At 36.9% G+C, this 72,089-nt stretch overlaps 3 protein-coding genes and 2 pseudogenes across 3 annotated transcripts; all 5 read left to right on the top strand.

Annotated features, from left to right (window-relative positions):
- The first annotated feature begins 6,212 nt into the window (after window positions 1–6,212).
- Window positions 6,213–22,523, top strand: LOC131911046 (olfactory receptor 5B12-like; annotated as a pseudogene).
- Window positions 22,524–28,461: 5,938 nt separating this feature from the next.
- Window positions 28,462–29,409, top strand: LOC131897078 (olfactory receptor 5B12-like). Its single transcript, XM_059247964.1, has one exon. It carries the CDS (start codon window positions 28,465–28,467, stop codon window positions 29,407–29,409), a length of 945 nt encoding a protein of 314 aa, XP_059103947.1. The 5' UTR covers window positions 28,462–28,464.
- Window positions 29,410–35,873: 6,464 nt separating this feature from the next.
- LOC131897072 (olfactory receptor 5B3-like) lies at window positions 35,874–36,502 on the top strand (annotated as a pseudogene).
- Window positions 36,503–46,563: 10,061 nt separating this feature from the next.
- On the top strand, window positions 46,564–47,887 carry LOC131897068 (olfactory receptor 5B12-like). Its single transcript, XM_059247938.1, has 2 exons — window positions 46,564–47,304; window positions 47,684–47,887. Exons 1-2 carry the CDS (start codon window positions 46,564–46,566, stop codon window positions 47,885–47,887), a joined length of 945 nt encoding a protein of 314 aa, XP_059103921.1.
- A 22,292-nt stretch (window positions 47,888–70,179) lies between these two features.
- On the top strand, window positions 70,180–71,133 carry LOC131910081 (olfactory receptor 5B12-like). The gene has a single exon (XM_059262380.1). The coding sequence runs from the start codon at window positions 70,183–70,185 to the stop codon at window positions 71,131–71,133; it is 951 nt and encodes a 316-aa protein (XP_059118363.1). The 5' UTR covers window positions 70,180–70,182.
- The last annotated feature ends 956 nt before the right edge of the window (window positions 71,134–72,089 follow it).

Raw genomic sequence — 72,089 nt, 5'->3', positions numbered from 1 at the left:
AAAAAAAAAAAAGAATTTCAGTGATGGAGTTTTCATAATTAAGGGAAACATATTATCTAAAACTAATACTGAATTCTAGAGGTCAAATACAGACTTCAGCCAACAAAAATTAATTTATAGGTTAATTAGTGTACTTCATAACTCATATAGTCCCAGTTTGCAGCATACAAACCCTCTCACCACTTACATAGTGTTTTTCTTATAGAAAATATTTATAAAATGATGATAAAATATTGAGTGAACTAAAACGTCTCTTCATTTCCTGTATTCTAGATAATATTTAACCACATCTAATACCTCTTTTACACAGCAAAATTTTCCATCACTGTGTTTTTGTGGATTTTTTTTTGTAAATATGCTACTGAATCTGAACAACTGAAAGTTTGTAACTTGATTACATATGGAATGGAAGCCATCAGAAGGGCAAAAGTGGCAATGAGTTCTTCTCTTCACTACTAAATAATACTTTGGGTTAAATGACAACATCAAACTCAAGAGCAATAGCAGTGAGAAGTTCTTTCTGGTGGGATGCAGAGGGAATATTTGATAAGGGATCTCAGTACCAGAGTTAGTGTGGAACTACAGTAATTATGAGCACTGGAACTGATACCCAGAGGAGACTTTGATTTCCTGATACTAACTGCTCTCTATCAGTCCTCTTGTCATCTACTAAGCTTGCTGTGTATCATCCTTATTAAATGAATATTCAACAGATAATTAAAATAAAGTAACAAATCAATTAATTTTTAGTTGTGAATGACTATAAAAGGGAGTAAATGAGTGGGTGAGTGAGAGGAAGCATAACTGAGACCGAATGAATGAATAAACACAAAATGGTATTCCTTGTTAATAATCACAAGTCTCTGGGGCTGATTATTATATGCACTTCAAGAAGGGACAACTATGAGCTTAGTGGACAATAACCTGTCTTCCTTTACACTCCTGAACTATAAGTTTCCATTAACTATACCATAGAACTTGTTTCTCAACATATCCTTTAACTTGAACCCTGAAACTGTTTCCGTACTTAGGAAAATTAGGGAAAATGATGAGCTTGAGTCAAACCAAAACTGACAGTAAGTATCAAGATGCTTGCTGCTCGTGTGAGAATCTCTACTGGTGAAAATGTAGAGGAATACGGCCCATCCTTCAACCTCCACCTCATGTTAGACAGAATGTAACTAGAGGTGATGTGAACTGGCATCCATCTAGGGGATTCAGGTACAGTGCTACATACCGACAAAGAGAATTTTTATTTTTCAAAGATACCTCACATGTGAGGTTGTCAGTCTTGGCAAACCAAATTATAAGTATCCAATGCCTTATCTGAGGAATTCACACTAGAAACACAAATATCAAGAAAACATCAATGGCTGCCTTATAACCATAATTAAATTATTTCATTGACTCTCCAGTATGAAATCTCTTCCAACTATATTAATACAATAGGTAAAAAAATACCTCATTAAAAAATAGAGCAATATAAGTATTTACTTTGTTGAATTGGCCTGACATTTAATAGGATGATACGTTTGAATCAATAAGCAAAATGTTTGCTCTACTGCATGGAAATAAATATAAAACTATTATTTTACCTTTAGAAAAAAATAGAGAATTGGCACATGGCTTATCTTTGCCTGTCAACTGCAAGACAACCACAGCATTTGTTTTTCTGCATCTTCATGTTGCTGAGCTTTTCAACACGGCTTTGCAGATAGGTCCATGCCTATCTACCTAAGGATATCACTCTTTTCTCCAAGGATATTTCTTGGTCTAGTTGTTAACCAAAACACTTAACATGTGTTTGACATTGAGACCTCATATACAGACTCATCTCATTTTTGTCTACTTGAGATATTCAAATTGTATGAAGATGAAGGCTTGCTGCTCTTCTCATTAGTAGTAAATATAAGCACAAGGTGTTCAGAAATTTCTTCTAATATATATATATATATATATATATATATATATATATATTTAAAAAAACTCATATTTGGGATGAAAATAAATTCACAAATACCTGTAGTGCAGAGAGTACAAAAATCCACACTGGAGAGAGCTGATGCCATTGTGCACTAAACTTTGTGAATAGAACAAACATGTGAGCTCTGACATCCCTGGGAAAAAGGGAAAACAAAAACATGTTCAGGAAGAACAGGTATTGGCTTATATTATTCTAGCTCACAAATAAAGGATATAAGAAATATATGAGTGCCTGTGTAATTTGTCTCCATAACTAGATCCTGGTCCTATAGTAATAAAGAGAAACTGTGTCATTCACTAGGCAAATTATCAGGGGAAAATCTCTGGAAAAAATTCTCTCTCATCAATATAATACCTATAAATATGTGGAACATTATTCATTAAATTTTTAAAAAAGAATTCCACAAAACTGAATAAAAGCCAATTTCAAAATTTAAAAATAACCTCATAATTCATCTATAGGAAAGACTTCAGTTTCTGATAAGAAAACAATTTTATGATAAGTAATTATATTATCAGGAACCTACAAAAATATGCCTAAGAAACACACAAGTAACACTAGACTGATATCATACTTCTTGTTAAAATTTTACAAGTGAACAGACAATAAAACTTACTCTTAAAATTGACTTTTTTTAGTATTTATATGAATATTTTGTATGTGAATACAATGGATCTAATCATATCAATCCCTTATCTCCACCCTCCAACTTCCCCAGCCTACCCCAGAACATTCTCTCTCCTAACTTCATGTCTTTATTTCTTTTAATGCACTGGGTATAATTAGTGCTGAGAATATGTACATGTTATGGAGCCATCTTGCTAGAAGGTTCTATATAGGATGCTAGGAGAGAACTATTGCTTTCCAAGGGCTGAGGAAAATTAGTCAACCAACTGATTTTTATACCTAGCTAAACTAGAATTCTAATGTGATATTAAATATGATATCTCCAAATATGTGAATACTGGAAGACAGTTTATGTAATACAGGGATTGAATTTCATCAAGATTGAAAAGCATCACTGTATCCAATTTTAGTGTGGAGAAAAGAGAATGGAACATTTTTGCAACTAATATTGCTTTCATAACTTTTTCTCCTCTTTGCATAAGGTGATGATAATGGCAGAGAGATGTTTTATGAGGGGAAGACCAACCATATGTAAATGTGTATTAATTTATCCTCTCTCAATAATGACAAATGCAATGGTTTGAATGCAGGTAGTTTATTTTTAAAGTAATAAAAACATAACTCGCTAGAGGTGTGGGACAGTAAAACTGGAAGGAATCCAGTACATTGTTACATTATATAGTAATTTATATCTGCATTACAACTGGTGATTAATCTGGTTAGATTGACAGGAAACTAGATGGAATAGCCACACAATTGTCAGGGTAATGCCATCTGATTGTACTGTGAGATTTCTGAAACCTACATTTCAGCTTGAGAAAACTTTAGAATCAAAACCATGAGTTGATTTTCATTTACTTATGGAAATTCTTCATCAATTTATTGCCCCAAATTTCAACTCTGGCCAACTCATGGAATGGCCATCCTTCTGCAGTCAAAGTAAGCTTTTTTTTTGCAAAAACTTCACACTATTTAAATAATAGGGAATAATAAGTACAAGGACAGTGAGTGCTGAGAGGTGACGGGATGATTACTGATGCTCACAGCTATTTTTCAGTGTGATTGAAATGGTTTATCTGGGTCTAGAATCAGGTTTAATATTTATATTACAACAACTTTTTGAAGGTATCACTTTTGAAGGTCTTATTCTCAGTAATGTTATTTTTACCTGGTAGGTTTCTGTCTCTAGCACCTAATGACTCTTCTCTGTTTCTTATTTATCTGCTTTCATGAGGACAGTAACCAAGGAAGAAGTTATAAAATGTCTTTACTTTGAATTTCATGTAAATCTTCAAACCCAGGATTTATGGGTTTATTTTTTGGGAAATTCCCAAATAATTTATTTCTTAAATGTTTTTAAATTTTCATTGTAGATTTCTTCCACTTCACTAGTACTCTAATGTCTAGGTATTTTCCTTTAAATTTTTTGTTTTAAAGGGGTTTGATTTCTTGGCATCTTTTGTAGGTTTGTCATGTTTGGTGCAAAGAAGAGTCACACATTTTGTGTTGATTCTTTATATCATTACAGACTCAAGGTGTTTGTAAGTTCTAGGACCAACAGTTCTTGGGAGTCTATTATACACATGGTTACAGGTAAGTCTTTATGATATACATTGTGCAAGAGTTGAGAGAGTAGAGTAGACACCCTTGTCTCATGCCTTATCTTATTAGAAGTACTTTTGTTTTCCCCCAGGTAGGAAAGCCTTGACCATAGGTTTGTCATATATGCTTTTTTATATGCACTGTCTATTCTGTTTCTTCAGGAATTTTATTGTACAGTATGTCTTTTAATATTTGGATTCACATATTTTTCTTATTCTTTATATAACTCATAAAATAATATGGAAATTTCTTCAACATCCTTGCTGTCTTTAAAACACGCTTGAAAAGAAAGGATATATATATATATATATATATTTAATGACAAAGTACTTAATTGTCATAATGTGATCTGCTTCTTCCTTTTCCAAACTAGTAATAAAACTTAAGCCAGAAACATGCTAGATAAATTACTTTCTATTGAGCAAAATCTCAGCCTTATCTCTTAGAAAGTTTTTAAGTGCACAGTATGTCTTGGCCCACAACAAAGCCCTTACACAAAAAGCTTAATAACAGAAATCTAAGATGCATATACAAAGATTTTATTGAAAAAAATTTAATTTTTGTTGCCTAACTTGTCTGACACTCAATGTTGGGGTCTCTTTTGTCTAGCTTCTATCCCCTATAAGTATGTTCTAACAAATGCAGACAATGTACCCTACTCTGTTCCCATTAAGTCCAGGTTTAAAGGCCATTGTGAAATCGTAAGTCTCCAGAGGAATTCAATCTCATATACTGCCTCTCTTGAGATGTGTTGCAAACTTGCCACCATTGTCTTAATACTGGCAAGCACACAATCCCAGGCTCAGTTCCATGGCAGAGCTCTACAAATTATGAAGGAGAATTATTACAAGATGGAAGAGAGAATTGTTTGAGCCAATGCTATGGACATGAAGGTTTTCATACCTAGTATTTTGTATTCCTATTTTCTAGAATGAAAGTAAAAACCTTAAAAATGTATATACAGTGAGAAGAATTGATCAAATTTCCAACTGTATTAATGTTACAAATGAAAACTTTAAAAAAGGCAACGTAATGTCCCGAAAGGATAAACAGCCTTACTATAGATATACTTTCCTAGGTTTCATCTTCTTGCTTCACTGTTATTCCAGTTCTACCACTGTGCCCTATAGAACTCAAATTTCTACTCTCTGGCCATCATATACCTTTTAGAAATGGTTAGGGTAGAGGTTATACTCATTAGAACATAGGGAGAACAAAAATATAGGAACAAATCGATTTTACTTTGAATATCCATAAAAACAAGTCTGTATCAACTGCTATCTTGATTATGAAGTTGTTTGGAGGGATGTGTACAATCACCATTCCAGCATCATAAGTCTCTTTAGGTGGAGACATCCTCTCATATTCTGAGCACAGTAGTAAGGCTGTTTGTCACCTGAGCCACTGTATAATTGAGTATAATCAGATGTACAATATATTGTGATTTGGTGAAGGCAGCAGATCTACAGGCAAAGATGAGAGCAACTCTTCTATCTTTCCCCATTCTTTCCTAAAACTTAAATAGCAAAGATACATTGATGGTGGGACCTAAACAGCATCCACTTTATATGACAAAGGAAGATCAGGATGAGAAGAGAAAACAATAAAATTGTTAGTTCTACTTTCTGGAAAAAAAAAAACCTGCTCCTTGTTTTTTTACATGATAACGTATACCTGGATGTTGCAGTATATTTAACCACAGTGTGAACCCCATGATTGCATTGTTTATTAGAGGAACCTACTTCTAGGTGTGGTATGGCTCACACCTAGCACACACCTTTAATACACAAGCTTTCTTCTTGAATATTATAAACAGTGTTAAATAAAAAGAAGCATAAATCTAGAGGTGGAGGATGCAACCAGTTGAAAAGAAAAAGCCATAGATAGTGAGAAGAAGTCAGGAGAATGGAGAAAGAGAGATTCATAGGAAGTACAAGGGATGGACATCTGTTTCCAGTTTTTGTTTGAGATAACATAGGAGAAAACTCTTTCTGAAATCATGGCAGAAGAACAAGCAGGTGGGTGCTTTCTCTGCCTCTCTGAGCTAGCATGTTTTTACCCCAGTATATGGCTCTTGAAACTTTATTGTTAAAAGAGAAAAATAGAAACTTAGTTAAAAACAATGTTTGGTGCTCCAACACATGGCATGACCACATGGACAGAGAAATCATGCCAGCAGCAGACAAATTGAGGAGTCATCAGATTTAGTAAGACACCTGAGAAGTCCCTAAGGAGAGGGTTAAGTAATATTAAAAAGGAAAAATACATCATATGTTAAGGAAGAGAAATATCATAAAGCAAGGCATTAGAACCCTATATAATGCTACTTTAGATGACTTGAAAACAGAAGCAGAATATGAAAAGATAAATGAGTTAACTGAGATTGACATAATACCAATAATAATTACTATCAGTCTGGTAATTCTTATTTTATCCTCAATAGGTATACTTTTTTTGTGTACCAAATATGGAAAGTGTACAAATAAGGTACAAGCCTGTGATGATATATTGCTCACAATCTAAGAAACAAAAGCTTGCCTGAAGATCAGAGGACAGAGCTAGCCACAAAGTTAGTCATAGAGGTCAGGCAGTGGTGACATATACCTTTAATCCTAGCAGTCAGAAGGCACAGGCAGAGATTTATCTGGATCTCTGTGAGTTCAAGGCCACACTGGGATACATGAGATTAATTCAGTCTAATAGAGAAACAGCCAGGTAGTGGTGGCATGCACCTTTAATCTCAGTACTTGGGAGTCACATGCCTTTAATCCCAGCACTAGGAAGGTTGAGACAGGAAGTGATACAGTTAGACAGAGAAAAGAATATAAGGTGGTAGGAGACAGGAACTTAGGCCTTTTCAGGTTCTTGCAGGCTGAGAAGTTGGTGGGTTAAGAGGTGGCTTGCTCTGCTTCTCTGATCTTTCTATTTTCACCCTGATATCTGGCTCTGGGTTTTTATTAAGACCAACTAGGATTCATGAAACACAAGCCTTATAAAGACTTATAAATGAAAATAAAAATACTCAGATACAGACAGAGGAACTTAGACATGAACCTATTATGCCACCATGTGATGAAACTAAAGAGAGGCAGTCCAAAGTTGTTAAGAAACCAACTTTAGTTTATCCAGTTACTATGCAAGAACTACTAGGAGATGATAAGCACTCTCATGAATATCTGAAGTTAAATAGAATCTTTAGAAATATTAGATTTGAAGAGATTTAAGGAAGCAATCATTTTGTATGGCGTGCATTCACCCTCTGTGAAGCAGAGATTAAATTCACAGGCAATTCAAAACATAATTAACCTCCAAGACTGTAAATATTTGTCATCAGCAATATTGGAAGCTGGTTCTCAGGTACAATGATGATATTTGTAATGTAGGGACATAGAACAAGAACAATGAAATAGGGCTAGAGGTATTAATATTTCCAAGGGTCAGTTTCTAGGTGAAGATCAATATGCTGAGTGACAAAGGCAGCTTGAATTTCATGGTCACACCTTGGTGCTATGTCATTTATTAAGTTTAAGTGTATGGGGGAAGGCTGAAGAATCAGGAATGAGGTCTGAGTAATATTATCAAAAGTATACAAGGCCCCAAAGAAGCCTTCACTAATCTTTTTGCAAAGATTGAATTCACCAGTAAATAGCTTAGTATCAGATCCAGATATTAGACAAATATTGATCAAATCTTTGGCTTTTGAAAATGGTAAATCAGAATGCCAAAGGGTGACTGGGCCTTTAAAGTCAAGAATAACACCAATAGATGAATGGAATAGAAATATAGCTGTTATTGTATCTCACATTTATGATACTAGTCTGATAGAAGTAATTTCTAAAACTTTTAAGAAAATCAAAATGTAAGATGTTTAATTTTGGTAAGCAAAGTCATCTGAAAAAGGGTTGTAAGTGAGACATTCCTAGAAACAATGTTTTTTTTCTAGAGATAATCCAAATAGAAGGTCCCAAACTTCTAGAGTATGCAGGAAGAGTGGCAAAGGCCTTCATTGGACTTATGAATTCAGGTGAACAAGGGACAGGCAAGGTAACCTTTTGCTGTTGGGAAATGACCTAAGGGGCCTCCCACAGGCCCCAATATCAAATTTAATTCAGTCATTCTCTGTCAGCATTGGAGTAACTCATCCACAGAGCAATTAAAAGTTTTAATGCTTGTTGTTAAAAACAACAATACTCTGGATGTAACCAAAGCAGAACAGCTTCAGTAGATAAAACATCTTGCCTTGTAAAGTTCGGTGGTTACCTTCCTATGAGTCCTGAATGTTCAGTCAATACAACATTTTGCCAAGCAGTCCAGGAAAAAACATTTTCTTGTGCAAATGGCTATTTTTGCCAATAGGCAGTGTCTTTGACAGGGTCATATGGGTAACACTAATTAGATTCAGGTATTATTAACAGAGAGAGGGAGTGAAGAGAAAACATGTAGTGTGGAAAAATGATATGGGAAGTTTGGGAAATTGGGCATGACAAAAATACATTGTGGCTGTGTATGAATATTATGAATAATGTCATAAAATATTATTTTTAAAGCAATTTTGAAATGTGTAGCAAAATGCTGAAAAGGGTATTATTAAACTGAGGTAGGTAACTCAGGCCCAGAAGATAAGAGTTACATGTTTTCTTACATGTGGATGCTGGTTTTGAAATTCCAGATATTTGTATATTTTTGAATTGACAAGATTTTTTTAGGAATTTGGGAAAAGAATATTCTTGCTCCTTGTATATTTGTTTCCATTCATGATCATGACAGCTGCAATTTTCTGTGGTAATAAGAAGTATGTCATTTAGCAAACAAGTGGGGCTATAATGAAGTTAAAGTCATTTGATGAACTAAATTTTGGGTAAAAAATAACTCCGAATGGCAAGACATTAAAGTTGTTATGCAGTTTTGTTTGAGTGTCTAGAATAAAATTTAAAAAGACAGAAATTACATGAAGTTGTGAATTTTTTTTTTAATTTTTATTTTGCAATACAATTCAGTTCTACATATCAGCCACAGATTCCCTTGTTCTCCCCCCTCCCGCCTCCCTCACATTCCCCCCCCAGCCCGCCCCCATTCCAATCTCCTCCAGGGCAAAGCCTTCCCCACAGACTGAGATCAACCTGGTGGACTCAGTCCAGGTAGGTCCAGTCCCCTCCTCCCAGGCTGAGCCAAGGGACCCTGCATAGGCCCCAGGTTTCAACCAGCCGACTCATGCAATGAGCACAGGACCCGGTGCCACTGCCTGGATGCCTCCCAAACAGATCAGGCCAATCAACTGTCTCACCCACTCAGAGGGCCTGATCCAGTTGGGGACCCCTCAGCCATTGGTTCATATTTCATGTGTTTCCGTTCGTTCGGCTATTTGTCTCTGTGCTTAATCCAACCATGGTCTCAACAATTCTCACTCATATAAACCCTCCTCATTCTCGCTAATTGGACTCCCAGAGATCCACCTGGGGCCTAGTCATGGATCTCTGCATCCAGATCCCTCAGTAGTTGGATGAGGTTTTTAGCACGACAATTAGGGTGTTTGGCCATCCCATCACCAGAGTAGGTCAGTTCGGACTGTCTCTCGACCATTGCCAGCAGTCTGTTGTGGGGGTATCTTTGTGGATTTCTGTGGGCCTCTCTAGCACTTTGTTTCTTCCTATTCTCATGTGGTCTTCATTTACCATGGTCTCCTATTCCTTGTTCTCCCTCTCTGTTGTTGATCCAGCTGGGATCTCCCACTCACCCAAGCTCTCTTTCCCTCGACCCTCGCCCTTCACTACCCCCACTCATGTCCAGGCTGTTCATGTAGATCTCATTCCATTTCTCTGTCATTGGGCGATCCCTGTGTCTTTCTTGGGGTCCTATTTTCTGCTAGAAGAGAAAGTTGGAAGTAGTCTTGAACGCATTGGCATAGGAGACCACTTTCTAAATAGAACACCAGTAGCACAGACACTGAGAGAAACAATCAATCAATGGGACCTCTTGAAACTGAGAAGCTTTTGTAGGGCAAAGGATACGGTCAACAAAGCAAAGCGACAGCCTACAGAATGGGAAAAGATATTCACCAATCCCACATCTGACAGAGGACTGATATCCAGAATATATAAGGAACTCAAGAAATTAGACACCAAAATGCCCAACAGTCCAATTAAGAAATGGGCTATAGAACTAAACAGAGAATTCTCACCAGAGGAAACTCAAATGGCTGAAAGACATTTAAGGAATTGCTCAACATCCCTAATCATCAGGGAAATGCAAATCAAAACAACTCTGAGATACCACCTTACGCCTGTCAGAATGGCTAAGATCAAAAACACTGAAGACACCTTATGCTGGAGAGGATGTGGAGCTAGGGGAACTCTCCTCCACTGCTGGTGGGAATGCAAGCTTGTACAACCACTTTGGAAATCAATATGGCGATTTCTTAGAAAATTGGGAATCCATCTCCCCCAAGATCCAGCTATACCACTCTTGGGCATATACCCAAGGAATGCCCAACCACACCACAAGAGCACTTGTTCAGCTATGTTCATATCAGCATTGTTTGTAATAGCCAGAACATGGAAACAACCTAGATGCCCTTCAACTGAAGAATGGATAAACAAAATGTGGTACATATACACAATGGAATACTACTCAGCAGAGAAAAACAATGACATCATGAGGTTTGCAGACAAATGGATGGATCTAGAAAAAATCATCCTGAGTGAGGTATCCCAGACTCAGAAAGACAAACATGGTATGTACTCACTCATAACAGGATACTAGATGTGGAACAAGGATGACTGGACTGCTACTCACATCACCAGGCAGGCTACCTGGAAGTTGTGAATTTTAATAACAGAAAATAATGATTTGGAAGACTACCTCACTGACTCTAAAATAATTAAAAAGCTGAGGCCTAGGTCCAGTAAACTTTGGAAGAGAGTAGCAAGAACAGACATGTCAGGTGCTATTAATCAGGACAATGACGCTAAAGATACTGCAAAGATGTCAAGGATGTTCTTCCTACCAAAGATTCAGGGTACTCAGATCTTGAGATTAGAACAATGGACAGAGAGGACTACAGGTAAAACCCAAGTCTGTGCTTCTCTCTCATGCTATATTCCTCTTCCTCTTCAGCTGTGCTGTGTGGAGTGCTCAAGCATTAAGCCTCAGAATTGCCAGAAATAATGTTCATTATAAATCACACAGTCCACGCTATTTCTTTCTAGCAAAATAAATGAGTTATATGATGACTATGTACTTAATTGGTTTTGAGTTTACTGAATATTTCTCAAATTATTTGTTTTTATGGGCCCATCAGGGTGTTTGGATACTCATTTCTTTTTAGTGCTATTAGCTAACATTTAATATTATCTTTCATTTTTATTTTGACTACCCTGTGGAGGTGAAATGACATGTGATTATGCTTTTAGTTTGCATGTACCTAGTGGTTAAAGATATTGGCATTGTTTGAAGTACTTTATGTGCATCTTTCTATGTGTCCTTAAGAGAAAAGTCTACTTAGATCTTTAGTCATTTATGAATTGTACTTTTATTACTACATCATTGGTCTTTATCTACTATAAGATTTTCAGTGAGATACATTCTATGGCTTTAGTCATTACTAACTATATGTGCAAAGCCTTCTAATCTTATTCTGTCTAAGAACTCTGAATCTGTCTCAACTACACTAAATTTTTTTGTCTTTAAAAAAAGATACTGTTCTCCAAGGAATAGGAGACCATGGTAAATGAAGACCATATGAGAATAGGAAGAAGCAAAGTGCTAGAGAGGCCCACAGAAATCTACAAAGATACCCCCACAACAGACTGCTGGCAATGGTTGAGAGACAGCCCGAACTGACCTACTCTGGTGAGGGATGGCCAAACACCCTAATTGTCATGCTAGAAACCCCATCCAACGACTGAGGGATCTGGATGCAGAGATCCATGGCTATGCCCTGGGTGGAGCTCTGGGAGTCCAATTATCAAGAAAGAGGAGGGTTTATATGAGTGAGAATTGTTGAGACCAAGGTTGGATAAAGCACAGGGACAAATAGCCAAACGAATGGAAACACATGAACTATGAACCAATGGCTGAGGGGTCCCCAACTGGATCAGGCCCTCTGAATAGGTGAGATAGTTGATTGGCTTGATCTGTTTGGGAGGCATCCAGGCAGTGGGACTGGGTCCTATGCTCATTGCATGAGTTGGCTGTTTGAAACCTGGGGCCTATGCAGGGTCGCTTGGCTGGGCCTGGGAGGAGGGGACTGGACCTGCCTGGACTGAGTCTACCAGGTTGATCTCAGTCCTCGGGGGAGGCTTTGCCCTGGAGGAGGTGGGAATGGGGGGTGGGCTGGGGGGAAAGTGAGGGGGGCAGGAGGGGGAGAACAAGGGAATTCATGGCTGATATGTAGAACTGAATTGTATTGCAAAATAAAAAAAATAAAAAAAGATACTGTTCTCACTGGTCTGATAATTGGGGTTCTTCATTCTAATTTTCTATTTTCCTTTGCCATTATAAGCATTCCATAAGCAATTGAGACACTTTACTATGTTGTGCTTACCAAGGTCAGGTTGAAGGGCCAATATGGTGTAACAAATATTTACAGATCATCACTTACATGGCACCCCTTCCCTTGAGACATAGGCAAAGCTTCCACCTCTGCCTTGATGTTTTCAAGGGTACAAGCCCAGGTTCCATTCTGTATCAGCACTTCACAGATGGGGGATGATAACAGCAAGATGCCTTCCAAGATGTGAACTTTGAACCACTGTTCTGGATATGAAGCATTTTCGATATTTCCTTTGTCTCCATATTTGTCTGACAACATGAAGTATTAAAAAGCATACCAACATGACAGCATAGCCAATTAGAACTATAAAAGATGGTAAAATATGCAATCTTCTTTACTCTTCAAATGAAAGCACAGGAATGAAAACTAATGCTCAGGAAGTATAAACAGCTGAGCCACATGACAGCCTTAATATTTCTGAAAATTTTCTGAGCCTTGAACCATTGCTATTTCTGTTATTCTGTGTTGCTCCAGGCCTATAGATTTTCATACTCAGGTCTATTTGACTTTGGAGAGATAGTGATGCTCAAAAGGTAACACTACATTCATAAATTTAGTCTATCTATAATGTTGTTCAAGAGTAGAAGTGTAATGATGATAACACTCTTTGTAATTTCAGAGACTGTAGATCTTCCAACACCCATTTGAGTGCACAAAGGATGTGACTTTCTTTAGGACCACCAACAGTTAGGCATTAGTATTGTGAACTGAACACAATGTTGTATCCAAGAATGTATGAGATACATTATGTTATGTGAAGTAATATCTCCCATTGCTTGCCTGCTTTTAAAACTATAGTGTCTTTTATAACTTACAAAGAACATATATTATTATTTATTATGTAGGTGCAAATACAGTATGCAAATAAAAGGAATGATGATTCTCATTTAGAATGCCCTTAAAGTAAGGCTACATCATTTCTTACTTTAATATATAAATGCAAATGAGGAGGACCCAAGACTCTAGACTAGAATAATTTGGGGGCTTAAAAGGCACCTTCATACTCTAACCAAGAATTCATAGGCAAGTGTCACCCGAGTCATCATGGAAGTGAGAACAAGCAAATACATCAGAAAATACAGCTTGGCTGAGGGCACAGAGTCCATAGGGAGAAGAACAGTAGCTCTTCATGCTTCTTCTAGTCTCCTCCCAAAACAAGTAATGCAGAATTGTGTCACTGAAAAAGATAGAAAATACCAGCCTACATAAAAAATTCAAGACATGGATCTTGCCCAGGACTTCCCTTCTGAAGCACAGGTGAGTGCCCTAGCTTGCCCCCGACCCCATCCCTGGGCACCAGCCACTCCGGGGAAGACCTGCCCAACTTGGGCCCAGGTTCTGGACCCCGGGCAGGTGCCCTTCTACCCCAACCGGGAAGGATCCCCTTCTCCAAGACCCTTGGCAGACCCTGCAGTCTCCACGCCCTGCCCCCACGCCCATCTGCCTGAGCCCCAAGCCTCTTCCTGAGACTTAGAGGCCGGCCCCCAGCTCCCATCTTGCCCAGGACTTCCCTTCTGAAGCACAGGTGAGTGCCCTAGCTTGCCCCCGACCCCATCCCTGGGCACCAGCCACTCCGGGGAAGACCTGCCCAACTTGGGCCCAGGTTCTGCTCCCCGGGCAGGTGCCCTTCTAGCCCCACTGGGAAGGATCCCCCTCTCCAAGACCCCTGGCAGACCCTGCAGTCTCCACGCCCTGCCCCCACGCCCATCCGCCTGAGCCCCAAGCCTCTGCCTGAGACTTAGAGGCCAGGCCCCCCAGCTCCCATCTTGCCCAGGACTTCCCTTCTGAAGCACAGGTGAGTGCCCTAGCTTGCCCCCTACCCCATCCCTGGGCACCAGCCACTCCGGGGAAGACCTGCCCAACTTGGCCCCAGGTTCTGCTCCCCGGGCAGGTGCCCTTCTAGCCCCACCGGGAAGGATCTCCTTCTCCAAGACCCCTGGCAAACCCTGCAGTCTCCATGCCCTGCCCCCACGCCCATCCGCCTGAGCCCCAAGCCTCTTCTTGAGACTTAGAGGCTGGCCCCCAGCTCCCATCTTGCCGTGGATTTCCCATCTGGAGGAGAGAGAGAGAGAGAGAGAGAGAGAGAGAGAGAGAGAGAGAGAGAGAGAGGAGAGCACCCATCCTCCCCCGGACTTCCCTTCTGAACAAGAGCTTCCATCCTGCCCCGGACTTCCAATTTGGACAAGAGAGCTCCCATCTGGACAAGAGAGAGAGATTTCCTGAATCTGTCAGCTCTGAACCAAGTGTGCGGATAAGGCCAGGAACGAACCACAAGGAGATGGGCAGACGTCAAGGCAGAAACACATACAACAAAATGAATAGTAATACACCATCACCAGGCCCTAGCCCTCCTCCAACACCTAGACCTGAACATCAGAAATTGGAAGAAGCAGAAGAAAATAGCCTTATGAATGTCATCATGAAGAAGCTAGAGGCTCGTGTAGAGGAAAAGACAAAAAAATGTGAAGAACGCTGTAAACAACTAGAGGAAAGGGCAAACAAATTAGAAGAAATCAATAAAGTCCTGGAAGAGAACAATAAAATACTGAAAGAAAACCAAGAAAAATCAATGAAACAAATGAAGGAAACAGTCCAAGACCTGAAAAAGGAAATAGAAAAAATGAAGAAGACACAAACAGAGGGAATGCTGGAAATAGAAAATCTGAGAAAACGATTGGGAACTTCAGATGCAAGTATAATCAACAGAATGCAAGAGATGGAAGAGAGGATCTCTAGCGTTGAAGATACAATAGAAGAAATGGATTCATCAGTCAAAGAAAACACTAAAGTCAACAAAGTCATGAACCAAAATGTCCAAGAAATTTGGGACACCATGAAAAGACCAAACCTACGAATAATAGGGGTAGAAGAAGGAGAAGAATACCAACTCAAGGGCACAGAAAATATATTCAACAAGATCATAGAAGAAAACTTTCCCAACTTAAAGAAGGAAATGCCTATGAAGATACAGGAAGCCTATAGAACACCAAACAGACTAGACCCCCAGAAAAAGTCCCCTCGCCACATAATAATTAAACAATTAAACGTACAGAATAAAGAAAGAATATTAAGAGCAGCAAAGGAAAAAGGCCAAGTGACATATAAAGGCAAACCTATCAGAATAACACCCGATTTCTCAATGGAGACTTTGAAAGCCAGAAGGTCCTGGACAGATGTAATGCAGACATTAAGAGACCATGGATGTCAGCCTAGACTAATATACCCAGCAAAACTTTCAATCATCATAGATGGAGTGAACAAGACATTCCATGACAAAGCCAGATTTAAACAATATTTATCCACAAACCCAGCCCTACAGAAAGCACTAGAAGGAAAATTCCAACCTAAGGAAGTCAGATACAACCTCGAAAACACAGGCAATAGATAAAGCCACAGCAGTAGACCCCAACGAAGAAAAGTACACACACATCACCACCAAAAAATAACAGGAATGAACAATCACTGGACATTAATATCCCTCAATATCAATGGACTTAATTCACCTATAAAAAGACATAGGCTTACAGAATGGATACGAAAGCAGGACCCATCTTTCTGCTGCATACAAGAAACACATCTCAAATTCAAAGATAGACACTACCTAAAAATAAAAGGCTGGGAAAAGACTTTCCAATCAAACGGTCTTAAGAAACAAGCGGGTGTAGCCATCCTGATATCCAGCAAAATAGACTTCAAACTAAAATCAATCAAAAGAGATCAAGAAGGGCATTACATACTCATCACAGGAAAGATCCACCAAGATGAAGTCTCAATTCTGAACATTTATGCCCCAAACACAAGGGCACCCACATATGTAAAAGAAACATTATTAAAGCTTAAATCACATATAAAACCCCACACATTAATAGTGGGAGACCTCAACACCCCACTTTCACCACTGGACAGATCCCCCAAATCGAAACTTAACAGAGAAATAAAGGACTTAATTGATGTCATGACTCAAATGGACTTAATCGACATCTACAGAACATTCCATCCTAACAAAAAAGAATATACCTTCTTCTCAGCACCCCATGGAACCTTCTCTAAAATTGACCACATACTTGGTCACAAAGCAAATCTAAACAGATACAAAACAATTAGAATAACCTCCTGTGTTCTATCAGACCACCATGGTCTAAAGTTGGATTTCAACAACAACAAAAACTACAGAAAACCTACAATCTCATGGAAACTGAACAATACCCACCTGAATCACCAATGGGTTAAGGAAGAAATAAAGAAAGAAATTAAAGACTTCCTAGAGATCAACGAAAATGAAGACACCACATATCCAAACCTATGGGACACTATGAAAGCAGTACTAAGAGGGAAATTCATAGCACTAAACGCCCACATAAATAAGCTGGAGAAATCTCACACTAGTGACTTAACAGCACACCTGAAAGTTCTAGAACAGGAAGAAGCAAAGTCTCCCAGGAAAAATAGATGCCAGGAAATTATCAAAGTGAGAGCTGAAATCAATAAAATAGAAACAAAGAGAACAATACAAAAAATTAATGAAACAAAGAGTTGGTTCTTTGAGAAAATCAACAAGATAGACAAGCCCTTATCCAAACTAACCAAAAGACAGAGAGAGAGCATCCAAATCAACAAAATCAGAAATGAAAAGGGGGACATAACAACAGACATTGAGGAAATCCAGAGAATCATCAGGTCATACTTCAAAAACCTCTATTCCACAAAACTGGAAAACCTAAAAGAAATGGATAATTTTCTGGATAGGTACCACATACCTAAATTAAATCAAGACCAGATAAACTATTTAAATAGTCCAATAACCCCTAACGAAATAGAAACAGTCATTAAAAGTCTCCCAACCAAAAAAAGCCCAGGACCAGATGGTTTCAGTGCAGAATTCTACCAGATCTTCAAAGAAGAGTTAATACCAATACTCTCTAAATTGTTCCATACAATAGAAACAGAAGGAACATTACCAAACTCCTTCTATGAGGCTACAATTACCCTGATTCCCAAACCAAACAAGGATACAACAAAGAAAGAGAACTACAGACCGATCTCCCTCATGAACATTGATGCAAAAATACTCAATAAAATACTGGCAAACAGACTCCAAGACCACATCAAAACAATTATCCACCATGATCAAGTAGGATTCATTCCAGGGATGCAAGGATGGTTCAACATACGAAAGTCTGTCAATGTGATACACCATATAAACAAACTCAAAGAAAAAAACCACATGATCATCTCACTAGATGCTGAAAAGGCATTTGACAAAATCCAACACCCCTTCATGATAAAGGTCTTGGAGCGATCAGGAATACAGGGAACATACCTAAACATAATAAAGGCAATTTACAGCAAGCCAACAGCCAACATCAAATTAAATGGAGAGAAACTCAAAGCAATTCCACTAAAATCAGGAACGAGGCAAGGCTGTCCGCTCTCCCCATACTTATTCAATATAGTACTTGAAGTTCTAGCCAGAGCAATAAGACAACATAAGGAGATTAAGGGGATACAAATTGGAAAGGAAGAAGTCAAGCTTTCCCTATTTGCAGATGACATGATAGTATACTTGAGCAACCCCAAAGATTCCACCAAGGAACTGATACAGCTTATAAACACCTTCAGCAACATAGCAGGATACAAGATCAACTCCAAAAAATCAGTAGCCCTCCTATATACAATGGACAAAAAAGCGGAGAAGGAAATCAGAGATACATCACCCTTTACTATAGCCACAAATGACATAAAATACCTTGGGGTAATACTAACCAAGCAAGTGAAGGACCTATATGACAAGAACTTTAAGTCCCTGAAAAAAGAAATTGAAGAAGATGTCAGAAAATGGAAAGATCTCCCATGCTCATGGATAGGCAGAACTAACATAGTAAAAATGGCAATCTTACCAAAAGCAATCTACAGATTCAATGCAATCCCCATCAAAATACCAACACAATTCTTCACAGACCTGGAAAGAATAATACTCAACTTCATATGGAAAAACAAAAAACCCAGGATAGCCAAAAGAATCCTGTACAATAAAACAACCTCTGGAGGCATCACGATCCCTGACTTCAAGCTGTACTATAGAGCTACAGTAATAAAAACAGCTTGGTACTGGCATAAAAACCGACATGTGGACCAATGGAATCGAATTGAAGACCCTGATATTAATCCGCACACCTATGAACAAATAATTTTTGACAAAGAAGCCAAAAGTGCACAATGGAAAAAAGAAAGCATCTTCAACAAATGGTGCTGGCAAAACTGGATATCAACATGTAGAAGGCTGCAAATAGATCCATATCTATCACCGTGCACAAAACTTAAGTCCAAGTGGATCAAGGACCTCAACATAAATCCAGCTACTCTGAACCTGCTAGAAGAGAAAGTAGGAAGTAGTCTTGAACACATTGGCATAGGAGACCACTTTCTAAATAGAACACCAGTAGCACAGACACTGAGAGAAACAATCAATCAGTGGGACCTCTTGAAACTGAGAAGCTTTTGTAGGGCAAAGGAAACGGTCAACAAAGCAAAGCGACAGCCTACAGAATGGGAAAAGATCTTCACCAATCCCACATCTGACAGAGGACTGATATCCAGAATATATAAGGAACTCAAGAAATTAGACATCAAAATGCCCAACAGTCCAATTAAGAAATGGGCTATAGAACTAAACAGAGAATTCTCAACAGAGGAAACTCAAATGGCTGAAAGACATTTAAGGAATTGCTCAACATCCCTAATCATCAGGGAAATGCAAATCAAAACAACTCTGAGATACCACCTTACGCCTGTCAGAATGGCTAAGATCAAAAACACTGAAGACACCTTATGCTGGAGAGGATGTGGAGCTAGGGGAACTCTCCTCCACTGCTGGTGGGAATGCAAGCTTGTACAACCACTTTGGAAATCAATAGGGCACTTTCTTAGAAAATTGGGAATCCATCTCCCCCAAGATCCAGCTATACCACTCTTGGGCATATACCCAAGGAATGCTCAACCACACCACAAGAGCACTTGTTCAGCTATGTTCATATCAGCGTTGTTTGTAATAGCCAGAACATGGAAACAACCTAGATGCCCTTCAACTGAAGAATGGATAAACAAAATGTGGTACATATACACAATGGAATACTACTCAGCAGAGAAAAACAATGACATCATGAGGTTTGCAGACAAATGGATGGATCTAGAAAAAATCATCCTGAGTGAGGTATCCCAGACTCAGAAAGACAAACATGGTATGTACTCACTCATAACAGGATACTAGATGTGGAACAAGGATGACTGGACTGCTACTCACATCACCAGGCAGGCTACCTGGAAAACAGGACCCCAAGAAAGACACAGGGATCGCCCAACGACAGAGAAATGGAATGAGATCTACATGAACAGCCTGGACAGGAGTGGGGGTAGTGAAGGGCGAGGGTCGAGGGAAAGAGAGCTTGGGTGAGTGGGAGATCCCAGCTGGATCAAAAACAGAGAGGGAGAACAAGGAATAGGAGACCATGGTAAATGAAGACCACATGAGAATAGGAAGAAACAAAGTGCTAGAGAGGCCCACAGAAATCCACAAAGATACCCCCACAACAGACTGCTGGCAATGGTCGAGCGACAATCCGAACTGACCTACTCTGGTGATGGGATGGCCAAACACCCTAATTGTCGTGCTAGAAACCTCATCCAACTACTGATGGACCTGGAGGCAGAGATCCATGACTAGGCCCCAGGTGGATCTCTGGGAGTCCAATTAGCGAGAATGAGGAGGGTTTATATGAGAGAGAATTGTTGAGACCAAGGTCGGATAAAGCACAGAGACAAATAGCCAAACAAACGGAAACACATGAAATATGAACCAATGGCTGAGGGGTCACCAACTGGATCAGGCCCTCTGAGTGGGTGAGACAGTTGATTGGCCTGATCTGTTTGGGAGGCATCCAGGCAGTGGGACCGGGTCCTGTGCTCATTGCATGAGTTGGCTGTTTGAAACCTGGGGCCTATGCAGGGTCCCTTGGCTCAGCATGGGAGGAGGGGACTGGACCTACCTGGACTGAGTCCACCAGGTTGATCTCAGTCTGTGGGGAAGGCTTTGCCCTGGAGGAGATTGGAATGGGGGGCGGGCTGGGGGGAAGGTGAGGGGGGCGGGAGGGGGGAGAACAAGGGAATCTGTGGCTGATATGTAGAACTGAATTGTATTGCAAAATAAAAATTAAAAAAAAAAAATTCAAGACATGGAAGGAAACCAAATAGCTTGGGTTTTGAAATACTCTCTTTAATTTTTGACATGCTTAAATATATCCAAATGTCTTTACATATCGGCCTCATACATCAAGTAGATACCCAAATGGCCCAAATTTTAAACTGAAGCTTTCACTTAAAGAATTTATAGATGAAGAAGAAAGGGTGTATATTTCTAGAGCAGTGCCCCAGACACTACCCTCTGTAACTTGGTACAGCTATCTGAGACAGGAAATGCATTTTAGGGTTCTTTTCACCATGATATTGAAAGCATACACTTTTCTTAACTTCTGAATAAACTTTTGATGCATACTTAAAGAATCAAAGTATGCCTTAAGTGTGCTTCTAGGACATTGCAAAATGTAAATAAAATAAGATAATGAGGTGAATTACTGCAATAAATAATATCATATACCAGACACTTTGAAATAAGCCCTAAATATAAAGTTCCAATATTCATTTATACTACTCCCACATTAGTGACCTCATGCAACCTGCCCTAATAAGAATTTTTGTAAGTTTTTTCACAAAGGAAATGTTGCTATATCATGACCTTGATCATGCTTCAGATGTTATTATATCATCACCTCTTAGGAGCAAGTCATGATCATTCCCAGTTGAGTTTGCTGGAGAATATTTTAGTGGAGAATGAATTTATTCATGTGAGGTTAAGAGATACCCCAGAACTGTAAGACCCATCATTTATAATATTTTCTCTGTTTATTTGATCATTCTGATTGGGAATATTGGGATGGTTGTGCTGGTTCTATTTGACTCCTGACCCCAAAGTATAGTCTACTTTTTTTCTCAGTAATCTCTGGCTGGTAAACTGTGTTTATGTTTCAGCTGTCACTCTCAAGGTGTGGAGGGATTTCTCAGGGGAGAAATGATCTTATCCTACAATGCATGTGCTTCTCAGATGCTTTTCTTTGCAGATTTTGAAACTATTGGAAGTTGCATCTTAGCCTCAATGGCCTAAAACCATCATGTAGCCATATGTAAATCTCTACAGTACTCCACCAACATGACAAGTACCATATGTGTCCTGCTTGATGATTCCTATATCAGTGGACTCTTGCAATATTCCATTCATGTTGTATTCATTTCCCATTTTTATACTATTCCAATGTTGTTAACCTCCTTTTCTGTGACATTATATCATTACTGACTATTAATCATGCAAAATGAGATGGGTAATGTTCATGTTGGCAGCAATAAATGTTGATTCCTCTCTATTGGTCATCGGAGTACTGGAAGACTTTCTCCGCCAGCTGAGGGCTGGTAGATTTTCTCCACTTGTGCATCCCACCTCATCAGTGTTTCAGTTTTCTATGGAACAATATGTTCATGTACTTACAACCCAACTTTAGTTACTTTGTGGGCATTCCCAAAATGGTAACCTTATTCTCCACCATGATCAGGCCCATGTTGTACCCTCTGGCCTACAGTATGAAGAACAAAAAGACTAAGAGTGTATCTAAGAAGGCTGGTGGAAGGCAGTCTTCAAAATCCTTAGCAAATTAATTGTAGATTATAAGCCACAAGAAATTTCTGTAAACATTCTATCATGTAAGAAAATTTTATTATAATTTTAATACTACAATGTCTCTGAATATAAATTTTGTTTCGTACTTCTTTTTTCTGTATGTTCCCTTATTTTACATTTAAAATTTATTTTTATCATTAAATTAATTCTTTTAGTTTGAGATTAAAATTATACATTTCCACTTCAAATACTTTAATATATCCTTCCTTCCTTTATTTAAAATTAATGGCTTTTTATATTACTTCTTATTTTGTACATATATGTACATGTTTATACTTAACATATTTCTGAGTATAATACACTCAGTCTGTAAAATAATACTTGTAGGGCTGCCCATTTGTTTTCCTCTTATGATAATGTTCAAGTAAAGTTTATATTTCTTTTGCCAAAAATAAAATGTTACTTCAAATATAATAGATGTATTTATTTATTTTTATTTGAGTGTGTGTGTGTGTGTGTGTGTGTGTGTGTGTGTGTGCCTTCATGAGTTTATGAACAGTAATCTTGTGACAGTGCTTTACCTGAGTCTCATGGTATATGTAATCTTTATGCAGTGAAAAAGGCTTCATTGAGTTTTGAAGGACTTTGAGGAGCTTGTAAATTCAGTTAGTAAAGTACTAAAATAATACAATAGGATTTGAAAAAATATGATGCCAAAAGTGTCTTTCCTGATCAATGAATTTGACAAGATTGTTGTCCACTTGGATTACCTAGGTGAAAAGTTTTATTGAAAAGCCAATATTGGGGTAGTGAGCTTCTGGTAAGCTTGTAGGCATGGTGAGCCTACAACCTGGGAGCTTCATATGCCATGGGATAGATCCACATGTGGCCACACAAAATAACATTCTGATTAAAAAATGATATGAAATTGTTTTGTGGGGTTTTTTTTTTGTTTTTAAACTCAATTTGTAGTTCTTGACATTGAACTCTGTATCTAGAAACATAGTCTCACAATGTCAAAAAGTTGGATATGCCTGAAAATATTAGCAATAGTCATGAATGAAAAGTAGAGTTCAGGTGAAAAAATTATGTTTGTTCTATGGGATTGGCAGTTATTCCCCAGAAATGAATTTATTATCCTGAAAGAAAGTATGTTAGGGATTGAGATTGATCTTCTGATATTTGGTGACTTCAACAACATGGAGAGGCTTGTGAGAAGGCAAGAACCACAGTGCTGTCAGGGAACCTATCAGGACCTTCCCACCAGCTCCAGCAGCCGGTAAAACAGGCTAGAGTGCTTAAACCTGACATGCCTATCTTTGCTACAATCCATTTTGTATAACAAGTTTATAATCCTATTAATTTTGAGATTTTTAGAATGATAGGCAGTCAGTATAAAATTTAGATGCCCTCCCTAGGTCCATAGGTGATATCAGTTTCATGGACAAATAAATAGTGACACAAATTTGTTGAACTCTTAACATGTTCCTCATGCTATATCCTAAGCTCTGAGCATGTGTCTGCTCACTTTATCATTATTATTCACCCAAGTATAAAACACATCACTATTATTTTTGTATCTTTTTTCTGAAATTTTTAGATATAAATACCTTGAGGAAGGTCATACCTCCAGAGGTGGCAACTTAGGATTCAAAATTAGGCCACTGGATCACACAAATCAAGAGTCTTACTCTAATTAACTTTGGTATGGATTTGAATGAGAAAACTATCCCAGAGGCTCATGTATTTGAACACCTGGTCCCCAGATGATAATGACATTTAGGAAGGTTATAGAACCTGTAGAAGGTATATTGCTGTTGGAGGACCGAGGGTAGGTTTTGAAAGTTTACAGCCTCACTCTTCATCCAGTTCTCTTTTTCTGCTTCCTGTATGGCGAAGAACTGTGATGAGCCAGCTTCCCAATCCTGCTACCTGTTGGCATGTTTTCCCCACCATCGTGGACTCTAAGTGTTTGGAACCATAAATGTAAACAAACTCTGTCATCTGTGAGTTGTTTTTGGTCATGGTCTTTTATCACAGAAACAGAAAAATAGCTAGTATAACCCAATTGATAAAGATAGTACTCAGGCAGACCAGAAAGACAGGGAATTCCAATAATGGTGAAGAGTTTGGATGAGGTAGGAGGCTCTGCTCCTATGATCTAGTCTTTTTTTTATTGCTGACAAAAGGCAGGGGACTTTATATGCCACTGATAAGGACCAATGGCTCTCAGATACAGAATGTGTTTTTCAAAGGCATCTTGTCAGAGGAACAGTAAGTAAATTGTGCTCACTTAGATCTAAATGATCCATTTGGAGAGACACTTCAATGAAGGATGTCAAAGACAGTAACTATAATGTGATTACTTAGATTTAACATGATGCGTAATCCAATGTCCCTAGAACTCCACTTTTCTGAATGATACTCCTGATGAGTCCACCTTGCAACTTTGTTTACTGGGACAGAATTCTTTAACATTTGTCCTTGTAACAAATCATATTTTAGAGTAATATTGGAAGAGAGAGGGAGAGAGAGAGAGAGAGAGAGAGAGAGAGGGAGAGAGAGAGAGAGAGAGAGAGAGAGAGAGAGAGAGAGAGAGAGAGAGAGAGAGAGAGAGAGAGAGAGAGAAAAGTAACCTTTAGAGATAAGCCTTGGAAGAACACACACACATACACATAAAAATATACTTTAATGTGACTCTTCTTTAAGAAACCCTCACTTGTCTTGTGAGGATTCTTAACCCAGGGTCCATAAAGCACCTTCCATTCTGCTTTTAAAAGCTCTAACTGGGCATCATATTTTCTCTCCTTGAAACATATTTCTCCATTCAAGACACAAATCCAGTTTATCTTGGGTATAGATCTCTTGAAAAGAACTATTCAGGCAGATTCCAGTGTATTAAGCAGCTGTGTCCCTAAGACTAGTGAAAGTTCCACCACAGGACTTGAGATCAGAAAAACAATAAATTCTCTTAATTTTTCGAAGAAGTAACTCTTTCCTGCAATTTAGTTATAAGGTATCTTATTGTGTTATTTAAATAAATTGAATGGAGTTTAAGGTAGGAAGAACATTAAAGTTCTGAGAACTAAAAAAAAATAAGGATGCATAAGATGAGGACTATGCAAAATAGACCTACAGAATGATCATTTCATCATATATATCTATATTATATCATTATATTTTACAATGCACTTATATTCATTATGTATTGCAATTTAAAAATAAAACAAATATGAATAAATTAAACCAAACTAGATCTGTGGTGGTAAAAAAATGGATATTTTCCTTACAAAACATAAGCTGAAAGAAAATTTTGTGTTGAGGTCATACCAAGTCTTTTGTGGTAAAGCTGTATATTTGGAGAGGGGAAGAATGTGATCAAACATATTTGAATTGAAACTTGTTTTAAATAATGAAAAATATAATAATGAATACAAACAAGACTTCTATGATGTGTGCAGAGACTTCAATGAAGTTTATTGTTGTTATTTTTCTGTCTAACATGGATGTAGTCCAGTAGAACTGATGATTGTAAGTTTAGTCCCTGAACTGCTATTCCCCAACATCTTCATAAACACTTTCAGAAAAAATGCTAACAACCCTCTGAAGTGTTTGCTTGGATCATAGGCCTCTAGAGATATGAAATCACACGACACTGCTCCCCTTGATATTTGCAAAGCCTGTCACCTGTAACTTGAAGTTTTAAAGCACAAGCCCAGAGTTTCTTCCATAGTTTCAGATGTGGAAGAAGAATACACAAGGAGATGATTTCCTGGATGTGGACATTGGGTCAATACTGTAGATGTGAAAGTTGTACATATCCGTATCCCATCTTTTCAGCCCTTCTGCTACTACTTGCCGGTTCCTAGGACAACAGTAAGTATTTTAAAGGCACACATCCTAAACAAGACGCTCATATCCCCCTCTCTGAGGTTGGGGAAATATTTTAGAGGAAGTTGCAGAAAGTACGCTGGAGCAGAATGATGGTTTAGAGTAATACAAAATATTATACTCTAGACTCTACATAAAACTGTTGAAATTACTGTAGTTGCCTGCACTGGGACCAGAAAAGACTACCAAAACTACATCAATGAAGGGGAAGATTTTCACAGGACACAAAACCTTGCCTCTGAAATACTGGCTATTGCTAGACCCTGGAAGAGCAGGAATGACTCTGCATTTGTATACCCACTACTAGCTCACCAAGCGTCAACAGATTACTACTGACCCACATGTGTACAAAATGTGCAGTTTATCACAGTGGGTCATGAAACAAAATGAACAAACATGAACATGTGAAAGATTTGTGAGGAGGAGGAATGTTAACAGGGGTTATAAAAAGGGAGGCTGAAAATAGACAATATTCCTAAAAATACATTTGCAAAATCATCTAAAAACAAGTTTGAAGAATAAAATCTACAAACAAGTAATTATCCATAGCAAGTTAGATTTGTAATAGGGGATAGAATGCCCAACCATTTTAAATTTACTAATGAGAAAAGAAATGAAAAATAACATCCAGACATTTTAAACCCTTAAAGAACAGACCACCATTTCTAGCAGTCTTCTCAGTCTGGGCTCACTTTTCATCCCATTAAATGTCATTAAAGTATAAAACTCTCTAAGGTCAGATAATCAGATTCCATTAGAAAAGTTTAAGATGATAGCTAACTTTAAAGGAAGATGAGGCAGCAGCACCTCCTGCTTTGAATAAGAAGGATGCTTGGTGCAGAAAAATAAGTAAGACGAACATTCCATAGTCAAACCTGTCTTCAGGTTACAAAGGCTGTTTCTTACTGAAGTTACCATAGTACAGTCACTTGTTACTTTCTCTACCATGGAGGGAAATACAGCCAGATGCACTATGAAATATGACTTGGTTGTGAGAGTAAGAATATAGGAAAACTAAGAGAAATTCTTCCATTTTATTGTTTTCATTCTTTAAATACAAATGAAGTAAATAAATTAATGCTGTTGGGGAAAAGAAATGTTCTGTAGGAAAAAGAAAAATTATATGAAGAGAGAGCAACAAATCTTTGCTTCTGCCTTTTTGAAAATTCCTTCTTTACTTATTGTTTTTAATTTGTGTCTGGGGATTGAACCCAGGGTATTGTGTAAGCTGGCAAGCTCGGTATCACTGATCCTTAACCCTTAGTTCTTTTTTGTTTGTTTTTCTTTTTAATATATTTATTAGAGTACGTATTTGTGGTACACAAACATGCCATACTATACATGGGAAGTCAGTCTTTCCTTTCACCAGGTGGCACCGATTCCATATACTCACTATGCCATCCCGCTGACCTACATCTTAACTTTGACGTATTTGAATATATCAGTACTTAAGTAAGAATGTATTCCATAGAATATACAGTTTCATAAAGGTGCCAATATTTAAAGGAAATTATCCAACAAAGGTTCTCATTAATTGTGTAGAAATTAATTAGATCTAAGTGTCCCTAGAGGAGTGTCACAGATCATTGGATATATTTAAAGTAGTGAAGAATATATTGGAGAAGGGAAACACATTTTCAAATTTGTTGTATAATAACAAATTTTGATGACCTGTTCTTCACAGTGTTTTCTGCTGGGTAAGTTTTCAATGTTTATCTTAAACAAGAATGTTTGTAGCTATTAGAAATGGTTATAATTAATATTATACAGTTTAGTTTAGAACAAACTATACAGTTGTAAATACAGTCAAATGAAATTGAGCCCCACACTTATGATATGGAACACTTGTAGCAGCCACTGCCTACAAAGAAGTTTGAATTACCAGTTGTATCATATCCACATGAACAAACTTTACCTGCTCCTACCCAGTTTTCAGTGTGTCATTATGCAAGTAACTTCTGCTCCGGATAGAAAGACAAAATATAGGCACAAGAACTTGCTCACGTTTTTTATTTGATAGTGATTATCAGCTAACATTTTTTTTATCTCCTCTTAGGCACATCACACAGCAATTCCCAAGTGACTTTCATGGAGAATATTTCAGAAGTGACTGTATTTATTCTTGTGGGGTTAACAAATACCCCAGAGCTTCAGGTCCCCTTATTTATCATTTTCACTCTCATTTATTTGATCACACTGGTTGGGAACCTCGGGATGATCATGTTGATTCTCCTAGACTCCCGACTCCACACTCCCATGTACTATTTCCTCTGTAACCTCTCCCTTGTGGACTTTGTTTATGCTTCAGCAGTCACTCCCAAAGTAATGGAAGGGTTTCTAACAGAACAGAAGGTCATATCCTTTAACGCATGTGCTGCCCAGATGTTCTTCTTGATAGCCTTTGCCACTGCTGAAAGTTTCCTCCTGGCCTCAATGGCTTTTGATCGTCATGCAGCAGTATGTAAGCCCCTACATTATTCAAGCTCCATGACAAGGACCACATGTGCCCTAATTGTTACCTGTTGCTACATCAATGGACTTCTGCAATCCTCCATCCATGTTGCTTTCACTTTCCACCTCTCCTTCTGTCATTCCAATGTGATTAATCACTTTTTCTGTGACATTCCCCCAATACTTGCTCTGTCCTGTTCTAATATTCACATAAATGAGATTATAGTCTTTATGTTGGCCACATTTGATGTTGTTTTTGCCCTTGTGGTTATCTCGAACTCTTACTTACTTATTTTCATTGCAATCTTGAGGATTCGTTCAGTAGAGGGCCAAAAAAAGGCCTTCTCAACCTGTATATCACACCTCACCACTGTTTCTCTCTTCTATGGGACAATCATCTTCATGTACTTACAGCCCAACTCCAGTCACTCTATGGACAGAGACAAAATGGCATCTATGTTCTACACCATGATCATCCCTGTGTTGAACCCTCTGGTCTACAGCTTGAGAAACAAAGAAGTCAAGAATGCATTCAAGAAAGTTGCTGGAAAAATGCTGTCTTCATGGGGCCTAGTCAACTAACTAAAGCTTTTTCAAGGCATGAAAAACTTCATTGAGCCTGTATTGTCTAATAATATCTTCAATTGTAATTATTTCTTATCTGTGATTTTCATATGAAACTTCATTGTTCATTTTTTGGGGAATATAATTTATAGTAAATTGTGATCATCTTACCAGAAACAAGATTTAATTCAGTTCAAAACCAAAATTGTAATACCAGGTATACTCAACATCACATACTCCTCCACATAGTTGGTATAAAGTGTCTTAAAAGCATGAATATATTTATTATGCTCTCTTCTTTATCTATTCTCTGCTGACTCTCTAAGACATTGTCTTTCCTATTTACCAGATCAGATCTCATATAAAATGCTATTCCTCTCTCTGTTACTTCTCAACTCACTTACACCAAAATGGTATCTTTTTATTATCATAATTTTTTATTTACTAAGGATATGTGCTAACATTTGAAGATTTCAAGATTCTCTATTGATAGAGAATATTTGATATTTGTCTTTCTAGATTTGGGTTAACTAATTCAACATTATCTTTTCTCGTTACATCCATTTACCTACATGGTTCAAGTTTTCCTTTTTATTTACAGTTGAATGGTATTCCAGAGTATATCTACAATATCTACATTATCCATTCATTATTTAAAAGGATTTTAGGTAGTTTCCATTTCCTAAGTATTGTGAATAGAGCATCAATGAACATAACTTTGAAAATGTCTGCGGAATAGGATGTTGAGTCTTTGGGCATATGCCAAGGAATAATATATCTTGATCATATGTATAGTATGGCTTGATCATACCATTTTTAGCATTCTGAGAATTCTCTGTACTGATTTCCATAGTGGCTACACATGTTTAAAAACTCACCAACAGTAAATGAATTTTCCCTTTTCCTTGCACCTTTTTTAGTATTTGTTATTTTTAACTCATTGACACAGGAAAGGACATTGAATAGAATACTAATAACACAGACTAAAGACATAATAAATGCCATCTCATAAAACTGAATGCTTCTCTATGTCAACGTACACCATCATTGAGAAAATAGACAGCATATATAATCAGAAAAGATCTTTTCAAATTATACTACTCATAGAGGCTATCTAATGCATGTATTAAAAAAACTTCCTAAAGGATGAAAATCAAGAAATAAATAACCCAACTGCAAATGAATTATAATATTAAACATAATTCTCAAAGATTATATGCAAATGGCCAAGAAACATTTAAAGAAGTCTTCACCATTCTTAGTCATCAGGAAAATTCAAATTAAAACTATTTTGAGATTTCATTTTACAAGAGCCAGAATGGCGAAGAACAATGAAACAAAGGACAGCAAATATTGAGGAAGCATGTGCAGAAAAAAACAGGAACACTTATTCATTGCTGCTGGGGATACAAGCTTGTACAGCTCTTTTGGAAATCAGTGTGGTGCTACCTCAGGAAGTTGAGGATAGGACTACCTCAAGACACAACTATATCATGTTTGGGCATTTATCCAAATGGTTATATATCCTACTTCAGAGAAACTTGCTTATCCATGTTCACTACTTCTCTGGCTACAGCCTAGAAGTCCATGAATTAATGATTGTATAATGAAAATGTGATACATTTACCTAAAAGACTATAATTCTGCTGTTATGAGAAATAATATTATGAAATTTACATGTAAATCATCATGAGTGCATTAAAACAGAACAAAAAGGATTCTGATATATGTGAATTTTAGCTTTCAAGAGTTCAGTATGGAAGGCCTAAACATCACAAGATATTTCCAAGGCTCCTGGTTATTCTTCACAACCTTTTCTGATGACAGCATTTACATAAATTGGAGATCTCCATCTGGTCCATCCCCAACAAGATCAGGGAGTAGCATGGAAGAGGGGTAGGAAAGATTGTAGGATTCAGAGAACATGGAGAATGTGGTCTACTGAATCAACTAATCAAGACTCATATGGGCTCACAGAAACTGAGGTGGCAAGCATGGGACTTGCAGGAGTCTGCACATGGTCGCTAAGTATATGTTATGTATATTTACGGCTCTTATTTTGGTATTTCTGTAAGACTCCTAGCAGTGAGAACAGGGCTCCCAGGGGCATCCCCAAGTAACCCAGCATTTAGCAGTCTGTCTTTGTTCTGTATGCTTAGTGTTTTGATTATTATGTGCCAAGAGGACTTTCTTTTCTGTTCCAATCTATTTGGTGTTTTGTATACTTTTTGTTCTTTTATATGCATCTTCCTTAGGTTAGGGGAAATTTATTCCATGATTTTGTTGAAAATATTTTCTGGGCCATGGAGCTGGAATTCTTCTCCTTCTTCTCTTCTTACAGTTCTTATGTTTGCTCTTTTCATAGTGTCCCAACTTTCCTTAATGTTTTGCATCAGGAATTTTTTAGATCTATCATTTTCTTTGACCAATGTATCCATTTATTTTTATCATATCTTCAATGCATGAGATATTCTCGTCTATTTCTACTATACTATTGGTGATGCTTGCCATTGTAGTTCCCTGCTTGAATTTCTCATTTGTTTCTTTCTGGAAAATTCCTTCAGTTTGTGTTCTCTTTATCACTTTTATTTCCTTTTCAGATCTTAAACAGTTTTATTAGTTTCTTCCACTGTTTGTGTTTTCTGACATTTCTTTAAAGGTTTATTTACTTCCTCTTTAAAGACCTCTATCATCTTCATATAGTTGGCTTTAAGGTCTTTTTATTGTGCTTCAGCAATGTTGGAATATTCAGGGCCTGCTGTGGTAGGTTAGCTTGGCTGTAGTGGAGATATATTTCTCTAGCCGTTATTGATTGTGTTCTTATGCTGGCTTCTACACAACTAGGTTTGATATGATTATAGGTCTTAGTGCTTATTTGTGAATTTGTCTTTGTTGGGTGGGTGTTTATTTCTTGGTTTCTCTTTCCTCTATATTTTCAGGGTATGATGGCTGTGTTTTGCCTGTTTTCCTGGCCTGCTCAGCTGGTGTTTTCACAGTAATATAATTGCAAGGGCACAATGAGAATAACTAGCCTCCCCTAAGTTTTTAATGATGTTTTATTCATTATCTGATAATTTCCTATACTGATACAATGTGTCTTGAGCATATCTATCTATCTACTGCTACCTCTCTTCAAACCTTCCCAGTGTCCCTCACCTTGTCTCCCAAGTTTATGACCTCCTTATTCCACTGTCATTAATAATCTCCTGAATTCAATTAGTAGAGTTTCCCAGAGGCACATGGGTGCCCACAGCTTTAATTACTTCTTTCCTAAAAAGAAGAATAGGAGCTACAGATACTACCATGAATAAAATCTCCAGAGGTGTCCATGTCTACACAGTTTTTCTTGGTCTTCATGTTTTAACTTCTTAAATAACAACATTCTTAATGTCATGTTTCAGAAGAGTTTATCTATGCAGTTGAATGGTAGTCACTCTTACCTCTTTCATGGCCACCACTTGAGTAAGGATTTTCTGTCAGTCTTCATACATGGTTAAAAAAAAAAATTCCAAGGTAACAGCTATATTGACAGAATTTAAATTGGTATGATGTCCTGTAGACCCTTCTTCTTTTTCTTAAGTCAGAAACAATAGATTATATGAGATATAAAATCTTCTAATTTTTGTTTTGTAAGTAAGGCAAGTATGTGGCCTTCCTTGAAAGAGTAAGAATTAATAGAGGCTCAGAAGTGGATGCATATTACTGCTCTTTCTTCATTTTTCCATGTAACAGAGAACATGAATGTGTTCTATAACTACCCGAAAAGAACTGTGTAACCAGTTCTATGGCTGACTTAATTAAGTCACATTCACACTGTGGGATTTACTGTTCTTTCTTCCAAACAACTGGTAGCCTTATACATTGCATAAACTTTGACAGTGAGGGGTGTAGCTCATGGAAAAGTAGTTGGGAAGAAAAATCTACTGTGAGTTATGTTAAAGGAGAAAGGGATGATGGAAAAAGTTTCTTAAAACAAAAACTAGAGTGAGTTTAATGGTATGAATGTATAAAGTTCCATTTTAGGAAATTCAGGTAGTCTCTTAACACATCATGTATATGAACCAAGAACTAAGACATTCTGAATAGCTGCGATTTTTGGCAATTTCCCATTTTCATTCCTATTATGGCAGATAAACATGCAAAAAAAAATTAAACTGATCTGTAAATTTAAAAAAATGTTGTATGATTCAATACGATCCTATATAGATTTTAACAGTTTCCCTACAGTTACATTGAAGTTATCATTATATTTGCATAGTTTAGAAATGATGAGGCTTGATGCAGACATGAGTCTTAAAATACTTTGGATATTTTTCAAAGTGAATAAATAACTTTAGAAGATCAGGTAACTTCTTAAATGCTGTTTCTTCAATGATAATACAATAAAAATAATAGTAATAATACACATTCCTGTATAAATCTCCCTTTAATTGGTCTTGGTGACTTTGTTATGGTGTGACAAGATGAATGAAAGGATAAGTTGATGGAAAGTAGACTTTTGTCAAATGAAAGATATCCCTTTAATGTAAGAAACTGAGGAAAACTGGGTGACAGGGAATTGCAGGAGAGGCATTCAGTGTGTTCAGAAGAACCAAGAATATGCTGAAGAGGATAGCCACTCGGTGGTGTAAGTGAGGAAAAAAGGCAACACGAGGAGGAAAAGGACAGAATGACCTGCAGCTGAGGCACTACTGGAAAGCCTCCACCTAAATCAAATCACCACAAAAGCCAGGCCACTCTTCTATCCAAACATACATGGAAGGTAACACTCTCTGGATAGGCTCAAAGCCAATATTTTACTGTCTTTTATAGGACTGTGTTATTATATATTATATTATATTATATTATATTATATTATATTATATTATATTATATTGTCACAAATATATTATTGAATAGATATAGGAATATATATTATTAGAATATATACAGAAATATATAATTATTGGAATATATATATGTGTGTGTGTGTGTGTGTGTGTGTGTGTATGTGTGTGTGTGTGTGTGTATAATAGGATCACAATAATACCTCAAGTTGAATTGAATACACTGTTTACTTTTCAGTGTTCAGGGAAGGTGGGCCAGGTCAAATGAAACACAAGTAGTGAATAGACCAAAATGCTAGGTACGCTATAATTGATGATTATCTGCCTGAAACTTTCAGAAATGCATCAAGCTGAAATTGGTGCCATCGCCTGAGTTATTGCACATCTACTACACATAGAGAATGCTTCATCTCTTACCTAGGTATCCTGCGTTCGCTGCTCAGCTCATATTGTCATTAGTAAAATACTTTAGAAATAAATCCACAACAAAGAGTCAGGATAATTTTAATAGAGTTTGATAGGAAAAACAATAATGCAGGCAACTTGCAAATCTAGTAGCTTCTTGTAGGAGGAAGATGGACAAAAGGGAGAGAGAAAAATCATACTGTTTTGAGTTATGTTCATGAAATTTGTTGTGTTCTACAATGGTGGTCCTTAGGCAGCTACATTGAGGAAGAAGAGGAGGGTTTCCGAGAAAGACTGAAAAAGTCCAGAGTTTCTGATAATATATGCTTAGGGTAGTACCAAAATATAGATAAAGAAAAAGGGAAAATATGATCACTGCAAAGCCACAGTACTTATTTCAGAGGAAACCCTATTTCTGGTCCTTGTGTCCCAGGACAAAAAAAGACACCTGGAACATATACTTAGAAATATTAACAGAACTCTGAAATTCAAATAATGCTGAGTTCTTGCCAATTTAGGCATGTAGCTATATTTTATGCTATATTGAATTTAATTAAAATTCTGCCTTTAATCCCAGCATTCGGGAGGCAGAGCCAGGTTGATCTCTGTGAGTTCCAGGCCGGCCTGGTCTACAGAGAGAGATCCAGGACAGGCACCAAAACTACACAGAGAAACCCTGTCTCGCAAAACCAAAAAAAAAATTCTGATTGGACTCTGATACTTGGGAATCATCATGGGTTAAATAAAGCCAATGACTCAATGCAAATAATGGCATTTAATACATGAGTAATATGAATAAGTTACTCAATTTTTGTGCTCCATAATTTACATGAAAGCATTAATCAACAAATTCTAATATTGTTGAGAAGATACATAGAATGGATATCTATAGGACTGTCTAGAACAGTCCTTGGAAATGGAGCAACAGAGAAAGTGAGCTTTTCATAAGCTCAGGAGTGAATTGGGACATCATCCACACAGTATCTATCTCTGTTTATGGAATATAAAAATCTAAAGTTGGGTAACTGATCCCTTAATAATCTTTAAATTCTAGCCACATGTAACATTCTGTATAATTACAACATCAAATTTGTTGGGGCAAAGATATATTTTCTATACAATCTCAAAGTACACATTGTTGTTCAACAAAAGAATATGCCCATACTTATGCTTCTTAATTTTAATTCTTGTTTATCATTTTCTTATATTCCCATAGGTGCTTAAGGACTATTTCATGATTGAAAGCTGACACTGATGGAGAACAGGACACAAGTGATACAGGTTTTCCTCCTGGGAATCACTGATGACCCAAGCCTACAGCTTCCCCTCTTCATCAATTTCCTCTTTATCTACTCCATCACGCTTTTGGGGAACCTGGTGATGATTCTCTTGGACTGCAGACTCCATTCTCCTATGTAATTTTTCCTGTGTAATCTGTCCTTGGTTAATTTTTGTTACACTTCAGCTGTCACCCCCACATTCATGACTGGGCTTCTTATAGGAGACAAGGTCATTTCCTACAATGACTGTGCTGCTCAGATGTTCCTTTTTGTAACCTTTCGTACTTTGGAAAGTTACCTGCTGGCCTCAAAGGCCTGTAATAGCTATAGGCAGCAGTGTGTAAGCTCCTATACTATGCCACCCCAATGACTACAAGTGTGTCTCTTTCTATAGGTTCCTATTTCTGTGGTTTCCTGAATGCCTCCATCCACAATTGGAACACTTTCTGTCTTTCCTTCTGTGGGCCCCATGTGATTCATCACTTTTTCTGCAATATTCTAGGAGTTATTGTTCTTGCTTGCTCTGTCAGATATGTCACTGAGCTGGTTCTTGTTTGTGCAGTGAGCTTCAATGTCATTTTTGCTGTCTTAATTATCTGATATCCTACATATTTATGCCCCAAACACAAGGACACCCACATATGTAAAAGAAACATTACTAAAGCTTAAACCACATATAAACCCCCACACATTAAGAGTGGGAGACTTCAACACCCCACTTTCACCACTGGACAGATCTCCCAAAACGAAACTTAACAGAGAAATAAAGGACTTAACTGATGTCATGACTCAAATGGACTTAATCGATATATACAGAACACTCCATCCTAACAAAAAAGAATATACCTTCTTCTCAGCACCCCATGGAACCTTTTCTAAAATCGATCACATCCTTGGCCACAAAGCAAATCTCAACAGATACAAAACAATTGGAATAACCTCCTGTGTTCTATCAGACCACCATTGTTTAAAGTTAGATTTTAACAACAACAAAAACTACAGAAAACCTGCAATCTCATGGAAACTGAATAATGCTCAACTGAATCACCAATGGGTTAAGGAAGAAATAAAGAGAGAAAGTAAAGACTTCCTAGAGATCAACAAAAATGAAGACACCACATACCCAAACTTATGGGACACTATGAAAGCAGTGCTAAGAGGGAAATTCATAGCACTAAATGCCCACATAAAGAAGTTGGAGAAATCTCACACTAGTGACTTAACAGCACACCTGAAAGCTCTAGAACAAGAAGAAGCAAAGTCTTCCAGGAAGAATAGACGCCAGGAAATTATCAAAGTGAGAGCTGAAATCAATAAAATAGAAACAAAGAGAACAATATAAAAAATTAATGAAACAAACAGTTGGTTCTTTGAGAAAATCAACAAGATAGACAAGCCCTTATCCAAACTAACAAAAGACAGAGAGAGAGAGCATCCAAATCAACAAAATCAGAAATGAAAAGGGGGACATAACAACAGACATTGAGGAAATCCAGAGAATCATCAGGTCATACTTCAAAAACCTCTATTCCACAAAACTGGAAAACCTAAAAGAAATGGATAATTTTCTGGATAGGTACCACATACCTAAGTTAAATCAAGACCAGATAAACTATTTAAATAGTCCAATAACTCCTAAGGAAATAGAAACAGTCATTAAAAGTCTCCCAACCAAAAAAAGCCCAGGACCAGATGGTTTCAGTACAGAATTCTACCAGATCTTCAAAGAAGAGTTAATACCAATACTCTTTTTTAATTGTTCCACACAACAGAAACAGAAGGAACATTACCAAACTCCTTCTATGAGGCTACAATTACCCTGATTCCTAAACCAAACAAGGATGCAACAAAGAAAGAGAACTACAGACTGATCCCCCTCATGAACATTGATGCAAAAATACTCCATAAAATACTGGCAAACAGACTCCAAGAGCATATCAAAACAATTATCCACCATGACTAAGTAGGCTTCATCCCAGGGATGCAAGGGTGGTTCAACATATGAAAGTCTGTCAATGTAATACACCATATAAACAAACTCAAAGAAAAAAAAAAAACATGATCACTTCACTAGATGCAGATAAGCATTTGACAAAATCCAACACCCCTTCATGATAAAGGTCTTGGAATGATCAGGAATACAGGGAACATACCTAAACATAATAAAGGCAATTTACAGCAAGCCAACAGCCAACATCAAATTAAATGGAGGGAAACTCATAGCGATTCCACTAAAATCAGGAACGAGGCAAGGCTGTCCGCTCTCCCCATACTTATTCAGTATAGTTCTTGAAGTTCTAGCCAGAGCAATAAGACAACATAAGGAGATTAAGGGGATACAAATTGGAAAGGAAGAAGTCAAGCTTTCCCTATTTGTAGATGACATGTATAGTATACTTGAGTATAAGTAGTATACTTATATGAGTATGACAAGTAGTATACTTGAGTGACCCCAAAGATTCCACCAAGGAACTGATACAGCTTATAAACACCTTCAGCAACATAGCAGGATACAAGATCAACTAAAAAAAATAAGTCCATAATATTTATATCTGACATAAATCAATTGTTCTCAGGTATAGGCTTATGAAGAATTATCTTGAGATTTTTGTGATGCAGAATCCTAAGATGTCACTCCAAATGACTTAATTTCACATGGTTTTGATGATACAGAAATCTTGAATCTTGAGGTTAAAATAATTTAAATGATGGAGTTTCCATAATGAGGCAAAGAATATTATTTGATCTAATTACTACTGAATTGCATAAACCAAATACAGAATACAGCCAACAAAAATTAATTTACAGGTTAATTAGTGTACTTCATAACTTATATAGTTCTAAGTAACAGCATATGAATTTTCTGACTACTTAAGCAGTATTTTTCTTAAAGAAAATATTTCTGAAATAGTGGTAAATAATTAAGTGAAAAGGAACAAACAGAACATTTCTTCTAACATATCTATTCCTTTCCTGCATTCTAGATAGTATTTAACCACATCTCTTGCCTATTTTACAAAGCAATATTTTCCATTACTGTATTTCTGTAGTTTTTTTTGTAAATATCCTACTGAATCTAGACAATGGGAAGTATACAAGTTCATTACTTATTAGAACAGAAGCCATCAGAAGGATGAAAATGACAATGACCTCTTCCTTTCATTACTAAATAATACTTTGAATTAGATGAAGATATGGAATTTAAGAACACTAGCAATGGGATGTTCATTTTAGAGAGCTGCCAAGGGAATGTTTCATAAAGGAATTCAATACCATAGTTAATATGGAACTACATTAATTATGATCACTGGAACTGATACCCAGAGGGAATTATACTGGAACTGATACCCAGAGGGAATTATACATTCCTGATAGTAAGAGCTCTCTATCAGCCTCCTTGTCATCTACCAAGCTTGGTATTTACAGGCATTATTAAATGATTAGTCAACAAAAGAATTTCAATTAAGTAACAAATAAATTAATTACTTAATTGTTTAATGATTATAAAAAGGAATAAATGAGTGTCTGAGTGAGAGGAAGCACACAGACCTAACGAATGAGTAAACAACAAGTTGGACTCCCTGTTAGTGATCGACAGACTAGGGGGCTGATTATTCTATGCTCATAAAGAGGGGAAAACTCTGATATTACAGGATAATATCCTTTCCTCTTCTATACCACTGAATTGTAAGTTGTGTACTTTTTCATGTTTTATTAATTAAGCCCAGAACTTATCTCCAAACATATCCTTTACCTTGAATGCTGAAACTGTTTCTTAAGAATATTAGAAAAATGATGAGTTTGAGACAAACCAACAATAGCACTAAACATCAAGATGCTTGATAGGAGAATCTGTACTGGAAAAAAATGTAGTAGAGGAATACAGCCCATCTTTGAATCTCCACTACCTAATGGACAGAATGTAACTAGAGGTGATGTGAACTGGCATCCATCTAGGGGATTCAGGTATAGTGCTACATACTGACAAAGAGTATTTTTATTTTTCAAAGATACCTCAGAAAAGGGATTGTCAGCCTCAGAAAAACCAGATTTTTAGTACTCAATGCATTCTCTGTGGAATTCACATGAGAGGCAAATATCTAGAAAACATCAATGGCTGCCTTGTATTCATAACAAAATTGTGTCGTTAACTCTTCAATATGAAATATTTTCAACTATATTAACATAGTAGTTAAAACCAAAGAACTCTGACAAAAAGGGAGCAATAGAAGTATTTATTTTCTTGAACTGTCCTAACATTTAATGGGCTGGGATATCTGAAGTATTAAGCACAATGTTTGCTCTACTGCATAAAAATAAATGTAGAAGTGTTTTGGCACAGCCGTATCTGATGGGAATGGCAAAAGTCATAAGGCCAGCACAGCTGCTTTACAAAGATCCAGCAAAACTGAGCCACATGATAACTGCTGTGCCGAATTTCGTTTTCATCTCCATCTGCTGCATAATTGAGGAGCTTTTAATATTTGTACAATTTGGGAATATTGGATGGACGGGAAATTTCGTATGGATCATTTATGTCTTCTTCCAGGAGTACTGCTTCTAACCTTTCAAAGGAAAGTCCTGAACATACTATGTCTCCCACTTTTAGAGAGATATCTTTATCTACCTGAAGGTCTTCCTGTGTCTTGGAGGTTATGACACATATGAAGAAACAAGAGGTCCTTTTATGAGGCTCTGAAACATTTTTTGAGACATCTGTCCCTGTACTTAGGAACAAAATATTCAAAACAAAGTAAGCTTAAAAATGTCAACATGATTTGGTGGGCTAGAGGAGTTGGGCACAGATAAGACTGCAAGCCTCTTTCCATTGTTCATTCAGGCAGTTATGTAGCATATATGGCAACAAAGTCAGATTAGCTGAAGATACCTCTGCTCTCCACAGAGAATTACATTGATGAGCAATGAATAGAGTGGAAGGATGATAAAAGAATGAGATATCAGGACCCCCCTTTCTTAGAAAAGTTAGCAATACAGACCCATTGTGATGTCATATGACCAGGGAGTAACAGAATGCCAGGATTAGACATATAGACAAGTTCTATAAAGATATAAAATATAAACATTGTATTATGCCAAAATTTGAATAATAACTGCAGTAGCTTGGCCAGAGGAATTTTTTAGAGGGGGGACTCTGACCATTAAGAGTTAACAATACATTACTTAGGACATGGCAATATTCCCATACTGTCTTGCAGAATTTGTGTTGACCTAGTATCCTTGAAGCAACCAGAGCTACCAGCCTGTCATATGCCTCTATTCTTTAAAAAATTGTGTTATGTGGTTAATGAATAAAAATGATAACTCTATCAATGATGTCATACCTGAGGGAAAATAATTGGAAATGATAACTCTGTTCTGTCATAGTTTATGAATGATGAGTATAATATGAGCAAGAGGAAGTAAAACACATGTCCAAAACCAAAAATGATATGATCTATGTTTTGGAACATCATGAATGTATCCTTGCTTATTAAATTCTGTATAAATAAAGAAACACTCTGGCTGCTAGTCAGTCAGGCTGTGAGATTCTCACCACCACCATGACCTGGCTTACCTCCATCCCCCGTCAATTCTTTACATCCTCTGCTGGCACCTGTTCACCACCAGGTATGGCTCCAGGCAATGTTTGTTTTATGGTTAGTAAAAACAAACAAACAAACAAACCAGAGAATTGGTCTATGACTTATCTTTGCCTGTCAACTGCAAGATACCATTGTATTTTATCTGCATCTTTATGTTGCTGAACTTTCCAGTAGGGATTTCCAGATGGGTCCATGTTGTTCACCTAAGGATATCTTTCTGTGGCTCAAGGATATTTCTCTGTCTAGCTTTGTTAACCAAAACACTTAATGTATTTTTAACATTGAAGCCTTATTAAATATAGAATCATCTCATTTTTGTCTGTGTGGGGGTATTCAAGATGTGTGAAGATGAAAAGATGGTTCTTCTCATGAAAATTAGTATATAGAAGCACAAAGTTTTCAGAAAAGTCTTGATCCGCTAGTCTAAGCATATAAGATTCCATCCATGTATTTTTTGAAAAAAAAAACTCTCATATTTGGGCTAAAAAATACATTCATAAGTATCTGTAGTGCAAAGAATACAAAAATCCACAATGATGAGAGCTAATCTCGTGATGCACTAAATTTTGTGAGTAGAACAGACATTTAAGCTCTGACATCCCTGGGAAAACAAGGAGGAAAAACATGTTCAGGAAGAACAGATATAGGTTTGTGATTCTAGTCCACAAATAAAGGCTAACTGAAGTATCTGAGTGCTTGTGTAGTTTCTTTCCATGAGTCCCTGGGCCAGTAGTAATATAGAGCAACTGAGTCATTCACTAGGAAAAATATCAAGACAGAAATATCTCGGGAAAAAATTCTGTCACATCAATATAATATCCTATAAATATATGGAGCTTTATTCATTAAAAAATACAAAATGAGTTGCTAGATATTGTTTATCTAAAAAATATCAAACACATTACATTGATATGTGCTGAATTCTCCTGAAATAGAGGTGAATGTACTTTATGAAATAATCACCATAAAACACAATAAAGAGTATAAATCCCAAACAATGAAAAATAAACATACTTTGAAAATGAGAAAAGATACAAATTATAAAACTTGATTATAAAAATTATATGTAAAAAAGTTAAATATTAAAATTGATAAAAATCAAGTAATAATGGCATAATGTTTGAAAATTTTAAAAATTCAAAATATTACTTAACAAAAGATGACAGAAACAATGAAAGAAAATTTGACATAGTATTAGTATATATATTAAATCTATGAAAAAAATTTAATTCCAAACAACTGAATAAAAATCAAGGTCAAATTTAAAAATAACCATATAAGACCTCTTTAGGAAAGACTTCAGTTTATGGTGGAAAATATTTTTATGGTAAGTACTTAGTCTTTGTTTGAGCTGAGATAGTTTATTTTTAAAGTAAAGAAAATATTAGTAGCTATAGAAATGGAACAGTCAAACAGGAAGGAATCCAATATAGTCCTACATTATACAGTAATTTGTATCTGTACTAAAACTGTTGCTTAATCTGGCAAGGTCTACAGGAAACTAGATGGAATAGTCAAACAGTTGCCTGAGTAATGTCATCTGAATAATGTGTGACTCCTGAATACTACATCTCAGCTTGAGAAATCTCTGCAAACTATACTGTGACTTGACTGACATTTATTTATGGAAACTCCTCATCAATTTATTTCTGAGAAATTCAGTTCTGGCCAACTCATGGGATGACCATCCTTTTGCACTCAAAGTGAGCTTTTTTTGCAAAGACTTTAGACTCTTAATAATAAGGAATAGTATGCACAAGGACAGTGAGTGCTGAGATGTGAGGGAATTTTACTAAGGTTTGCAACTTTGTTTCAGTGTGATTAAAATGGTGGTTAATATGGGTCTAGGATCAGGATTAGTATTTATAGCACAACAGCCTTCTGAAGGTACTGCTGCGCTGTCTGTAGACTGTCATAATCTGGGTTATGTTATTTTCACCTTGTGTGTTTTTGTCTCTCTAGCACCTAATAAGTCCTCCCTTTTTCTTATTTACCTGCTTTCATAATGACAATATCCAACAAAGAAGGTTTTTTTTTTTTTTTTTTTTTTTCCCGAGACAGGGTTTCTCTGTGTAGCTTTGCACCTCTCCTGGGACTCACTTGGTAGACCAGAGGCTGGCCTCGAACTCACAGAGATCCGCCTGGCTCTGCCTCCCGAGTGCTGGGATTAAAGGCGTGCACCACCACATCCCGACTTCAACAAGGAAGTTTTAAAATGTCTTCTCTTGGAATTTTGTGTAGATCTTCAAACCCAGGATTTGTGAATTTCTTTGTTTGGGAAATTCTCAAATAATTTATTTCTTAAGTGATGTAAACTTTCATCATAGATTTCCTTCACCTCCTTGGCTATATTAATTTCCAGATTAAAAAAAATTAAATGAATGTTTTTCTTGGTGTCTTTCACAGCTTGTTCATTACATATAACAGTTACTAATTTTGTGTAGATTCTTTATACCATGAAATGATTAAGGTGTTTAGAAGTTCTAAGACCTTTCCAACAGTTGTTGGAGTCTTTTATATATATGATTATATGAAAGGCTTTCAATTTAGACTGCACAAGAGTTGAGAGTGCAGACAATATTGTTTCATGCCTTGTCTTATTGGAAATAGTTTCATTGTTTTTAACATTTAGTAAAGCATTGACTAGAGATTTGATATAAATAGCCTTAATATATACCCTATATTCTGTTTCTTTGGGATTTTTATCATATAATATGTCTTTGAATATTTAAGCCCTCATATTATTCCTATTCTTTATGTAATTCATAAAATAATATAGGATTTTCTTAAACATCACTCCTGTCTTTAAAACATGTTTGAAGAGAAAGAATTTATTCTTTAATGACAAAGACAGCACTTAATTGTCATAATGTGATTTAGTTCTTCTTTTTCAGTACTAGTGATAGATTTCAGTGCCTGACATACTATGCAAATTCTTTTATATTGGGCCAATCTCAGGCTCATTTCTTAGAGAGTTTTTAAGTTCACGGTAGGTCATGACTTAAAAAAAAAGCCTTTATACATAAATCCTAGTAACAGAGAGCTGAGGTGTGTACCCAGAGATTTTAGTTAAAAACAAAAATTAATTTTGTTTCATAACTTGTCTGTCTCTCAAAGATAGGGTGTATTTTTTAAAATTCTGTCCACCCATGCCCCCATAAGCACTTTTTATCCAAATGCAGACAGTGTACCTTCCTCTGTCTCCATCAAGTTCAGGTTAAAAGGCCAATATGAAATCATAAGTCTCTAGAGGTATTCAGTGATGTGTACTGCCTCCCTTGAGATGTGTGCAAAGTTTCCACCACTAACTTGATATTAGCAAGAACACAAGCCCAGACTCTGGTCCACAGCAGAGCTCCACAAATCGGAAAGAAGAGTCACTACAGGTGGGAAAAGAGAATTGTTTGAACCAATGATATGGACATGCGGGGTTTTCCATAACTAGTATTTGGTAGCCCTACTTCCTAGGACACAATTTAATTGATTAGCTACTTTAAAATACGTATAGCCAGTTAGAAGAAAGCATAGAATTTCTAACCATTTTTATCTTACAAATAAAAACTAAAAGCAAACAAAAAAGAGGGTGTGGGTGTCTAATGCCCAGAATGGTTAAGCATCCTTACTAAGACTGTACTTTTCTATGTGTTTTCTCCTTTTTGGTTCCCTGTTATTCCAACTCTACCATGATGATCTACAGAACTAAAATTTCTTCTCTCTGGACCATCAGGTATGTTTTAGAAAGATTAGGGTGGAGGTTATACTCAATAAAACATAGGGAGAACATAAATATAGAAACAAATGAATTTTACTTTGGCTATTCTTAATGACAAGTCTGAATCATTTCCCACATTCAATATGAAGTATTTTGGAGGAATGGGTACAATCAACATTCCAGCATCAGAGATTTCTTTAGGTGGAGACATTCTTTTGTACTCTAAGAACAGTAGCAAGACTGTTTGTCACCTGAGCCACCATGTAGTTGAGTACAACTAGACTTATAATATAATATGATTTGGTCAGGAGAGCAGGTATACAGGCAAAGATAAGAACAACTATTCCATTTCTCTATTTTCTCCCCCTCTTTCATCTTTCCTTATTTTCTCCCCAAACACAAATAAAGCAAAGATATGTTGATGGTAGGAAATAAAAAGCATCCAGTTTATATGAGAAATGAATGTCAGGATGATAAGATAAAGCAGTAAAAATTTTAGTTCTACTAATTAAAAAAGCTGCTCCTTTGCTCTTTCAGTTGATAAAATATAGTAAGATTTCATCAAGAATATGACCCATTGAACACTCAATTTCTTGAATGTTCCAATATTTAAAAACAAATATCCAATTAAGAATGCTTTCATGATTTATAGAAATAGCTTCTTATCCATAGAACAGAGTCCTTGGTCTTGGATACCTTCCAAGTGGTGAGATATTTATTATAGATGGAAAATGCACTGCCAGTTTGTCATAGAAAAATAGGGCATGACAACATGCCTCCACATTGTGCTTTCTGTTGATTTAACTTTCATTATACATCCTAGACAAGAATGCTAGCAGACATTACTGTAGTAATAATGAACACTGTAATTAAGAGTAGTACAGAGCCGGGCGGTGGTGGCGCACGCCTTTAATCCCAGCACTCGGGAGGCAGAGCCAGGCGGATCTCTGTGAGTTCGAGGCCAGCCTGGACTACCAAGTGAGTTCCAGGAAAGGCGCAAAGCTACACAGAGAAACCCTGTCTCGAAAAAACCAAAAAAAAAAAAAAAAAAAAAAAGAGTAGTACAGAATATATACCAGTAAATGAAAGTAAATCTCACAGAAACATTATGAACCAATGTGGCAGTTTCTGTGAACAAAGAAATTTCAGTTCCTATCTGCAGCATTAGATCTGAACACACAGCCTGTCTCTGCCCAGCACTCAGGTCATCTTTCATACAGCCCCACACTAGACAGAAAGATGAAGCTGGGCACAAGAAATGGCTCACACTTCAGATATCAGGGTCAAGTTCAACTACTATAATTTTTACTCATCTTGTTGTAGGTACATGTCATGGCAAGATCCAAATGACTTTAATGGAGAACATTTCAGAAGCAACTGAATTTATTCTTGTGGGGTTAACAGATGCCCCAGAGCTGCAGATCCCTTTATTTATCATTTTCACTCTCATTTTTTTGATCACTTTAGATGGGAACCTTGGGATGATTGTGTTGATTCTGCTGGATTCCAGACTCCATACTCCCATGTATTTTTTCCTCAGTAACCTGTCCCTTGTGGACTGTGTTTATGCCTCAGCAGTCACTCCCAAGGTAATGGAAGGGTTTCTCACAGGACATAAGATCATATCCTACAATGCATGTGCTGCCCAGATGTTCTTCTTTGCAGCCTTTGCTATTACTGAAAGTTTCATCCTGGCCTCAATGGCCTTTGACCGTCATGCAGCAGTGTGCAAACCACTGCATTACTCTGCCACCATGACAGGTCCCATGTGTGTTCTAATGGTAACTGTCTCCTATGTGTGTGGACTTCTTCAATCCTCCATCCATGTTGCCTTCACTTTCCACCTCTCCTTCTGTCATTCTAATGTGATCAATCACTTTTTCCGTGACATACCTCCACTGCTGGCTCTTTCTTGTTCTGATATCCATATAAATGACATTATAATTTTTATATTGGCTTCATTTGATGTTGTTTTCACTCTGTTCATTATCTTGAACTCTTACCTGCTTATTTTCATCGCTATTCTGAGGATGCACTCAGCTGAGGGCCGGAAGAAGGCTTTCTCCACCTGTGCATCACACCTCACTGTTGCTTGAGTTTTCCTGCCTGGCCCACGGTCAGGGCAAATCTCTCTCACCTGCCAGTCCCACAGCCTCAGACTCGACCAAGTAAACACAGAGACTTATATTGCTTACAAACTGCATGGCCGTGGCAGGCTTCTTGCTAACTGTTCTTACAGCTTAAATTAATCCATTTCCATTAATCTATGCCTTGCCACATGGCTCGTGGCTTACCGGCATCTTCACAAGCTGTTCCTCATCGTGGTGGCTGGCAGTGTCTCTCTGACTCAGCCTTCCACTTCCCAGCTTTATTCTCCTCCTTGCCCCGCCTATACTTCCTGCCTAGCCAACGGCCAATCAGTGTTTTATTGATTAATTAGCAACACATTTGCCATACATCCCACAGCACCTCACCACTGTGTCCATCTTTTTTGGAACAATCATCTTCATGTACTTACAGCCCAGCTCCAGTCACTCCATGGACAATGACAAAATTGCCTCTGTGTTCTACACCATGGTTATCCCCATGCTGAACCCTGTTGTCTACAGCCTGAGAAACAAAGAGGTCAAGAGTGCATTCAAGAAAGTTGTGGGAAATTCGAAGTCATAATTTGGCTAAGTCAGTTAATTACAAATTGATTTTAAAATATGGAAACTTCTATTAGATATCTATTGTCTGGTAGTAATTTTTCTTAAATTGTTTCATCTATATTTTTTTTGATACTCTTTACACATGGTATCTCTATTTTTATTTTTCAGGCATGAGTAGTTTAGAGTAAATTGTTGATGTGTTGCATAAATAATAAGCAATTAAATTTTAAAATCAAGACTATAATGCTATTTATTGCCAGGTTTACAGTGGTCAACACAATTGGTATCACCTTCTTTGACTCTAATCTCACATGCCAGTTATGTTTTCAATTATTAAAGTTTAAAATATCTGATATTTTTGAAATTACACTTCATTTAATTGGTGTGTGTGTGTGTGTGTGTGTGTGTGTGTGTGTGTGTGTGTGTGTGAAGGCCACAGATCTACTATAGAGGTCAGAGGATAATTTTCAGAAGTTGGTTCTCTTTTTACCATATGGGTCAGGATGTAATCCAATTTATCAGAATTGGCACCATGAGCCTTTACCCAATGAGTATGTCTCCATCTCAATTTCTTATACACAGTATAAAGCTATAGTTCTTAACAGTACTTTAAACAAACATTTTGAGACATCCTGAGAGAATGCATCAGCCCAAGATCATCCAAAACAGCTTTATTTCTTAAATTTTATTTTGACATAAAAATCATGACATATGACATTTTGTATCTTGGAGTTCAAATAGGTCTAATGATGAGTTTCAATAATAAAGAACCACATACTATCTACTATCTATTCAATCCCTTCATTTCAGAAATAAATTCACCCAAAACTACATTGATAGTTCCTCTTGCCAGAGTTCTACAAAGTTCTTAACCATGTCTAACATGTGTGTTGGACAGCAGTATCTTCCATAAAATAAAATTCTTTAACCTTTATTTAAAAGTCAAATCAATTTGTAAAGTAGAAAGTAAAGCATTAAAAGTATGAAAATATCTAGAGATCATCCTAATTTCTCATTATTTTGAGGTAATTACACTGAATTCAATTTCAAAATTGGGAGGAAATCCCTTAGAGCTTCTGATGGATTGCATGGTATTGTTGATCACTTCAGGATGTTCTGTAAGGGAAATCAAAACCATAGCCAAGAAATGGTACATTAAATATAATCACTTTAACTGAAAACCAAAGGGATTTGTAGCCTGGAAAAATGAGCTTCTTCTCCTATATCAATCCTCATGTTGAATATCAGGCATTTTTTTCTTACATGAATTAAGTGCTTATTCAATGAAATAAATTTAAATTATTAAGCAACTAAATAAACTAATCAGATAAATTGTAAGCAGAAAATTTTACACGTGCATAAATGAGTGGATGAGTGAGAGGAAGAACAACAGAGAGTTTATCAACAAGACTGCATCGTTCATGCCCAGTACTGTAAAGCTGCTCCTATGTGTATGGACAATATAGGCTCCAAGGAAAGAACTACTTTGATGCTTTGCTAAGTGGTCACATTGTCAGATTTCCTCTTAAATATATCTGCTTATATCTGTTTTATTATATAGACTACTCTCAGCCTTGATTGGAGAAACTTCTCATCTTTTGCAGGCAGTTAATAGTTAATGGAGAAACTCATAAGTGGGTGAAGTGCTGAGAATAAGTGACTGTGAGTGTTTATTCATAGATGGGGCGTCTATGTAAAAGTCCCCACAATGCTAAATGCCACAGAACATTGTGGAAGTTGGAACATGAAGACAATAATAATCAGAGGATGGGAAGTTCTGGAAAATGCTGTCTTATGGGCATAACGTGGACATCATACATATGGACATACAGCATTTGTGGTTGTCTGCATAAAATCAAGCTAGTCAAGATTTCACTTGTGACAGGAGCTTCTGAGGCTCCATCTCCAGTTCATCAGCTACTGGCAACTGATGGATGCTTTCCATTGACAATCTATCAGTAGGTGGTCCCAGACGTAGGGTCATATGGGTAGCATTAACTGGATTCAGAAATTATTAAGTGATAAAATGGAGGGAAAATATGAAGTAGTGTGGCAAAAAGATTTGGGAGGTTTTAGGCAATTGAGTATGATCAAATTCATTGGACTTGTGTATGATTGTTCCAAAGAAAATAGTATTTTGAAAATAATTATGAAATTTGTGGCAAAATGCTGAAATGGGTATTATTAAGCTGAGGGAAATAAGTTGGGCACAGAAGATAAGTGTCACATGTTCTCTTATATGTGAATGCTGGTTTTCTAGATATTTATATAGTTTTGAATTGGCAAGATTTTTTTATGATTTTATGAAAAGGATATTTAGCTTCTTATATATTTGTTTTCACTCTTGATCATGACAATTGCAGTTCTCCATGGTACTGAGGAGTATGTCATTTAGTAAACAAATGTGGCTATAATGAAGTTAAAGTCATCTGAAGAATTAATTTTGGGTAGAAAATAACTCTCAATGACAAACCATTAAAGATGTTATGTGGTCTTGCTTAAGTGCATAGAATACAATATAAAGGGATAGAAATTGTGTGAAGTCATGAATCATAACAGAAGATAATGATTTAGAAGACTCCCTGACTAACTCTAAAATAATTAAAAAGCTGAGGCCTAGGTCCAGCAAACTTTGGGAGAGAGTAGCAATAACAAACATGTCAGGTGCTATTAATCAGGACAATGACCCTATAGATACTGCAAAGATGTCAAGGATGTTCTTCCCATCAAAGACTCAGGGTACTCAGATCTTGAGATTAGAACAGTGGACAGAGAGGAGCATAAGGCAAAACCCAAATCTGTACTTCTCTCTCATGCTATATTCCTCTTCCTCCTCAGCTGTGCTGTATGGAGTGCTCAAGCATTAAGCCTCAGAACTGCTGGAAGTAATGTTGATTCTAAATCACACGGTCCATGTTGTTTCTTACTAGCAACATAAATGAGTTGTATGATGATTGTCTACTTAACTGACTTGAATTTCCTGAACATTTCTCAAATTATTTGTTTTATGGGCCCATCAAGATGTTTGGATACTCATTTCTTTATAGTGGTATTACCTAACATTTGATATTATCTTGCATTTTTATTTTGGTTATCCTGTGTAGGTGAAATGACATGTGATTATGCTTTTAGTTTGCATGTACCTAGTGGTTAAAGACATTGGCATTGTTTGATGTGCTTTATGTGCATCTTTCTATGTGTCCTTTGGAGAAAAGTCTACTTAGATCTTTAGTCATTTATGAATTGTACTTTTATTACTATATCATTGGTCTTTATCTACTATAAGATTTTCAGTGAGATACATTCTATGACCTTGCTCATTACTTGGTATATGTGCAAAACCCTTTACTCTTATTCTGTCTAAGAACTATCTGAATCTCAACTATACACTAATATTGTTTATTTTAAAATATGCTTTCCCACTGATTTGAGAAATGGGATTCTTTATTCTGACCTTCTATTCTCCTTTGCCATTATAAGCATTATGCAAACAAATTTAGACACTTTCCTCTGTTGTATTCACCAAGGTCAGGTTGAAGGGCCAATGTGGGATCACAAACCTTTAGAGATCACCGCCTACATGACACTGTTTCCCTTGAGACATAGGCAAAGCTTCCACCTCTGCCTTGATGTTTTCAAGGGCACAAGCCAAGGTTCCATTCTGTATCAGCACTTCACAGATGGGGTATGATAACAGCAAGATGCCTTCCTAGATGTGAACATTGAACCACTGTTCTGGATATGAAGCAGTTTTGATATTTCCTTTGTTTCCCTATTTGTCTGACACCAGGAAGCCTTAAACAGCAAATCGACATGACAACATAGCCAATTAGAACTATAAAAGATTGTAAAATATCCAACGTTCTTTACTATTCAAATGATAGCACAGTAAAGAAAACTAATGCTCAGAAAATATAAACAGCTGAATATTTCTGAAAATTTTCTTAGCCTTGAATTGCTGCTATTTCTGTTGTCCTGTGTTGCTCCAGGCCTATAGATTTCCATACTCAGGACTATTTGACTCTGGAGAGATAGTGATGCTCAAAAGGTGACACTGCATTCATAAACTTATTCTATCTAGAATGCTGTTCAAGAGTAGAAGTGTAATGATGATAACAATCTTTGTAATTTTAGAGACTGTAGATCTTCTAACATGCATTTTACTGTACAAAGGATTATGTAACTTTCTTTAGGACCATCAATAGTTAGGCATTAGTATTTTGAACTGAACACAATGTAGTATCTAAGAAGATATGAGATATACTATGTGAAGTAATATCTCCCATTACTTGCCTACTTTTAAAACTATAGTGTCTTTTATTACTTGCAAAGAATTTACATATTATTTGCTATATAGGTGCAGATACAATAAGTAAATAAAAGGAATTATAATTCTCATTTAGAATGCCCTTAAGGTAAAGCCACATCTTTTCTTACCTTAATATGTAAAAGTAAAGGAGTAAAACCTAAGACTCTAGACTAAAAGTATTTTAGTGGCTTAAAAGGCCACTTCATACTATAACCTATTAAGCATAGGCATTTGTTACCTGAGGCATCAAGGAAGTGAGAATAACCAAACACATTAGGAAATACAGCTTGGTTGAGGGTACAGAATCCACAGGGAGAAGAAAATCAACTCTTCATTCTTCTTTATTCTCCTCCTAAAAGTAATAATGCAGACTTCTTTGATGATGAAAGATGGAAAATCCCAGCCTACTTTAAAAAATTGAAGACATGGGAGGAAATCAAGTAAAACTCTCTTTAATTTTTGACATGCTTAAATACATCCGAGTATCATTACATACAGGCTTCATACATCAAGTAGAAAACAAAATGGCCTAAATTTTAAACTAAAGCATTCCCTTAAAGGATTCATAATGAGGAAGAAAGGGTGTATAGTCCTAGAGCAGCACCACAAGACGCTAAACTATGTATAACTTGGTACAGCTGTGAGAGACAGGAAATTCATTTTAGCGTTCTTGTCACCATGATTTTTCAAAGCACACACTTTACTTTCACCTGAATAAACTTTTGGTACATACTTAAAGAATCAAAGTGTGCATTGTGTTTGTATGAGTTTGGAAATGTAAATAACATACTGAGTTGAATTACTATAATAAATAATATCACATACCAGACAATTTGAAATGAACCCTAAATATAAGTTCCAAGGTTCATTTATACTACTCCCACATTAATAATCTCATACAACCTGCCCTAATAAGAATTTTATGCAGGTTTTTCACAAAGAAATGATGCTATATCATGACCTTGATCATGTTTAATTTTTTTTATATCATCTAATCCTAGGAGCAAGTCATGATCATTCCTGAGTTTGCTGGAGAATATTTCAAGGGAGAGTGAATTTATTCATGTGAGATTAAGAGATTCCCCAGTGCCTTATATTTTCATTCCCTATCTCCTACCCTCCATTGCCCACCCCTCATCCCCAGTTTACTCATGGAGATCTCATCTATTTCCCCTTCCCAGGGTGATCCATATGTCCCTCTTTGGGTTTTTCTTGTTAGCTAGCTTTTCTGGAGTTGTGGGTTGTTGTCTGGTTATCATTTGCTTTACATCTAGTATCTACTTATGAGTGGGTACATACCATATTTGTCCTTCTGAGTATGGGTTACCTCACTCAGGATGATATTTTCTAGTTCCATCCATTTGCTTGCAAATTTCATGATACATTTTAGGATAATGTGAGGTCTTGCCTTTTTGTGGGGGGGGGAGTAGGGGGTGGATTGGAAGGGGGAGCCTGGAGGAGGCGGGAGGAGGGAAGAGGGGGATCTTTGATTGGTGTGTAAAATGAATGAAAAATTTTCTTAATAAAAAAAAGAGATATCCCAGAACTGTAAGACCAATCATTTATAATCTTTACTTTGTTTATTTGATCATTCTTATTGGGAATATTGGGATGGTTGTTCTGGTTCTATTGGACTGCTGATCTCACAGTGTCACCTACTTTTTTTCTCAGTAATCTCTTCCTGGTGAACTGTTTTTATACTTCACCTGTCACTCTCAAGGTAATAGAGGAGTTTTTAGGGGATAAATGATCTTATCCTACTATACATATGCTTCCCAGATGCTCTTCTTTACAGATTTTGCAACTATTGGAAGTTGCATCTTTGCTTCAATGGCCTAAAACCATCATACAGCCATATGTAAGTCTGTACAGTTCTCCACCAACATGACAAGTACCATATGTGTCTTGCTTGTTGATGGTTCCTATGTCAGTGGATTCTTGTAATATTCCATTCATGTTGTCATTACTTTCCATTTTCTTTATGCCATTCTAGTATTAACCACTTTCTCTGTGATATGATATAACTACTGAATCTTACTGCTCTTACAAATGAGATGGGTAATGTTCATGTTGGCAACAATAAATATTGCTTCCTCTCTATTGGTTATCGGAAGGATGGAAGTCCTTCTCCACCAGCTGAGAGCTGGAAGACCTTCTTCACCTGGGCATCGTAACTCATCATTGTTTCCATTTTATATATAAGAATATGTTCATGTACTTACCAACCAACTTTAGTCACTTCATGGGCATTCATAAAATGGTAATCATGTTCTCAACTGTGGTCAGGTTCATGTTGAACTCTCTGAGCTGCAGTGTGGAGAACAAGATACTAAGAGTATATCCAAGAAGGCTGGTGGAAAAGTAAAGTCTTCAATATCTTTAGCAAATTAATTGTAAATTATAAACCAAAAGAAGTTCTATAAATGTTCTATCATCTAAGAAAGATTTTATTATAATTATTTAATACTACAATTTCTCTGAGTATAAATTCTATTTAATACTTCTCTTTTCTATATGTCTCCTTATTTTACATTTAAAACTTATTTTTAATTATTAAATTATTTCTTTTATTTTGAGATTAATATTATATAGTTTCCCCTTTAGATACTTTCATATATCCCTCCTTACTCTCTTGCAAATTAATGACATTTTTACTTCTTATTTTGTACATATATGTATATGTATATACTTAACATACTCCCAAATACAATGTGCTCAGTCTCTATAATAATACTTGTATATGTGTTTTCAGGGCTGCCTGTTTGGTTTCCTCTTATGATAAGGTTAAAGCAAAGTTTTTATTTCTCTTACCAGAAATAAAATGTTACTTCAAATATAATAATTTATTCATTTATTTGTATTTATGTGTATGTGTGTACATCTTCATGAGATTATGAACAGTGATCTTGTGACAGTGCTTTACCTGAGTCTCATGGTATATGTAATCTTTATGCAGTGAAAAAGGCTTCAATGAGTTTTGAAGGACTTTGAGGAGCTTGTAAATTCAGTTAGTAAAGTACCAAAATAATACAATAGGATTAGAAAGAAAATGATGCTAAAAATGTCTTTCCTGGTCAATGAATTTGACAAGATTGTTGTCTACTTGGATTACCTAGGTGAAAAGTTTTATTGGAAAGCCAATATTGGGCTAGTGAACTTCTGGTAAGCTAGTAGGCATGATGAACCTACAACCTGGGAGCTTCGTACTCCCTGGGATAGATCTACATGTGGCCATACAAAATAATATTCTGACTAAAAAAATATGAAATTGTTTTGTGTTTTTTTTTGGTCTTTTTAACTCAATTGTGTAGTTCTTGACATTGAACTCTGTATCTAGAAACACAGTCTCATACTGTCAAAAAGTTGGATATGCCTGAAAATATTAGCAACAATTCAAAACAGTCATGAGTGAAAAATAGAGTTCAGGTGAAAAAATATATTTGTCCTATGGGGTTGGCAGTTATTCCCCAGAAATGAATTTATTATCCTGAAAGAATGTATAATAGGGATTGAGATTGATCTTCTGATATTTAGTGACTTCAACAACATGGAGAGGCTTGTGAGAAGGCAAGAACCACAGTGCTGTCAGGGAGCCTATCAGGACCTTCCCACCAGCTCCTGCAGCAGGTAAAACAGGCTAGAATGCTTAAACCTGATATGCCTACCTTTGCTACAATCCATTTTGTATAACAAGTTTATAATCCTACTAATTTTCAGGTTTTTAGAATGATAGGCAGTCAGTATAATATTTAGATGCCCTCCCTAGGCCCGTAGGTGATATCAGTTTCATGGACGAATAAACAGTAACACTTAAATTTGTTGAACTCTTAACATGTTCCTCATGCTATATCCTAAGCTCTGAGCATGTGTCTGCTCACTTTATCATTATTATTCACCCAAGAATAAAACAGATCACTATTATTTTATATGTTTTTTTTCTGAATTTTTTAGATATAAATACCTTGAGGAAGGTCATACCACCAAAGGTGGCAACTTAGGATTCAAAATAAGGCCACTGGATAACACGAATCAAGAGTCTTACTCTAATTAACTTTGGTATGGATTTGAATGAGAAAATTATCCCAGAGGCTCATGTATTTGAATACCTGGTCCCCAGATGATAATGACATTTGGAAAGTTATAGAACTTGTAGGAGGTACATTGCTGTTGTAGGACCGAGGGTAGGTTTTGAAAGTTTACAGCCTTACCTTTCATCCCTTTTTCTGCTTCCTGTATGGGGAGGAACTGTCATCAGCCAGCTTCCCAATCCTGCTACCTATTGCCATGTTTCCCCCACCATCATGGACTCTAACCATTTGGAACAACAAATGTAAACAAACTCTTTCTTCTGTGAGTTGATTTTGGTCACGGGTGTTTTATCCCAGCATCAGAAAAGTAACTAATACAACTTCATTGATAAAAGAAAGTATGCTCAGGAAGGACAGAAAAATAAAGAATTACATTAATGGGGAAAAAAGCTTGAATGATGTAAGAGGCTCTGCTCCCATGATATCTGCTTTTGTGACTGACAAAAAGCAGGGGACTTAATATGCCACTGATAAAGACTGATGGCTGTCAGATACAGAATGTGTTTTCAAAGACATCTTGTCAGAGACAGTAAATAAATTGTGCTCACTTAGATCTAAATGATACATTCACAGAAACTTCAATCAAGGCTAGCAAAGACAGTAACTAAAATGTGTTTACCTAGAGTTAATATGATGTATAATCTAATGTCCATAGACCTTCACTCCTCTGACTGATACTCCTCATAAATCCACCTTGCAACTTTGTTTGCTCTTGTAATGAATCACATTTTAGGGTAGCATTGGAGAAAAAGAGGCAGTGTGTGTGTGTGTGTGTGTGTGTGTGTGTGTGTGTGTGTGTGTGTGTGTGTTGGCATAAAATTAATCTTTAGAGATAAGATTTGTAATAATACATGCACACACACAAATACTTTAATATGAGTCTTCTTTAAGAAGCTCTCACTTGTCTTATCAAGTTTCTTAACCCAGGGTTCATAGAGCACCTTCCATTCTTTTATTAAAAGTTCTAACTGTGCATCATATTTTCTCTCCTTGAAACATATTTCTCCATTAAACACAAATCCAATTTATCTTGGGTACAGATCTCTGGAAAAGAACTAACTATTCAGGCAGATTCCAGTGTGTTAAGCAGCTGTGTCCTAAGGTTAGCGAAAGTTCCACCACAGGACTTGAGATCAGAAAAACAATCAGTTCTTTTAATTTTTCAATGAAATAACTCATTCATGCAGTTTAGTTATGAAATATTTTATTGTATTATTTAAATAAATCAAAGGTAGGTTAAGATTGGAAGAACATTAAACTTCTCAAAGCTAAAAATTATGGCTGCATAAGATGAAGACTATGCAAATTAAACTTACATAATGATCATTTAATCGTGTGTGTCTATATCATGTCATTTTAATGTACACTATACTTATATTCATTATGTATTGGTATTATGTATTAAGTTAAATTATGTCTAAATTAAATATATTCATTATGTATTCATTATGTATTAAAAATAAAATAAATATGAAAAATTAAACTAAATTAGATCTGTGGAGATAAAAATGAATATTTTCTTTACAAAATAAGTTGAAAGTAAAAGTTTATGTTGAAGTCATACCAAGACTTTTGTGACAAAGCTATACATTAGAGAAGGGGAAAATACCATCGAATACTTTTGAACTTGAAAATTGTTTTAAATAATGAAAGATATAATAATAATGAATGCAAACAAAAATTTTATGATGTGTGCAGAGACTTCAATGAGGTTTTTGTTGTTATTTTTCCGCCTAACGTGGCTGTAGTCTGGCAGACCTGATAACTGCAAGTTTTAGTCCCTGAACTGTTATTCCCCAACATCCAATACTCTCAGAAAAAATGCTAATGCTAACATCCCTCTGAAGTGTCTGTTGGAATCATAGGCCTCTACAGATATGAAATCACATGACACTGCTCCTCTAGATATTTGCAAAGCCTGCCACCTGTAACTTACAATTTTTAAGCACAAGCCCAGATTCACTTCCAAAGCAAAGTTTCAGATGTGGAAGAATACACAAGGAGATGATTTCCTGGATGTGGACATTGGATCAATGCTATTGATGTGAAAGTTGTACATATCCGTATCCCATCTTTGCAGCCCTTCTTCCACTACTTGTCTGTTTCTAGGACAACAGAAAATATTTTAAAGGCATATATTCTAAACAAGACGCTCATATCACCCTTTCTGAGGCTCAGGAAATATTTTAGAGGAAATGGCAGAAAATATGCTGGAGCAGAAAGAAGAGTTAAAGTAATACAAAATACCATACTGTAGACTCTATATAAAACTATTGAAATTACTGTAGTTGTCTGCACTGGGATGATGGAGAAATGGAAGAGATCTACATGAACAGCCTGGACATGAGTGGGGGTAATGAAGGGCAAGGGTCGAGGGAAAGAGAGCTTGGGGGAGCGGGAGATCCCAGCTGGATCAACAACAGAGAGGGAGAACAAGGAATAGGAGACCATGGTAAATGAAGACCACATGAGAATAGGAAGAAGCAAAGTGCTAGAGAGGCCCACAGAAATCCACAAAGATACCCCCACAACAGACTGCTGGCAGTGGTCGAGAGACAGCCCGAACTGACCTACATTGGTGATGGGATGGCCAAACACCCTAATTGTCATGCAAGAAACCCCATCCAACTACTGAGGGATCTGGATGCAGAGATCCATGGCTAGGCCCCGCGTGGAGCTGTGGGAGTCCAATTAGCGAGAAAGAGGAGGGTTTATATGGGCGAGAATTGTTGAACCAAGGTTGGATAAAGCACAGGGACAAATGGCCAAACGAATGGAAACACATGAACTATGAACCAATGGCTGAGGGGTCACCAACTGGATCAGGCCCTCTGAATGGGTAAGACAGTTGATTGGCTTGATCTGTTTGGGAGGCATCCAGGCAGTGGGACTGGGTCCTGTGCTCATTGCATGAGTTGGCTGTTTGAAACCTGGGGCCTATGCAGGATCGCTTGGCTCGGCCTGGGAGGAGGGGACTGGACCTGTCTGGACTGAGTCTACAAGGTTGATCTCAGTCCTCGGGGGAGGCTTTTCCCTGGAGGAGGTGGGAATCGGGGGTGGGCTGGGGGAAGGTGAGGGGGGCGGGAGGGAGGAGAACAAAGGAATCCGTGGCTGATATGTAGAACTGAATTGTATTTAAAAAAAAAAAAACTATGTCAATGAAGGGGACGATTTTCACAGAACACAAAACCTTACCTCTGAAATACTGGCTATTGATAGATCCTGGAAGAGGAGGAATGACTCTCTTTAGTTGTGTATATACCACTAGTCCATCAAACTTCAGATTACTACTAATCCACATTTGTATAAACAGTACAATTTATCACAGTGAGTCATGAAACAAAATGAAGAGACATGAACTTGAGAAAGAAATTTGTGGGGAGGGGGATGTAGAGAAGGGGGCTGAGAATGAATGATATTCATGAAATATGTGTGCAAAATCATCTAAAAATAAGTTTAAATAATAAAAAAAACACAAGTAATTATCCAAGGCACATTAGACTGGTAGTGGGGGACATAATTCCCAACCATTAAAAATCACTAATGATAAAAACATGAAAAATAAAGTCCAGACATTTAAGCCCCTACAGAACAGACCACCATTTTTAGCAGTCTCCTCACTTTGGGTTCATTTTTTTCATTTCATTCAATATCACTACAGTACAAAATTCTCTAAGTTCAGATAATCAGGATACCTCTAGAAAAGGCTAAGATGATAGTTATATTCAAAGGAAGATGAGGCAGCAGAACCTGCTTTGAGTAAGAAGGATGCTTCGTGCAGAGAATTAAGTAAGACTAACATTCCATAGTCAAATCTATCTTTAGATTACAAAGGCTCTTTCCTACTGAAGTTACAGTAATACAGCCATTTGTCACTTTTTCCACCATGGAGGGGAATACACCTAGATGCACTATGAAATACGGCTTGGTTGTGAGCAGTAAAAATACAGGGAAGAGTAAGAGATAATTTTCCATTTTATTGTTTTCATTCTTTAATCACAAATCAAGTAAATAAAATGATGCTGTTTGGAAAAATAAACATTATGCTGTAGGAAAGGAAAAATTATATGGAGAGAAAGAAACAAATCTTGCTTCTGTCTTTTGGAAAATTCCTCCTTTATTTATTTGTTTTTAATTTGTCTCTTCAGATTGAACACAGGGTATTGTGCAAGTTGGCAAGCTCTCTACCACTTAGTTCTCATTTGTTTGTTTTTACTTTTAATATATTTATTTGAGTGGAATTATTTGTTTTTATTTTTAATATATTTATTTGAGTGTATATTTGCAGTGCACAAACGTGTCATAATGTATAATGAGAATTAGAGAACAACACACAAGTCAATTCTTTCCTTTCACCAGGTGGCACCAATTCCATATACTCACTATGCCATCCCATTGACCCTATAAATTATTTTGACGTGTTTGAATATATCAATACTTAACTAAGACTGTATTCCATAGAATATAGAGTTTCCTAAAGGTGCAGATATTTAAAGGAAATTATCCAATGAAGTCCTCATTAATTAGGGGAAATTTAATTAGATCCAACTGTCCCTAGAGAAGGATCACAGATCACTGGATATATTTAACATGGTGAAGGATATATTGGAGAAGGGAAATACATTTTCAAATTTGTCATATAATAGCAAGTCTTGATGACCTGTTCATCACAGTGTTCTCCGCTGAATAAGTTTTCAATGTTTATCTTAGACAAGAATGTTTGTAGCTATTAGAAAAGGTTATAATGGATATTACACAGTTTAGTTTAGAACAGACTGTGCTGTTATAAATTCAGGCAAATGGAAGTGAGCCATACATTTGTGGTATGAAACACTTATGTGGTGATTTATTGTAACCCCAATATACTGTGTCCTCCAATAAATCTTGCCTGGAGATCAGAGGAAAAAGCCAGCCACTACATAGTAGGCAGGCAATGGTAGCACATATCTTTAATCCTATAATTTGGGAGGCAGCGATCTGTCTGGATCTCTGTGAGTTCAATGCCACATTAGGAACAGAACCAGGCAGGGTGATACACACCTTTAATCCCTGCCCTAACCATAGAGGTCTGGAGGTCTGTACATAGAGACAGGAAGTGCCAGAGCAGGACAGGAAGAAGAAGTGATGTAGCTGGGCTGAGAGAGCAAATGAGAGAGCAGAACAGAAAGGTATATAAGTGTAGCTCTTTTTGGAAGCTGCTTAGTGGGTGATGTGAGATTAGCTTGTGGCTTTTCCTATTTCCTGGCTCTCTCAGGTTTTTGCCCCTATATCTGGCTCAGTGTTTTTTATTTAATAAGACTGTTTAGCAATTCATTTACAATTGGTGCTCCAACAATTGTGGCAAGAATTCATTAAAAAGCCACTTGTGGCCTTAGAGGCTCCCCAGCTCAGGCTGGAGCTGCATGGCTCAGGCTGGAGCTGCATGAGGCCAGATCTCTTTGGCTTTTTCTCTCCTGGTGGGTGGTGGGCTCTCTCTGGATCCCTATCTCAGACTGCTACCACACTAGGTAGCTGCTTTGAAATTCCCTCAGACTTCTAGTGTTCTATGCATTTGACAGACTTGGTAAGTCATTTAAGATATCTTAAAGGGAGGAATTATTTAAAAGAGAATTTTTTTCCTACATTAAAAAAACGAGAAACATTTTTAGAGTGGAAGAAATTTTGTGTCTGTTTGACAACATATTAGGTGGTCTGAAAGTATAACAATTAAATGAAAGGCTAATTAATGTTGGTGGGATGTACATAACATCAATTAAAAATATTATTTATTTGATCATTTTTATTTTAACATTAAAAAGATTGGTCAATTTGAATGCCAAGATAAAAATTTTAGAAAAACTTGTTAAAATGAATTATAAAGAAATTCAGACCCAGACAAAAGAATTTAAAGGTAAAACTATCTCAGGATTGAATTATACAGTTACAGAGAAATAGCCTCAGGTTATCAGAAAGCAAACTTTAATCCACCTGGTAACCTTAAAATAACTGCCAAATTGTCAAGGGTGTGTACAAGCTAACTGGACTCCAGTGGAAATGTTAGATTTAAGGAGATTTAAAGACGCTATAGTATCATATGGCATGCATTCTCCATTTGTAAAGCAGATGTTAAACTCGTGGTCAACTTGTAATAGGATTATCCCTCAGGACTGGAAAGAATTAGTTACAGTGGTGCTAGAGGTTGGATCACAATTACAGTGGAGAACATGGTGGAAAGAGGAGGCTAAAACAATAGAACAGGTAAGGACTAAACTGAATTTGCTATGAGGGCCTGCGAGAGGCCCCTCAGGGAATTGCTCGATGGCAAAGGCATAGGATTACCTTGTCTGTCCCTTGTTGATCTATGTTGGTTAGTCCAGTGTTTGGGTTTACAACACCTTCTGCATAATCCAGAAGGAAGGAACATTCTGTTGCCATTGTTCCTTGAAGAAACATTGTTTCTAGGAATGCCCTGTTTACAGTCTCTTTTTAGGTGACTGTGTTTACTGCAATTAAAGCATCTGGCATTATTATTTTTTTTCAAACCTCTGGGCATCACCTCTCCTATCCAAGTATCATCATGGTCACGAGATTCAATATTAATCATATCTCAGATTCATTCCTCCAAGGGTGCTGATTTTGCCTTTACCATCCTAATTATCCTTCTGCATTGTGCATTAGCATTTTCAAAAGCCAGAGATTCAATTAGTGTCTGTCTAGCTTCTGAATTTGGTATCATTCTATTTACTGATGAAGACAGCCTTTGTAAGAAATCCATGAATGTTCCTTTTGAGCCCTGTATAACTTTTGTAAATGACTCAATTTTCTTTCCTACTTCTTCAATTTTGTACCAACCATTCAAGGCTGCCATGATGCATAGAACTTGATTGTTGTCATCATATAAAGATTGTCTTTGTATATCAACATAATCAGCTTCTCCAAGAAGTTGATCTTGGAAAATTTCCATATCTCTAGCCTTACATTATTGTTCTAAAAGTTTTAGCCTCCCCTTTTCACCAGGTTCGCCATTGTAACTGTGGACCAGCCTCTAAGAGAGTTGTAACTAAATCTTTCAAGTTTTGAAGGATAATTTTTTTTACAAGTTGACCACAAGTTTAATATCTGCTTTACTAATGAAGAATGCATACCGTATGAGACTATAGCCTCCTTGAATCTCCTCAAATCTAACATTTGTACAGGAGTCCAATCAGCTCATACACAGCCTTGAAAATTTGGCAATTCTTTTTTTTTTAAATCTTCAATGGCAGTCTTATTCTTTTTTTAAAAATTTTTTATTTTTATTTTGCAATACAATTCAGTTCTACGTATCAGCCATGGATTCCCTTGTTCTCCCTCCTCCTGCCCCCCTCATTTCCCCCCAAGCTCACCCCCCATTCCCACCTCCTCCAGGGCAAAGCCTCCCGTGAGGACTGAGATCAACCTGGTAGACTCAGTCCAGGCAGGTCCAGTCCCCTCTTCCTAGGCCGAGCCAAGCGACCCTGCATAGGCCCCAGGTTTCAAACATCCAACTCATGCAATGAGCACAGGACCTGATCCCACTGCCTGGATGCCTCCCAAACAGATCAAGCCAATCAACTGTCTTACCCATTCAGAGGGCCTGATCCAGTTGGGGACCCCTCAGCCATTGGTTCATAGTTCATGTGTTTCCATTCATTTGGCCATTTGTCCTTTCATTACCCCCACTCATGTCCAGGCTGTTCATATAGATCTCTTCCATTTCTCCGTCACTGGGCGATCCCTGTGTCTTTCTTGGGGTCCTGTTTTCCAGGTAGCCTCCCTGGTGATGTGAGTAGCAGTCCAAAGCGACAGCCTACAGAATGGGAAAAGGTCTTCACCAACCCTACATCTGACAGAGGACTGATATTCAGAATATATAAGGAACTCAAGAAATTAGACATCAAAATGCCCAACAGTCCAATTAAGAAATGGGCTATAGAACTAAACAGAGAATTCTCAACAGAGGAAACTCAAATGGCTGAAAGACATTTAAGGAATTGTTCAACATCCCTAATCATCAGGGAAATGCAAATCAAAACAACTCTGAGATACCACCTTACGCCTGTCAGAATGGCTAAGCCAAAAAAAAAAAAAAAAAAAAAAAAACTGAAGACACCTTATGCTGGAGAGGATGTGGAGCTAGGGGAACTCTCCTCCACTGCTGGATGGAATGCAAGGTTGTACAACCACTTTGGAATTTGGCAGTTCTTGTAAGGTTACCAGATTGATTAATGTTGGCTGTTTGAAAACCTTAGGCTGTTTCTATGTAACCATATAATTCAATGCTGAGATACTTTCACCTTTAAATTCTGTCTTGGTCTGAATATCTCTATGATCTGTTTTAACAAGTTTTCTTAAACTTATATCTTGACACTCAAATTAACCAACCTTTTAATGATAAAACAAAAATGACCAAACAAATGTTATTCATAATTGATGTTATGTAAATCCCATAAAGATTAATTATCCTCTCACTAAATGTTCCATTTTCAAACTGCCTAATGTATTATCAAGCAGAAATAAAATTCAGTCCATTGTAAAAATGTTTCCCATTTTTTTATTTTTTTTTGGTTTTTCGAGACAGGGTTTCTTTGTGTAGCTTTGTGCCTTTCCTGGAACTCACTTTGGAGACCAGGCTGGCCTTGAACTCACAGAGATCCACCTGCCTCTGCCTCCCGAGTGCTGGGATTAAAGGCGTGCGCCACCACCGCCCGGCTTGTTTCCCATTTTTTAATGTTGGAAAAAGTTTCTCTTTTAGCTAAGTTCTCCCTTTAAGATATCTTAATTGACTCACCAATCTTATGGCTGTGTAGAATAGTAGAAGTCCAAGGGAGTTTCAAGGCAGCTACCTAGTGTGGTTGCAATCCAATATAGAGATCCAGAGAGATCCCACAACCCATCAGGAGAAAGTAAAAGATCCAGTCATCTGGATCCAGTAGATTAGGGGCTCTGGCCCATGTTGGGTGGAGGCTTTGGCCACATGCAGCTCAGACTTGAGACAGGACCTGTAAGGCCACAGGCAAGTGGCTTTTGTGAACCTATGCCTCAAATGTTGGGGCACCAGATGTAAGACAAACTGCTAAATGGTCTGATATATAAAAAATCCAGAGCCAGAAGTTGGGGTGAAAGCTGAAAGATCAGAGAAGCACAAAGAAGCCAGCCACATTCTCACTGCTAGAATATCCTCCACCCAAGAGAGAGCTGCTTCTTGTATATTCATGCCTATATACCTTTCTGTGTCCTGCTATCTGATTTCCTCTCTCTGCCCAGCTACATTACTTGCTCTTTCTTCCCAGCTCTATCACTTCCTGTCTGTGTGTACAGACCTCCCAGACCTCTATACTTAACTAGCATTGAGATTAAACATGAGCCACCACACTTGGCACTGTTCTCAGTGTGGCCTTAAGCTCACAGAGATCTGGATGAATCTCTGCCTCCTGAATGCTAGGACTGAAGGTGTGTGCTACCACTGCCTGGCCTCTATGTTTAATATAGTGGTTGGCTCTTTCCTCTGATCTCCATGCAAGCTTTGTTAATTAGAGGACAAATAAAATATCATCACATCTATTTTCAGATTGAATTCTCTTCTAGAGTCTTGGATTGTCTTCTTTATGTAGATCAACCTTCTGGTTTTTTTTTTTTTTGGTTTTATTACTCAGGTGATTGTTCTCCTTATGTTCTTTCTTCTTAACTTCATTTACTTGTTTCTCTGCATCTATTTTAAACCTCTCAAATTCTTTGGGGAAGTTTATGATTTTTCTTGTAAGTTCTATGTCTTGGGGTTCTTATAGGAAATTTCCATTGGTAAAAATTTCTACAGATCTGATAGATTTTGTAGAAAAGTTAGAGGCTTGATGTTTCGTATTGTTGGTATATTTGCAATGATATATTGACATGTGGATTTGTTTATTTAGCTCTAAGTCTGGTAAGGTAAGAACATAAAAGAGCAGAATCTAGGATTCATGGGCAGTTTGAGCCTAGAAATTGGAAATACCTTGGGTAGAATGAGTACATGTGGACAGAGGGGATTGATATTGTCTTCAATATGTTCCTTATTGTCCAAGCCTGGAGTATGAGGGTAGATATGGGTGGGTGGAAATTGAGCATGGTGAAGGAAGTTCTTGTGGGCTATGGGATATCTAGAGTCCCAGTGAAAGACTTGAGATCTTTTATGATGCAGGCAAGCAGTCCACACTATGCTACAGACTATGTGGGTAGAACTCAGGCTTGATCTGATGTTCTTTTGGAGAATGTGTGACTAGGTTCATCAGGGAAAGTCACTTAGCTAATCTCTGTGTAAGGAAGTGAGAAGTTCGGTATGCAGAATTTACCTATGAGAGGTTGCATATAGGGTGGGTTCTGGTCCTAATAGAAGTCTAGAGTTTAGCTGCAGTGCAGGTCTCATTGGCCAGAATAGACAGAGGCATTAGATGGGGAATCCAGGCTATGTCTGTAGAGTTACAATGATAATCTCAACAGAGATGTCAGAGAGAATCTCACGGATAGACCCTGGATAATACTATGGGATGCTTCAAATTATTAAATGAAGAAGAAGAAAAACATATACCTAAATGATGTCTAAATTCATTAAGAAAAATAGATCTCTTCTTTACAAAGCTTGAAATGGAAGAATGTTCCTGGGCCATCTCTTTACTTTTGAGAAAATATGATATCAGAACACTTTTATAAGTTGGTCAAGTTATCTAAGTAGAAAATTTAATGAGGTTTTCAAGGCTTTTGTTTGTTTGCTTGGTTGCTTTTGGGCAACCTGGTTATAGAAAAGTTGTAATTGATATCTAGAGGCTCTTCTATTCCTTCTACACTTCAATTCTCCAGTGTCTTCATAAGTGATATTAGTCAAAATGCAAACACTATCCTCTGTTGTCACTAGCAAGATCATGATAAAAAACCAATGTGGGTTCATAAGTCTCAAGAGACATCTGATCTCATGTACTGCTGCCCCTGAGATACATGTACAGCTTGTTGTTTCTGCCATGATATTGGCAATACTATAAGACCAGAGTCCATTCCACAACAGAGATCCACCTGTGGAAACGGAGAACAGCAAGATGCTTTTCTGGATATGGATGTTAGGTCAATCCCCTGGACAGGACATATTTCACATCCATCCTTTTTACTCTTGTTGTTTTGTTCCTAGCCTGAAGTAAGTATTAAAAATATTTGAGTATAGGTATACTGAATAGTAAATGGTGATAAAATATCCCGTCATTTTTGTTGCATAAATTCAAACAAAAAGGTGAAATTAATGTCTAGAAGAAGGAAGCACCTGGGACACAGTTTATACTATGATCAATAATGTTCTCACTTTTGACCCACTGCTCTTTTGACTACTATACTACTCAAGAGCAGCCAGTCTTCCACTGCAAGGACCTTTTGATCTTGGAGTGTTGGTTTCACTCCAGAGGGAGAACATGTTGTAATTTTCTAATATTTATAATGTTCTACAGGGAAGTCCACCAATTATAACTCATTTTTAATTTTAGAAGGTTGTAAGACTTTCAACTTCAGTTTAATAAATGTCAATTACTGGGTCCCTTTTCCTGGAAGTATCAAACTCTAGACATTAGTATCATGAACTGAACATTCTGAAGAAAACAAGAAAAGGTGAACAAGGGCATGGAAGGTAATGGCTATGATTTACATGATTTAAAAATGTTCATATCTTTTATAACTTGGAAGAACTTACACATTTCTTATAATGTAAGTACAGATATATCCTGTGAAAATGGATGATTTTCACCTTGGTCATTTATAGGATAAGATTATACCATCTGGTGCCTTGAATATAAAATGATATCATGCAAAAGGATGAATATGCCCAAGATTCCAAAGTTGGAAGTCACTCTCAGGTTAAGAGGCAGGCTTATATGTAACTATAGTAACATAAACTAGGGTCATCTGATCCACCATGCAAATGGTACAAGATACACCATGAAATATACCATGTTTGAAGTTACAGATTATGTAGTGAGAGAAAAAGTAGCTCTTCATTGGCATTTCCCCTATACTCCCACAAACACAAATATAACAGACTTCTGTGATGGTATTAGAAAACACCATCCTCTGGGAAAACTAAGGCCTACTACATGTAAAGAAAGAAGTTAAAGTTGTTTCTTTGTGATTTCAATGCCACATTGGGAACAGAGCAAGATGCTTTTCTGGATATGGATGTTAGGTCAATCCTCTGGATATGACATATTTCACATCCATCCTTTTTACTCTTATTGTTCTGTTTCTAGCCTGAAGTAAGTATTAAAAATATTTGAGTATAGTTATACTGAATTGTAAATGGTGATAAAATATCCAGTCATTTTTGTTGCATAAATTCAAACAAAAAGGTGAAATTAATGTCTAGAAAAAGGAAGCACCTGGGACACACTTATATTATTATATAATAATGTTCTCATTTTTGACCCACTGCTGTTTTCACTACTATACTGCTCAAGAGCAGCCAGTCTTCCACTCTAAGGACCTTTTGATCTTGGAGTGATGGTTTCACTCCAGAGGGAGAACATGCTGTAACTTTCTAATATTTATAATGTTCTGAAGGATTAGAAGTCCACCAATTATAGCTCATTTTTAATTTCAGAATGTTGTGTAACTTTCAACATCAATTTAAAAATATCACTTACTGGGTCCCTTTTCCTGGAAGTATCAAACTGTAGACATTAATATCAGGAACTGAACATTCTGAAGAAACCAAGAAAATGTGAGCAAGGGCATGGAAGGTAATGGCTATGATTTACATGATTTAAAAATGTTAATATGTTTTATAAGTTGGAAGAACTTACACATTCCTTGTAGTGTAAGTACAGCTATATCCTGTGAAGACAGATGATTTTCACCCTGGTCATTTATAGGATAAGTTCATACCTTCTTGTACCTTGAATATAAAATGATATCTCACAAAAGGATGGATATGTCCAAGATTCCAAAGTTTGAAGTCACTCTCAAGTTAAGAGGCAGGCTTATATGTAATCATATTTGCATAATCAAATGTCATCTGATCCACCATGTAAATGGTACAAGATACACCATAAAATATATCATGTTTGAGGTTACAGATTATGTAGTGAGAGAAAAAGTAGCTCTTCATTGACATTGATCCTATACTCCCCCAAACACAAATATAACAGACTTCTGTGATGGTAATAGAAAACACCATCCTCTGGGAAAACTAAGGCCTACTACATGTAAAGAAAGAAGTTAAAGTTGTTTCTTTATGAATTATGTCCTTGAAGAATTATGTCCTTAGATTTCCATGGACTGCAGGATTTCTAATCTCCCCAATGAAAAATGCCCCATACATCAAGCAGTGATCAACTGCTCTAGAGTTCAAAGGAAAAAAAAATCTAAAGAAAGACCTTTTCAAATTAGATATAAAACCGAGTATCCATGTAGCAGTACCCAAAATCAGTGCATAGACACAGCTAGGGCATTGAACTTGGTACAAGTATCAAACATGAGAAATGAATTAAACATGCTTTGTTGCTAACATAAACTAATTGCATTTTCCTACATTGTTAATGCTTCAAAGCAAGACTTTGGTATTCCTTTTAGACAGGTATGTTTGTAAATTATGCAAATAACAAGTACTTTCTTACTTACTGAAATAAATAAGTATTATCATTTACCTGAAAACTGAAATAAGACATAGACTTATAATAGAGAGTCCTATTAAGAGCAAAGAAACGGGAGTTTCAATTTGCTCCATTCCCAGATCATTCCAGACAATACCTTTCCACCCATAATTCAGTATAGGCTCTTCACACCAGACAGGGTGCTGACATGTGAGTAAGAGAACTTGATTATACTTAAAACCTCCTGGTGAAATCCAAATATAATAATTTTTCATTTCCTCTTTTCACACTAGGAGCCTGTCATAATTCCCAAATAACACTGATGCAGAATTTTTCAGAAGTGTCTGAATTCATTCTAGTGGGATTAACAGATGCCCCAGAGCTGCAGATCCCTTTATTTGTCATCTTCACTTTCATTTATTTGATCACACTGGTTGGGAACCTTGGAATGCTGGTGTTGATTCTGCTGGACTCCCGACTCCATACTCCCATGTACTTTTTCCTCAGTAACCTCTCCTTTGTGGACTGTGTTTATGCTTCAGCTGTCACTCCCAAGGTAATAGAAGGGTTTCTCACAGGAGATAAGATCATATCCTACAATTCATGTGCTGCCCAGATGTTCTTTTTTGCAGCCTTTGCTACCATTGAATGTTTCATCCTGGCCTCAATGGCCTTTGACCGTCATGCAGCAGTGTGCAAACCCTTGCATTATTCTATCACTATGACAACTTCAATGTGTGCCCTGCTTGTTGCTGGTTCTTACATGAATGGAATCTTACAATCTACAATCCATGTGTCCTTTACTTTCAACCTCTCCTTCTGTCATTCCAATGTGGTAAATCACTTTTTCTGTGATATTCTCCCACTACTCACTCTTTCTTGCTCTGGTATCTACAAAAATGAAATTGTGCTTTTCATGTTGGCAACATTTAATATTTCTTTTACTCTATTGGTTATTGCTACCTCTTACCTACTTATTTTTGTTGCAATACTGAGGATGCGTTCTGCTGAAGGCCGAAAGAAGGCCATCTCCACCTGTGCATCCCACCTCACCACTGTTTCCATATTCTATGGCACAATTATCTTCATGTACTTACAACCCAGCTCCAGTCATTCCATGGACACTGACAAAATGGCATCTGTGTTCTACACCATGGTCATCCCCATGCTGAACCCTCTTGTTTACAGCCTCAGGAACAAAGAAGTCAAGAATGCATTCAAGAAAGTTGCTGGAAAAGCATTATCTTCACTGGGATTAGTCAATTTACTGTAAAATGTTTGAAAATGATATGTAACTTCAAGTTACTTTGTCTATAAATACTTTAAATGTAATTATTTAATGACAATTTTTCTGAATATATATTTCATAGATTAGGCCTCTTCTATTCATTCTTTTTGGATTCTAACTATGGACAGCAAATTTTGCATATTTTATTATAGAAATTAGGCAGTTCAATTTTGATATTCAATAACTAATACTAAACCACGTCTAAACTACTGTTTTATATGTATTTCTTCTGAATTGAGACATTGGCTTCTTAAGAGAGGAAGGAGCTTATATGTCTCAGGAAATAAATAAAAATCACAAAGCTCAGATGTCTCCTAAAATTTAAAAGATTCAGGATGTCGACAAAACTTACTAGGCTTCAGAGCTCAGAAAGTTACAAGACCCCCAAAAACTGGTCCATAGAACTCTGACAGTAAAGTATTGATATCTAGAGAAGACTCTCAAACCACACTTCTTGAAAGTTGTTTATTGTGTTCTAGTAATTCATTTTTCCCCTGAGTGGTCAGCCATGCTGGGTAGAGTTTCTAATGATGCCTCTAGGTTAGATGCACACATGTTCCTTTAGGCAGCTCCTCACCCATGCTCATGTAGGTCATAACTAGGACTAAACTCATTGGTTCAGAAAGGTAGACTTGCATTGAATTTTTTACTTAGTCTGCCATTTTGGAGTGTCTATGGGTTTTGTAGACAATTGTGTATATTTCAGGATAGTAACAAAAGAACTGCTTTGATGACATCATGAAGAGAATATAAATAGATCAAATGATAACAGAGTTATAGCTTCAAACATATGTTACACGTTTTACTAGTTTCTTGAGTGTTCAATACAATGTATTTTCATATTTATGCCTTCTCTCTCAACTTATCCCCCTTTTCTACCCATCTGTCTTTATGCACAATGTTTTCTCCATGTAAGACCAAATTTGGCAAGTAATCCTTGA

Source organism: Peromyscus eremicus, chromosome 1 (assembly GCF_949786415.1).
Source record: "Peromyscus eremicus chromosome 1, PerEre_H2_v1, whole genome shotgun sequence".
Lineage (NCBI taxonomy): Eukaryota > Metazoa > Chordata > Mammalia > Rodentia > Cricetidae > Peromyscus > Peromyscus eremicus.
Note: the sequence above shows the minus strand (reverse complement) of the source record. Positions and strands in the feature narration are given on the sequence as shown.

Coding starts and splice junctions, on each gene's coding strand:
- LOC131897078 (XM_059247964.1), top strand. CDS start 28,465: ATGGAGAATATTTCAGAAGTGACTGTATTTATTCTTGTGGGGTTAACA.
- LOC131897068 (XM_059247938.1), top strand. CDS start 46,564: ATGACTTTAATGGAGAACATTTCAGAAGCAACTGAATTTATTCTTGTG. Junction 47,305..47,683: donor CCTGTGCATCACACCTCACT/GTTGCTTGAGTT, acceptor TACATCCCACAG/CACCTCACCACTGTGTCCAT.
- LOC131910081 (XM_059262380.1), top strand. CDS start 70,183: ATGCAGAATTTTTCAGAAGTGTCTGAATTCATTCTAGTGGGATTAACA.